This window comes from Puccinia triticina, chromosome 9A (assembly GCF_026914185.1).
Source record: "Puccinia triticina chromosome 9A, complete sequence".
NCBI classification, from domain to species: Eukaryota; Fungi; Basidiomycota; class Pucciniomycetes; order Pucciniales; family Pucciniaceae; genus Puccinia; species Puccinia triticina.
This window is the reverse complement of record NC_070566.1, coordinates 3240686-3311934: the sequence shown is the minus strand read 5'-3', so window position 1 is coordinate 3311934 and position 71249 is coordinate 3240686. Positions and strand designations below refer to the sequence as shown.

The 71249-nt window shown below is 48.4% G+C and overlaps 6 protein-coding genes across 6 annotated transcripts in view; 5 read left to right on the top strand and 1 right to left on the bottom strand.

Annotated features, from left to right (window-relative positions):
- Window positions 1–45269: 45269 nt before the first annotated feature.
- On the bottom strand, window positions 45270–48008 carry PtA15_9A332 (uncharacterized protein; the record flags this gene model as incomplete). Its single annotated transcript, XM_053172530.1, has 4 exons — window positions 45270–46371; window positions 46452–47179; window positions 47267–47582; window positions 47659–48008. The coding sequence occupies 4 exons, from the start codon at window positions 48006–48008 to the stop codon at window positions 45270–45272; spliced, it is 2496 nt and encodes an 831-aa protein (XP_053023761.1).
- Window positions 48009–48254: 246 nt separating this feature from the next.
- Window positions 48255–48452, top strand: PtA15_9A331 (uncharacterized protein; the record flags this gene model as incomplete). Its single annotated transcript, XM_053172529.1, has 1 exon — window positions 48255–48452. The coding sequence occupies one exon, from the start codon at window positions 48255–48257 to the stop codon at window positions 48450–48452; it is 198 nt and encodes a 65-aa protein (XP_053023760.1).
- A 188-nt stretch (window positions 48453–48640) lies between these two features.
- PtA15_9A330 (uncharacterized protein) lies at window positions 48641–49254 on the top strand (the record flags this gene model as incomplete). The annotated part of the gene is made up of 3 exons (XM_053172528.1): window positions 48641–48688; window positions 48789–48873; window positions 49037–49254. The coding sequence occupies 3 exons, from the start codon at window positions 48641–48643 to the stop codon at window positions 49252–49254; spliced, it is 351 nt and encodes a 116-aa protein (XP_053023759.1).
- A 1032-nt stretch (window positions 49255–50286) lies between these two features.
- Window positions 50287–52710, top strand: PtA15_9A329 (uncharacterized protein; the record flags this gene model as incomplete). Its single annotated transcript, XM_053172526.1, has 10 exons — window positions 50287–50402; window positions 50485–50560; window positions 50680–50964; window positions 51035–51107; window positions 51182–51387; window positions 51457–51630; window positions 51700–51891; window positions 51963–52144; window positions 52215–52344; window positions 52408–52710. 10 exons carry the CDS (start codon window positions 50287–50289, stop codon window positions 52708–52710), a joined length of 1737 nt encoding a protein of 578 aa, XP_053023758.1.
- Window positions 52711–53443: 733 nt separating this feature from the next.
- PtA15_9A328 (uncharacterized protein) lies at window positions 53444–53901 on the top strand (the record flags this gene model as incomplete). Its single annotated transcript, XM_053172525.1, has 2 exons — window positions 53444–53537; window positions 53606–53901. 2 exons carry the CDS (start codon window positions 53444–53446, stop codon window positions 53899–53901), a joined length of 390 nt encoding a protein of 129 aa, XP_053023757.1.
- Window positions 53902–70939: 17038 nt separating this feature from the next.
- Window positions 70940–71249, top strand: part of PtA15_9A327 (uncharacterized protein) — a gene marked incomplete at both ends in the record, with an annotated part of 3776 nt that continues 3466 nt past the window's right edge. Inside the window, 2 exons of the mRNA XM_053172524.1 lie at window positions 70940–71073; window positions 71214–71249. The exon at window positions 71214–71249 is cut by the window's right edge and continues 90 nt beyond it. Coding sequence (XP_053023756.1) covers window positions 70940–71073; window positions 71214–71249 — 170 coding nt within the window. The remainder of the gene's footprint in view (window positions 71074–71213) is intronic.

Here is a 71249-nt window from a genome sequence, read left to right as displayed (position 1 = left end):
CAAAGCTTACGTGAATATACCAAAGAAGCTCAGAGACGGCAAATTCGGTGACACTGCAAAACGGGGTCTTATGGTTGGGTATCAGCTGGGAATGCATAACTGGCGCATTCTTCTTCCGGGAGGGAAGGTTGAGCACTGCCATGACGTCTCCTTCGACGAAGCAGACTTCCCAGGAGTCTCCCTTCTCTCCTCAGCTGATACCTATGATGAGTCCGAGATGGTCGATATGGCCGAATTTGAAGAATTTGAAGAATCTCCTCTCATCCCTCAAACCAAAGAAGCGCAAGAGATTCAAGAAGAAAGTCATTCAGAGTCGAATACTGACAACTTCAATCCACAAGACTTAATCGGATCATCAAGCACTGACCTGCCGGCCCCGCCAATCCCGGATCCTGAGATTGTGGTTGCCCAGCCTAAACCAAAGCCTGGCTGGGACATGGTACTTGTTCCAGATAAGGCTCCTAAAGACATATTGTCTGCAATCGATGAATCAAATATCATCAAGCATCGTTGTCGTAGGGCAAACTTGTGCATTCTTGATTGCCTGGATGGTTTCATGTTGGATCATCTTCACCCTGATCCTGAAATCCATGCAGTAGCCTATGTATTGGTGGGAGTTCCTCAGACCTACAACCAGGCTATGGCCTCCGGTGAAGCTGAAGAGTGGAGAGCTGCGATCAACTTGGAAGTGTCTGCCATGGCGGACCTGGGAGTATGGGAGATTGTCCAAATACCTCGTGATCACAAGCTTCTTGGAACAATTTGGATCTTCAGAAAGAAACTTGACAAAGACGGAGCGGTTTTGAAATTCAAGGCTAGGCTTTGTGCGCAGGGATCACTTCAAGCGGCTGAAGACATTCTGCACACTTATGCGCCCACAGGAAGGTTTGCTGCACTCCGCACGGTGGTCACCGTTGGTCTATCGCGAGGATACCAAATCCATCAGATGGACGCCAAAAATGCGTTCCTAAATGGTGATCTGAAGGAAGAAGTCTATCTGAGAGCTCCTCCAGGTCTGACTGTTCCCCCTGGTCATTGTCTTTGGCTAAAGAAAGCCATTTACGGTCTTAGGCAGGCTCCACGGGTTTGGTACTCCGCCCTAGCTGATTTCTTCAAGTCTATAAACTTCAAACCGTCACCGGCTGATCCTTGCTTATTCATAAGCAACTCCCCTTCCTGGGTGTGTTTCGTGCACGTGTATGTGGACGATATGGTGATTGTCAGCCCGGACGTTCAGCGCTTCAAAGATCTCATCTTGGCCCGGTTCAAAATGGAAGATATTGGCAAATTGAAACATCTCCTTGGCGTAAAAGTAGCTCGAATCGGAGACAAGCAGCTTTACCTGTCTCAAGAAGCGTATCTCACTAAAGTCCTCTCTGATCACAACATGCTGAACGTTTGTCAAACCTTGGTACCAATGATTCCTAACACTCAGTTATCTCGCGCTACACCACTTGAAATTAAGCAATTCAATCAAATAGGCGCCAACTATTGCCGCTCAGTAGGAATGCTCATGTATCTCGCAGTCTGCACCCGTCTTGACATTGCGTTCTCAATATCGCAACTGTCTCAGCATTTGGAGTCCCCTGGTATCACGCACTGGAGGGCGATAATCCACTTACTGAGATATCTATCCGGCACTCAAAATCACGGGATCCTTCTGGACGGAAGTTCAAAAGTCAATGCGCTCAATGTGTTCTCAGATGCGGACTGGGCAAATGATGTCAGTGACCGACATTCCTACTCAGGTTACATCACCACCTTCAATGACTCTATTATCTCATGGCGTTCGCATAAACAACCCGTGGTGGCGGCCTCGACGACGGAGGCGAAATACGTCTCGTTGTTTGAAGCTGCTCAAGAGTCAAAATGGCTTCTCACACTTCTCGACTCTCTGAAAGTTCAATTATCCAGCAAAATCTCGCTACTTGTTGATAATCAATTGGCAATTGCCCTCGCCAACAATCCTATGTTCCAACAAAGAACCAAACACATTCCAATCAAATACCATTGGATTCGCGAATTCATCAACGAAGGACGGGCTGAAACCCGTTATGTAAGCACCAATGATCAACTCGCAGACTTCCTGACCAAGGCGCTAGCAAAGAACAAACACGTCGAATCACTCATCAAGCTCAACATCAACCGGTTTTGAGCAAGGGAGGGTATTGAGTTTCCTCAGTAGTAGCATACTCGGTGTGAGCCTGAGTCTCTATAGTGACAGCAGGACACAAGAAATGGGGGACAACAGTTTGATTTCTTGGGATAAAGAAAATACAACTGTAAGAGAAAAAGAGAAAGAGAGAGAAAGAAACCAAGCAGGATAAGATAGAAGAGAAGTACTAGGTTATTCTAGTGGGAATGCACGTCCACTGGCAATGCTACTCTTCAGAAGAGTGCTGCTAATCTGTGCTAGAAGTGCTACAGCTTCCTCTCAGGAGGGTATCTGGATTAGATAAGTTTAATCCAGCCACAGTTTTTTAGACTTCTCTCTGGACAGTCAAGGTTCTTAATGGGAAACCTGAGGGACAGCCCTGCAACCTAGATTTTGAGGCAAAGGCCAAGTGATTATAAGGGACAGCCCTGTGATCAAGGTAGAGGCAAAGGCCTGTAGAATTGAAGGGACAGCCCTGTGATCAAGGAGGAGGCAAAGCAAGAAGAAAAGGCAGATCAAGCAAGACACAGAGTTGTACCTCTGAGATAATCAAGGTTCAGTGAAAGAGGTTACTTACTGTCAATATCCTAGGCGCCTGTGACGGTAGGTATACTGGGAGTAGAGTAGGCTCTTTGGTGGTGATCCTGGGGTTATCTGGGTGGTGGTTCTGGTGTGCTGAAGTCTGTAGATCCGCCTCAGGCAAGGGGGATCCTGACTACGAAAATTTTCACAGTTTGCTTATGTAATTTACATATGTACATGTGGTTTGGCGCGCCTGGTAGCGCTGACACGTCACAACTGCGCAAGGGCGCCATAACTCAGTAACTCAGGGAAGGAGTATAGTTACAAGGAATTTATAAGTTGTAACTAGGGTTAAAATTGCATGAGGAAACAGAATATGAAGTCAAAACAAGGTTATCTCTTAAGATGAAAAAGATATAAAGTAATTTATATGTAACAAAGGTAGAACAGGCAGCTTTTAGGTCAGCTGTGATGACTCTAAGGCTGACACTCGGCAACCGGTCATGTAGTGATAAATAGAGTTGTAAACATAAATGAAACCTAATTGAATGTTAGCTTAAATAGTAATCTTGTACCGCTTCCTATTTTCTCTTTTTCTCATTCAGTTACTCATTTCTGTTTCAACTCCTCTCGCACATCAGGTGTGCTTGCTTTTGTCTCTCCTCAGTCTCGTGTTGTGTGCTCACTCCTCGCTGGTCTTCGCAAAAGACCTTCTGCGCCTATCATTTCTATACCTTCCAATTGTTTTACCCTCACAGCAGACACATCATCACCGTGGACATCTGTCACCACCGACCCACCACCAAGTTAACCATGCCAAAACTGCTCCCCGGCTCTCATCTTCCTGTTCAACTAGCACATGGCGAGAACCTCCCCCTCATTTTTTTATAAGGGGGGAGACTGTGAAGCCCCTGCGCACCGCAAGGTTTCACAAGAGATGTCACAAGTCTCCCTTTCACTTGACTACATATTCTGGTCCTCCCACACTTCCTAGCTGGCAGAGATCCCTCACTCATATCTCTCCCGGCTAGGTAAGCTGTTTCCTCTTTCTTCTGCTGTTCTCTTCTTCCTATTTGTTCATGTACTTACAGAGAGATCCCGCACTCATATCTCTCCCCGCTAGCTATTCTCCCCCTTTGCAATATTAGCCCCGTGAACCAGACTCACCCACAAGACCCCGTCTCCTCCCTCCTGCACCCCGAGTACTGCACAGTGAAGGACTCAATAGTCGAGTCCTTACAGGTGGAGGGGGCGAGAGAGTGGTCTGGTTTGAGAGCTGTTCAAGAAGCTGCTTGTTATCAATTGTCTGGCCTTCTGCTCCTCTTGCTTCCTCTTTGTTGACCCTGATGATTACTCCTTGCTGGCTTTGCTGGGAAGCAGATAGTTTTTTCTTTGGCGGCAGGCGCGGGCGATCCAAGATTTCCGACCCCATCTTAGCCCCGGTCTTTTTCTTAGCCTGGTCAATGGCTTACCCCTGATGGATCTGTTGACGGCTCCGTTTGGGTGTCCCTTGGTGGTCTGCAGAAAAAATGGGCGGGTGTAATCAAATCAGTTACCAATCGCCAGCTAAACTCGCCGTGGTTGATCAGACTGGGTGGTTTGCTTAGCTGCGTGAATTTCTAGTTTTTTCCGGTCAAAAACAAAGCAAAGATTGGCCTGAACAAAAAAAAATGTGCGTGTTGAAAGTTGAAATGTGGTTTGTGTAGCGCATGGTTTCCATGTTCTACTTGAAGGGTTGTTTGGGGATGACAACGGCAACAGACAGGGCGTGTTGGTTTGGCAAAAATGTGGCGAGTTGGCTTAGTGACGATAGTGGCTAGATCAATTCAAAAAAAGACCAGAACAGTGCGGCTGCCATGATATTGCAAGTGTAGGCGGACCAGGGGTTTGGTAATGATGGGATGGCAACAGTTGCCGTAGATAAGTTTGAGTTCAAATTGGAGGCGTGCAGGCGACGGGGATGGAAAGGCGTGCAGGAGACGGCAATGGCAACAGAAGTTATCAGTAAAGCACCGCGAGAGCTTAAATAGCAGGATCTGATGTTTGTGTTTTCCCCAGGACGTTTGGAGTTGCTGCAATTCCAGCTATCCATTGTCCTCAACCCCTCCGCTGTTGCACATGCGCAGTCTGAGGGGCAAAGAGTGGGCCCCCCACGGGTCCGTAGCCTTAGCTGCGGCCCGGGGGCCTTCATGTCCATCACTTTTGAACCGTGCGCTTGACGCGGGCTGGGTGTTGCGCCTGTGGGCACGGCTTTGCCAATGTTGGAAGGCTGGTTGAGAATTTAGAATGCTTTGTGATTTGTATGGTTTGAGGAAAAGTTATATTTTTTGGATTGATTTTTTGTACAACAGGAAGACACTTGATTTTTTTTTCCCCCATTTTTTGTATTTACTGGGGGAACCCCTAATTTTTTTTTTTTTTGGATTCTGGGAAAACTGTGTCTTTAATAAACTTGGATAAAAGATTATGTAGTTCCAAACGCAAGAAGGAAACATGTCAGACTTGAATTACCTTGCCACAGATGAATGTTATTCTTCATTGGATCAGACTTGTAAAACAGAAGGCACACAAACCAATTCTTGCACCCTTTATGCTGTTCCACAGGGTGATTGATATCACTGGTCATTTACAAGGATAACATCAGCCGGGTTACCAGCCAGCCCACCAGCGGCACCTGCCAGGCTAGCGGCCATGGCAAGATGATGGCAAGGCAGCTTGGCTGTGTCCGCATTCCCGGCGCCCGCTTTGCCTCGCGAATATCAACTTCTTAGATCCCAGTCAAAACATGTCAGAGAAACAGACTGGAAGATTTTCGACTGCCATCCACAAAGACCTTGATATCAGTGTGAAACTACTCTCAAGTGTACATGTTTTAGAGTACTCTCAGGCAAGAAAAACCATCCAGCGGAAGCGCGCTGAAATCAGTTATCTGCGGTCTTTCTTCTCCTCCGCCACTAGAATTGAGGATAATCGAGGGCCACAACCCACCAGCGAAACAATCGACATTGCGCACACCTAATGGCCAACCTGTCCCCGACCTTCATCAAGTTTTTTATTTTCCTAGTATTGGGGATATGTGTAAGTCTAAATACCGAATTGACAATTGAAGCTCCGGAAGAGTATGCATGAGGCTCATCAAGCAATCTCCATGTTCTTTAACAGCTCGTCAACCGACGCGTTGTTGTTGCGGCGAATTTCTTGCATGAGGAACCTGCGACTCAGCTGGAGTTAACTGAAAGCACCTATCAGTACCCATCGGCCTCAAGGCAACATCGAACAAGAAATGGCGAAGAGTGGGGTGGAATTGGAGACTCGGCGTCATACTCAAATCATCAAGTTTGTCAAGTTGAAAACATCTCTTATTCCTCATTTTCCAAAGCAAACTACATTTCAATGATTGCTCAAAACCTAACCACCACCCGTATGCCTTTCCTTACAGCTAGGTGAGGTCGAGTTGGAGAGCATAGTGATTGATGATAGACCAGTGGAAAGAGGCCACGGTGGAGCAACCTCGAGCTGGAACTCGGTCTCAGAAATTGATTCTCAAGACATGCTCAATGGAAAAGTTCATTCTAGCGCTTCCCCGCCTCATTCCCTTGCAATTCCAATTGAAAACACGCAACAGATTTGGGCAAGAATCAATCCAGGAGACACATGTTTGATTTGCCTGACGGCACTGGTTGATGATCAGAAAGAAAAACCAAAGAATCTTCCAAAGAATGATTCAAACAATGATCCAAGCCATGACTCAAGCAATGATTCGACAAGTGATCCAAATCCGAAAGATGATCTGACAAATGATCCGAATCTGACAAATGATCCGACTCTGACAAATGATCCGACTCTGACAAATGATCCGACTCTGACAAATGATCCAACAAAAGATGCGACTCCAAAAGATGATCCAAAAAACGAACTATCATCTTGGCCAAAATGCAATCATGTTTTCCATCTACAATGTGTTGGACAATGGCGGGCAAGAAAATATGACACGTGTCCGACCTGCAGGCGCCAGCTTTCTAATTCGGAGCAGTCATACTTAAAAGATTATCAACTTAAGAATATGAGAGATCCATTATTTAAAGGTTCTGACCAACAGATTGATCACTACCAGGATCCCTACCAGGCTCACCACCGGGATTATTACCGGGCCCACCACCGGACAACACTGGAGTCCGACAGATCACACCACCCCTGTTGCGTGAAGTCATCTGTCATATGTATTCTTTTACTCCCATCATTGATCCTTTTTATCACCATGATCATAATTCATCGGCACCATTTAACAACACCCATGCGACATCGATATCATCACTATTAGTGTATTCTACAATAGTAACAATGTAGTTCCCAGCCTTATTTTTTGTTAACCCAAGTAGTCTAGTCATGCTTGGGCTTTGCAAACCATTTTGGATTATGTAGTTTATATGCAGTTTGCATCACAACACCTGTTTAATCTTCCAGTCTCTGTTGCAAACTGGTTGCTGGTGTGGTGGAAAGCTTGGTAAATGTGGAAAAATCAGGATTTCTTTGTGCTTGATGCGCGCCGGAGGACGTCAAGGCTCAAGACATCAAGACCTCAAGAATTCAACTCAAGTTGTGTCAAGGATCATCAGCGCGGCGTAATCTAATCCTCAAGACATCTCAGGCTCTTCCCCCTGTTTCTGCTTTCATTTCCCCATGTTTTGGTTCTGTTTGGTTGATTTCATCCTTAAATTTTTCTTTACATCCTGTTCTTTTAATTAGCATCAGCATTGGTGGTACTAGAGATGGCAAACGGGTACCTGCGCGGCGGTATCCGGCACCCGCCTGCGGGTACTCATCAGGGTGGCGGGTATTGCCGCCGCGGGTGCCAAGTACGGGTACGGGTGTCCATTTTTGTACAATTTTCAGGTGGGTACCTGGGTACCACTGCTTAATACCCGCCAATAATGCTACCCTTTTTCCGCTGTGTATGTCCCCACCCCCCTTCTGGACTTGTCTCCAAGTCCTATGTGATATCCTCATCTGTGGCTCCACCAGCTGGCCAAGAGAGATTCCTCTCCAAGAGCTGGTATATGTATACCAGCCCAGCAAGAGCCCTCTTGGCAAGCTGGTACATGTACACATGCTTGCCAAGAGGTAACATTGGTCTACACACACCAGCTCGCCAAGAGGGACTCCTCTTGGGGAGCACTGGTATACACTCAGGATGTAAATGGGTCGGGTTTGGGTCGGAAAACAGTGCCCGAGCCCAACCCAAGGTAACTGCCGGGTCGGGGCGGGTCAGGTCAAAATTTCAAATAAGCTGCCCGAACCCGAACCCAATTAAGCATGATACGGGTCGGGTTGGGTCTTGGGTTGACCCGGTGCATGGCCATGTGGTTCCTTCCTGGCAATGAGGCTGTACAAATAGCCTTGTCATCTGGAAGGGCTCCCTTTCAGGAGACAAGGCGGTATAACCTTGTCATCCGGAAGGAATCCCTTCCGGAAAACAGGGTAGTAATGCCTTTCCGCCCAGAGGGGATCCTTGCGGATAGCAAGGATAAAGCCTTGTTGCCCCAAAGAGATGCCCTTGTGGTCCGGAAGGAATCCCTTCCAGACAAAAGGTTGGTATAGCCTTGTCGCCCAGGGGCAACCATTCCGGGCGACGCGGGTCTTGGGTCTCTCTTGGGTTGACCCAACCCACTTGCATGCTGAGATCCAATGGGGGTCTGTTTGGCGAGCCAAAGGCAGGGGAAACAGCAAAGTCACGGCTGTCAGCTGACTTAATCGGGTCATAGTCGGGTCTTTGGGCCAACCCAAAATGAAAAAGACCTGCTCAAACCCAAACCCAATTAAAGGTTGGGTCGGGGCAGGTTGGGTCAAAATCACAAAAAGGATACCCAAACCCGCCCCGAGACCCGTTGGGTCTCAGGTCGGTGTTGGGTCAACCCGACCCACTTGCATCCTGAGTATACACACACCAGCTCACCAAGAGGGATTCCTCTGGGAAAGCGGGTATCCATATACCTGCTCGCGGCCCCCAAGAGGAATCCCTCTTGGCAAGCAGGTATACATATACCAGCTTGCGGCCCCCAAGAAGAATGCCTCTTGGCAAGCTATTTTATGTACCTGCTCGCCAAGAGGGATCCCTCTTGGGCACCTGCAAGCTGGTATATGTATACCTGCTTGCCGAGAGGAATCCCTATCAGCGAGCTGGTATATTTATACTTTCTCACTTTGATCGATCCCCTCCCGGCGGCAGGGATACTGATACCAGCTTGCCAAGGCCCAAGAAGGATTCCTTTTGGCAAGTAGGCATATAACTACAAATAACAACTTGGCGGGTACCGCCTGTACCCACCAAGAAGACCCAGGTATGTAGCCGGCGCCATTAGCACCTGGACTACATGGGCCCTGGCGTCTCCTCCTGGAACCTTGTTGGGAAGGGCTGAGACAACAGGAAGCGCCAGGCCCTTGGCCCTGGTTTCAGCCACACATTGTATCCGCCTGGACCCGTTGGTCCATCTTTATGCGGCTCTCCGCACTTCTCTTATTTTGTAGTCAAAGTCTTGGGTATATAAACCCTCCACTTTCCCCACTTTGTCTTTTCTCTCCAGTCATCCAGTTTCCTTTCATTGTTTAGCCTTTAGCATTGTTTAGATTTTCATTTGCATTGCATATCATGTTCTTTCCATGTTTTGCAGCCTTTTAGCGCAGTCCTAGCCCCAAGTCCTGTAGCCCCTGGCTTCAGTATTAGAAATTTTGCTTTTTACTTTCTTGATTTACATACTTTCAAACTTTATCTTTTACTTTTTTCCTCTTCAACAAGAGTTCTGGCATTTTATTTGACAACTTTATTCTTCATTTTTGGATCCCTCCAATTTTTTCTTCTTCCTCACTTGACCTTGTTTTCCAATTCCAGCAATAAACATTTCCTGTTTGAGTTACTGAAAAGAAAAAATCTGGTTCTTAAACCATTGAAAAGGAAAATTGTACGTTTGATCCTTGTATTTGAGTATTTTTTCCTTTCTGGTGTTTTCTGGGGGGGGGGGGGGGGGGCTTAGACCAGGCTTAATCAAGCCGCTCTGGAGGAGAGCCCGGAAGAGTCTCTGTCTCACAGAGAGGCTTGCCCCCAAGCGGTGAATTCTGATGTGAGAGCTGACAGACTGTAGTCCTGGCCAGCACCCAAATTCCACTAAATCAATGCCTACACATTTTTCACGCAACATAGGGGTCATGAGTAGCATGGCCTTTAAGCCTGGCTTCTTGCGCAGCCATCCATCCATCCATCATCTATCCATCCCCCCAGAGCAGTGCTAGACATCTTCTCAAAAAACACAATGAGCTGTTTTCCAAAAGTCAAACTCTTGTTTTTTTCACTCCCGTACACTCCACTATACAATAAACTTGCTGTATCCTACCTGTACCGTGACAAAAACATATTACTGAAGCCACCATAACTGTACACATTGGCATGTGTATTTAGCTCTTATGTACTTGCCTCGCATGTACAAATGTACGGACAATCCAAGAATCTTGGTAAGATGATGTTACAAGCTTTGTAACTTCAAGACCGTTTGAGTTAATGACATGTGATCTATGTCTATGTAGGATTGAAGGCGAGATGCAGGCCTTCAATCAACACTGGGTAGCTACGTTACCAGTAACGGTAAAGTAGCAATAATTCAACAATTTTTTTTGTGTTATTCACAACATTACTGGTAATGGTTTCCCATTACTGTTAGGTTTTTTTTACTGTTTTTTATTTTTTCATTGATACGTTATAGATTTCATCATCAAAAAAAAAATTACAATATGGTAACAAGCTATTTGTGTAAAAAGGAGGCAAGGTTATGCTGCCGCTTTATTCTTTGGCACCGGCACTAAAGACTTCAAAGCTTTGCCAGCCTCCTCAAAATTCCCGGTGAGAGGAACCTGCTCCCTTAACCACATCCTACTACTGACACAACAAGTCATAGTTGATGGTTTCAGTCCCCCACGCCTACTGCTGTAGACGTCAGAAGTGTAGAGACTGTAAAATGAAGATGTGTCTGGTGAGATTCGAACTCACGACCTCAGCTATGCTGAGACACATACTAGAGTGCTGCCTTTACCAACTAGGCTACAGACGCTTGTGGCAACCAGCTGGGTGGTTGGTTGGTAGTGCTCATGGGTCAATCCAACAGCCCTCCATACTGTGGTGATACATCATGGTAGCAGACTAACAGACAACTCAACAAGAAGCAGCTGAGGATATTCTTTTGACTGCACACAAACTGCCAGATACACCAAGGTAAGCGCGTGCCATCCAAGAGAGTGTTGGATAAGCGGTGCAGTGGTCACTACACCACTTCAATGGAGTCAATTTATTATCAATGGTCTTGCTGGTGAAGGCAATTTTGGCTTTGATGAAAAATTTGTTTTCATTTTCCTGCGGAGTCACTTGCTGAGTCAGGCGGGATGCAAGCCAGGACATGAGTGAATCTGAACCCAATGCTGGTGGTTGGTCTAGGACTGTGATCTTGGATGGGTCGGCCAATGCTGCGCCAACAACCGGTGTTTGCTTAAAGTCCAAGAACCAATGGTTGAGTAATTCAAGGTACACCTTGACCTCTTTGCTTTTGGCTCCAAAAACAAGCTCAAAAATATGCATCCAAAAGCATGGATGCATAATAGTGGCAAGGACCAGTGTCTCACACTCCATTGCCTCCGCCAGGTACTTCTCAACCCGCTTAAGCATGGCATAGTACATTGGATACAACAGGTCCGTTTCTTCTGATCAATCCAGCTTCCCAGATAGCTGCTCCTTGAGTTCTAGATATCTGGGGATTACGTGCGCGCCGGTGGGCTGATCCACTTCCATTTGAGAGGTGAGTTTAACAAAAACCTGACAATGTTGGTATGGTCAGTAACAATCTGATTAATTAGAATATGTAGCCAAAAAAACCACCTCAAGTTCCTGGTTTAACTTATCAATCCAAAACCAATCTTGAGGTACAAAACAAACATTGTTGAATACCCCGGTCTTTTCCTGCGCTTGATCTTCCTTGAGAAGTTTGTCAATTACATCTTGGGCTTCCATTGCTTTTTGGTGGCCTTCATATTTTACATTCCAGAGGATACCGTAGCCCGCAAGCAATGGTGCAACTTGCCCACCCAAATTGTTGGCCATGTGATTGAAAATTGCTCGCTGAGCAGCAGATTGGGTGATTTGTTTAATCACAGTATCCAGCTTTTTTGTAAGGCCTTGAAGCTTGGAAGTATTGGCAATGTTTCTGTGACAGGTTCATCGTCTAGATCACTGTTGGAAGCTGGAGCCAGAGCTTGCGCCGCGGCGGTATCAGAGAGCTCATCATCAGTGTTACCAAAGTCGCTCTGAGAATCACAATTATTGTCCACTGTACCGGTTGTGGTGATTTATATAGGCATGCGTGGTAGAATGTCCAATTGGAGATAGCGCGGACGGGAATGCACAGAGCGGCTCAGGCAGAGTGCATTCTGATGACATCAGCACTGAGGATGATGTCAAAAAAGCACGCTAAGAAAGCTTACGGAAAGTCGCGCACGGATGGAATGCACAGATTTTGGATCGGGTATCCGGACCAGAGCGCAAAGACAGGGCTGGACTGCGGCCAACACAGCACGTGGACTGGTAGCAGCGTCGCGTCAGCAAGTGAGCCACGTCAGCTGAAGCGGGTGGACCAGGGGCAGAGGTAGTGGTGAGAGACTGACTGGCGGGGGCTAGACAGAGGACGGTGGGAGGGCAAGCATCAGAGAGGAGCGGACTCTGGGACAACAACGTGCGGAAAGCGGGTGGAGCTGAAGGACTAGTGCGGGAAAGTGTTGGATCTGCGGGATTGGGTGGGAACGGTGACGTGCGTGGATGGAAGGACGGGAAAAAGCTCGTGGGTTTCTCTTCTCTTTCCCTGATCCTATTATCCTATCATCTTATGGATTACTCATTATTGTAATTACACTTACGGACGTACTGGAGTATTAGGAGAGTGATATGTGACCTTATCATTACTTACAGTGTTACTTGCGGAGTGCAGAGCTTTATTCACTTGCAGATTATTACACTATAGATCAGGCTCAGAGAGGAGCGCTGAAGGCTAGCGGATAGTAGCAGTGCGGAGCCGAGTTACCAATAATCACACAGCCCGGACACATATATTCTTGGAGAGGGCGGTCAGCGGAAATTTCTACCGACATACCAGCCTTTACTCTCACAAGTGGGGGTCTGGCTGGGAACCCAAATTTGTGTTGTCATTGGATACTTGGGAACTAGATATGTGCGGAAGCAGTGAATGAACCCTTTGGAAGGCAAATTCTTTACTCCAGGCAACAAAGAAGCTCAAATCAGATCAGGCGGTTTGGACAGCGGAGACACAGTGATTGCAGAAAGCAGAGAAGGCTCTTCTTCAAGACCCGCCAAAACACAGTTTTGATTGGGAGCAGCTGGAAGAACAAGAGACTTGCTAGGACAATTATCCTTTTTGTCAGTGTGGAGTCAGCTTTCTCCTAATCAGTCAATTGTGGGAAAGAGGCAACAGCTGTATCAGTGTAACACTCTGAAAAACCGACCGGGGGTGTTGACTGGAGGGACAGCAAGTGGTAATTATGGAGTTCCACCAGAGGAGACTGAAGACAAGATCATGGACAAAGTACCAGGCGGACAACAACCTGCAGCCCCTGTGCCAAGCAGAGCAAAGATACTGTGTGAGAATAAAGGTTGGTAAGTCGGTGGAAATGTCCGCTAACCACCTTCTTCAAGAATATTTGTGTCCGGGCTGTGTGATTATTGGTGACTTGGCTGTGCACTGCTACTATCCGCTAGCCTTCAGCGCTCCTCTCTGAGCCTGGTCTATAGTGTAATAATCCGCAAGTGAATAAAGCTCCGTACTCCACAAGCACAGAATCTGCCAGTAACTCTGAAAGTAAACATAAGGTCACCTATATCTCTCCTAATACTCTAGTACGTCTGTAACTCTAAGTACAATAATGAGTAATCTGTAAGATGATAGGATAAGGATCCGGATAGAGAAGAGAAATCCATGAGCCCTTTTCCCGTCCTTCCCTCCACAAACGTCACCGTTCCCACCCGATCCTGCACATCTGACACTTTCCTGCACTAGTCCTCCAGCTCCGCCCGCTTTTCCGCACATCATTCTCCCAGACTCTGCTCATCTCCAACGCTTGACCTCCCACCATCCTCTGTCTAGCCCCCGCCAGTCAGTCTCTCACCACCGCCTCCACCCCAGTTCCACCCACTGATGGAACCCGCTTTGGCTGTTGTGGCTCACCCGCTGACGTGCTGCTGCTACCAGTCCACGTGTGTGTAGTCCCCCGCAGTCCAGCCCTGTCTTTTCCGCTCTGATCCAAATACCCAATCCGAAATCTGTGATCCGCAATCCGTGCATTCCAGTCTGAGCCTGACTTTCCGTGAGCTTTCTTAGTGTTCTTTTCTGACATCATCCTCTGTGCTTATGTCACCGGAATGCACTCTGCCTGAGCCTCTCTGTGCATTCCCGCCCGCGCTATCCCTGAGTGGACATTCTACCATGCATGCCTATATAAATCACCACAACGGCCAAGGGATTATCCGCACCTTAAGTTCTCAGAGGCGGAAGTGGAGCGCTTTATTGACCGGTTCAAAAGGGCAGCCCCACAGGAAGGCCTGACTGATGCGGATAAAGCGTACCAGGTGGTCAACTTCTTTCCAGAGGGCAAGTACTTGCGGGAGGTGGAGGACATGAAGGGGTTCAAGAAGAAGGATTGTACCAAGCTTAAGAAGGAGATACTTGAGCGGTGGGAAGATTGCGGGCCCAGGTATTGGGAAAGTGACCTGGAGAAGGTGGCTTTGGAACGTGCAGAAAAAGGTGGTGTCCAGACTAGAGCGGAGTACGTGTCCTATATTACCAGCTTTGACCAGGTTCTGCGGTATTTGGAGAGGAACAAGATAGTGACGGCCAACATGGGCACGACCAAGTGGATCTTCTTGAAGGGATTTGATTGGACATTCACGGAGAAGGTGCTACGTGCAACGGTGGGCCAGCTACACTAACCGTAGCGTTAGCGTGGCGTAGCGTAGCGGAATTCCGCTAAATGTTAGCATAGCGTTAGCGGAATTGCGCCTTTCTGTGCTAACGCTACGCGCAAAGGGTGCGCAGCGAATTTAGCTGTTAGCGTAGCGTTAGCGCAGATGCGCGCAATTGCGCTAACGCTACACACGCAGGGCGCAAAAAAGCGCGCGCTACGGTGCGCCACAGTGCTTTTAGCTGAAAAAAAAGGCCTTTTTCCCGCTAAAAGCGCTGTAGCGCAGCGTAGCGTAGCGTAGTGACTGTAGCAGCGCGCTAACACTAACAAACAATTGGCGCGCTGTTAGCGCCACTGAAACGTAGCGCAGCGTAGCGGCGCTAACAGCACGCTAACGCTACTCAAAATGGGCGGGCGCTTTTTGCCGCTACGCTAACGCTAAGTGGCCCTGTAGCGTAGTGTAGCGTAGCGGTCCACCGTTGCTATGTGGGCTCAACAAGCGGGGTTTGATGGTTAAACCAAGACTTGGAGGGCCAAAGCTGTTGCCCAGCATGAAGGAGCTATGGTCCGCCGTCAAAGAGGAACTCAAGGTATTGGAGATCATGAACAACAGTCAAGGAGGGCTGTAAGGGCAGCGCCGGTCACGGTCAAAGATGTGAGTGACCTGGCAGATACGCTGTGGTAACCCAATCCTGATGTACCCAGAAAACCAGCAACCATCAATCACAAGGCTGTCAAACCTCAAGACTAAATTCCATACCTCTGGCAACAGTGGGCCACTACGCTAAACTACGCTATTTTAGCCCTAACGTTTAGCGTAGCGGCAAAAAGTGCTGGCCTTTTTTGAATAGCGTTAGCGCGCTGTTAGCGCCGCTACGCTGCGCTAATTTTCAGCGGCGCTAACAGCACGCCAATTTTTGTTTAGCGTTAGCGCTACACTACAGCTGCTACGCTGCGCTACGTTGCGCTAAGGCGCTTTTAGCGGAAAAAAGGCCTTTTTTCGCCTCAAAAAGCGCTGTAGCGCAGCGTAGCGTATGCACTTTTGCGCCCTGCGTGCTTAGCGTTAGCGCCATTGTGCAAATCAGCGCTAACGCTACGCTAAAAGCTAAAATAGCTTTGCACCCTGTGCGCGTAGCGTTAGCGCAGATGCGCGCGATTGCGCTAACACTACGCTAAAAAATAGCGCATTTGCGCTGCGCTACGCTACGCTAACAGCTATGGTAGCGTAGCTGACCCACTGTTGCCTCTGGCCCCCTTGTCAGCAAAGCCCAAGTCCCTCAACATCCCCACTCAATGGTCAAACCCTGGATAATAGTATTCACTCTTCCCACACTCCCCCTCTCTTGGATAAACCCTCTCCCTAGTCTCAAACATCTACCCAGACCACATGTTACCCCCTTCTTCTAGTGTTTCCTTAGAACCATGTGCTCAAAGATGTATAAGCACCCTTGAAACCCTTCACCCTCCAAACCCAACATGATACACATTATACTAGACATAGCTCCAAACCCCACCTAGATTATTACCCCCTGAAACAATTCCTAAAACACCTGACTCCTCCTATCTTATATCCCTAGATTACTTCTTCCTGAAACATTTCCTGAAACTCCTAACTCCTCCTATCTTAGATCATAGAATATTCTACCCCTGTCATGTCTCACATATCCCCTCCTCCAACTAGGAAGATTGCACCATAGCCCCCAGAAGATGGCATCATCCCCACCCACTATTACACCCTCATGTGACTCCTTGACCCACTACTCTGACCACATGGCTGTTTCATCCTATAGAAGTTAAACTTTCTATGCTTCCCTTCAGGTTATCCTTGTTTCCTCATGGCTCCTCTTTCTTGTGTATATAAACTGGGTTGTTTTCCTCTTCATTTGTTCCCCATCAGATCCTGTCAAAGTAATTCAGATCACTGGTCACCTATCATTAGCCTTGCTTATGCCAATAAATCAGATTGGACAAGCTTGTTATCTGTGTACAAAATATTAGATTAGTGGAAAATTAACCCTCAAGACATAACTAAAGAATCCTCTGTAGCCACACCTTTCCATAAGAGGCCACACTCTTATATCTTCTTCTTGTTCCCAGAGAGGCAGCCCATTGAAGCACCATTCCCTCTCCAGCTCTATTCATCCCAAGAGTAGTTCCACAACGCTGAAGGAGTTGAAACTGTTCATGCAGAAAGTGGCGCACAAGCAACCAAAGGGGCAACCAGCGGCCGTGGCACCGGCAGCCGCCCCTGCGGCTCTGCAGGCTGGTGGGATTCTGCCGTGGAGGCAAGGGCCTCCGGTGTGTGATTACTGCAAGGAGACCAGCCGTATGCAGAATCAGTGCAAATACTTCAAAACAGATTGGGCTGCGGGAAAGGTTTTCTTGTGGGGGTGCACTTTCTTTTGGCCGGATTGAACACCAGTGGATGGTGTCAGCCTTAGAGACATTTTTACATGTCCAAAATTCTTCCTTTTATCCCTTTAAATATTGATATAATAATAGTAATGAATTATTAATAATATTTGATGTTTTTATACTTTATTTTATTCTATTTTATTACTTTATTATTCATTGTATTCTGAAGCGCAGGAGCGCTATAGAATTGTTCCGCGCACCTGCGCTATAGATTACATAATTGCTTTTACATATATATATTATATATACATATAAATTCAATGTGATTGAATTGTATTCAATCCATATTCTATTGCGCAATGTAGAGCGCACTATTATTTGAAACTAATAGAAATTTCCGGAAAAATAGAGGAAGTTCATCAATTTTTCACTTATACCCGCCCCTCCTGACCTGGGCGGACTTTCCCCCACTTCGAAATCAGACCAGAGAAATATTCACCAGTTACATCCAGCGCTTCCATCCGCTAAACTCAAAGGCCTTACTCCCAAATACTCCCACTAAAGTGCACAGTACTTGCAAGTAAGTAACCTTCCTGGTAACTATGAATACCTTTCTCTTCTCTTTCTTAGTGCTCTTCGTGATTTGACCATTCCTTTCCCTCTCCCCCTCTTCCTCCCTTCTCTCCATTATGCGCACTGCACCTGAATAACTTGAAATTGAATATCCAATCAAACTTGATAAATTATTTTTTTCTCCGTGTTTGGTGGTACAACCTGAAAACCACATAGGTTTCCCAGTAAAAAGCCTTGACTATTTTCCTTTAGTCTAAAAAACTAGGGCTGATTACAGGTTTACCTGAATCAGACCTTCTTCAGTTTCCTTTGAAGAAGAGGCTAGTGACTCTTTCCTTGCTTTTTCACGCTCAAATTTAAGTTGAAAGCGCTCAAAGAAAAACTAAAAGCCTAAATAAAAGTCTAAACTTTCATCTTATTCCTCTTCTACACATTGTAATACCTTTATATTTGAAATTACAACATATTGCCCCTTATTTCCTTTGTGTCCGCACGTCACATAAGAGACGCCGGCTCACAGATGGGCCAATTCCAAGGGACGTGGTGTGGGCCGGACAGCCTTTGGAAAAGGGAAAAGAGGTGGAAGGCAAAGTGAACATTGGGATGATCAAGGGCATGGTGTGGAAGCCGCCGGCTGTAGCCGGCAATGTGAAGTGCATACAGACAGGGGAAGTTTTCCTGGGGGAGTGCTTGGAAAAGATGGATTTGGATCCCGCTCCCGTGCCTAAAGCTAGACCTGAGCTGGCCAAGCAGCTTCCAGTAGCTCTGGTGGTGGGAGGCAACAAGAAGAAGGCGGCAGAGGTGGCACGGAGAGCAATGGGTGCGGAAACCACAGTAGCCCTTACCTTGAGGGAGCTGGTGGCAATTTCCCCGGTGATGGCGGACAAGATGATTAGCGTGCTGAGAGAGGTGTCAGGGGAAAGGAAGCCCACGGCTTTGGCAGTCACCACTAACACGGAAACAGCAGAGGTGACACTACCAAGATGGATGAATTTGCGATGTCGCATATTGATCAATATAGCGTATATTGATCATTTTTTTTATTATTCCTCTTGATACCTTTGTCTGTGTTCCATGTCTCCATACTCTTCTATAATCTCTCTCCTTCCCCCTGTGTTAGCTTCAAGCCACAGGATTTTTTTTTTTGCCTGATAACATTCATAAATTTCTACATACACCATTCAATTCTTCATGAAAAAAGACATTGCAAGTTGTAGGATTAATCCAGGGTGGCTGAAGGGTCTCAAAGTTTTTTTTTTTTTTTTTTACTTCAACAATTGATGTTATCAGAAGTCTGCAAATCTACTTATTTTCAAAAAAGGAAAAACATTGACCCCTGACCTCTCTCATGATAGGATCCTTCAAACATTGTTAATGTGGTTGGTTGAACTTCCTGAAGATATTGCACATCATACTTGAAGTGCTGGATGCATGGAAGGCCTTTTTGAAATTAGTTTACCATGGTTTAGCATATTTTTGTGATCAAGTTATTTTTCTTATCTGCTTTTGTTATCAACCACAGATCAATGAGGAATATTTCGACATAAAATTTCATTGGACAATTTTTCTGCATATAAAACCCAGAAATATTATGTTTAGGGTCACATCCATTAGCACTGTTCATGTAAGAAATCTATGACCATGTGAGAGATATACATCAGCATACTTTCCCAGCCAAATTGGCTTGCACAATGAGATAAACTTTATTTCAATCTTGCTGATGTTTAGCTTACGTGAACAGTGCTATCATGCAGCAGCTACAGTCTGATCAGTTCCCAAATATCACTACTTTGGTAGTTTCTTGGTGTTTCCGCCACAATATCTCATCCCAGCTTGGGAACCCTTCTGCCATATGATTACCAAAATGTTGACAGGCCCCCAAATATTCATTATGTACCTTTAATGACCACAAAACCCCCAAATTTAGAAGCTACAGTCTGATCAGTTCCCAAATATCACTAATTTGGTAGTTTCTTGGTGTTTCTGCCACTATATCTCATCCCAGTGTGGGAATCCTTCTGCCATATGGTGACCAAAATGTTGACAGGCTCCCAAAGCTTCATGATCTACTTTTAATAACCACAAAACCCCCAAATGTAGCAGCTATAGTCTGATCAGTTCCCAAATATCACTACTTTGGTAGTTTCTTGGTGTTTCTGCCACTATGTCCCATCCCAGTGTGGGAATCCTTCTGCCATATGGTTACCAAACAGTTTAAAGGCCCCCAAAGATTCATTGTGTACCTTTAATGACCACAAGAGTCCCAAATGTAACAGCTACAGTCTGATCAGTCCCCAAACATCACTACTTTTGTAGTTTCTTGGTGTTTCCGCCACTATATCTCATCCCAGCATGGGAGCCCTTCTGCCATATGGTTACCAAAATATTGAAAGGCCCCCAAAGATTCATTGTGTACCTTTAATGACCACAAAACCCCCAAATGTAGCAGCTACAGTCTGATCAGTTCCCAAATATCACTAATTTGGTAGTTTCTTGGTGTTTCTGCCACTATATCTCATCCCAGTGTGGGAATCCTTCTGCCATATGGTGACCAAAATGTTGACAGGCTCCCAAAGCTTCATGATCTACTTTTAATAACCACAAAACCCCCAAATGTAGCAGCTATAGTCTGATCAGTTCCCAAATATCACTACTTTGGTAGTTTCTTGGTGTTTCTGCCACTATGTCTCATCCCAGCGTGGGAATCCTTCTGCCATATGGTTACCAAAATGTTAAAAGGACCCCAAAGATAAATTATGTTCCTTTAATGCCCACAAAACCCCCAAATGTAGCAGCTACAGTCTGATCAGTTCCCAAATATCACTAATTTGGTAGTTTCTTGGTGTTTCTGCCACTAAAAAAAACTCAAGAAACTGCTGCCAGTTGACATGCAGCATACTCGAGTCAAATGCCCATTTATACAAGGCTCATACCAATGAATCCCAGGGTGGTAAACCCTGGAATTCCTGCACATTGCTCAACTGAAAACTGGTGCAGTGCACAATACTGAGGCACACCAAGCTGAGTCTGAGCTATGTATATATATGTATATATATATATATATATATAACACAACCTACTCTGAGCTGAATGCTCAGCTTTATTACATACCAGGAAGAAACCTTACTGGTCAACAAGCCCACAGAGCTTTTATGTAGACTGGGAGGGATCCCTCTCAGTCAACATGATGAAAGGGTACACACCCTGCTTGATGACCGGCACAGTCCGGTCATTAAGCGGGTACACACACTCACTCGATGACCGGCACACACCAGTAATTGAGCCGGTACACAACCCGCTCGATGACCAGCACAGTCCGGTCACCAAGCGGGTAAACATACCCGCTTGATGGCCGGCACATGCCAGTCATTGAGCGGATACACATACCCGCTCGATGACCGGCACACGCCAGTCATCAAGCAGGTACACATACCGGCTTGATGACCGGCACACACCGGTCATTGAGTGGGTCTAATCCCACTCAATGACCAGCAAACACCGGTCATTGAGTGGGTCTGATCCCACTCGATGACAGGCACACACCGACCGTTCTTCAATATGGTACACTCAATGACCGGCACACATGTTTGCCGGTCATTGAGAGGGATAAGACCCTCTCAATGACTTGCTTGTGCCAGTCATCAAGCAAGTATGTGCCGCTCAATGACTGGCATGTGCCGTTCATCGAGCGGGTATGTGTACCCGCTCGATGACTCGCGTTTGCCGGTCATTGAGGGGGATAAGACCCTCCCAATGACTGGCGTGTGCCGGTCATTGAGTGGGATCAGACCCACTCGATGACCGGTGTTTGCTGGTCATCAAGTGGGATAAGACCCACTTGATGATCAGTGTGTGCCGGTCATCAAGTGGGACCAGACCCACTCAATGACCGGCCAGTGTTTGCTGGTCATTGAGTGGGATAAGACCCACTCAATGACTGGCCAGTGTTTGCTGGTCATTGAGTGGGATAATACCCACTCGATGAAATCCCACTCAATGACCGGCCGGTGTTTGCTGGTCATTCCAGAGACTTTCAATGTATGTAGGGCGCTTGTCCAGGAGGGATTCCTCTTGGACAACCGGTGCATGAAGCAGTTGTCCAGGAGGTATCCCTCCCGGCCAACTGATATATGAAGTAGTCTTCTGGGAGGGATCCTAGCCGTCCGGGAGGGATCCTAGCCGTCCGGGAGGGATCCCTCCTGGGCGACTGGTGTATGAAGGAATCGTCCAGGAGTAATTGCCTCCCGGACAACTGTTATGTAGGCGGCGACTGTTGTATGTATCTGTTGTCTGGGAGGGATTCCTCCCAGACAACTGGTGTGTGAAGCGGTCATCCGGGAGGATCTCTCCCGGGCGACTGTTGTATGGGGCCGTCTTCCGGGAGGCCTCCCTCCCGGACAACGTTTGGTTGACCGGTGTGTTACACATGTTGTTGACTGGGAGGGATTCCTCCTAGTCTGCATGTTTGGGTCTATGCGGCCTTGTCTGTCGTCTGGAGGAATTCCAGCCACTTGACAAGGGTGCTGGTATGTACTTATAAGGTGCTACTGCTGTGCCAGCTGAACATCTCACTAGTACATAACTGCACAAAAAGTTAGTGTGGCTAAGCAGAGTATCAACACACTTGCTTAGCCTGAGCTAATCCATATAAATACATGGACTAAACCTGGAATAAAGCTGGACAAACTCAAGTTGCAGCAATGTATCAGCCTGGATCTGGCATGTCAACTGACACCAATTTCTTGAGTTTTTTTCACAGTGTTTCTTGGTGTTTCTGCCACTATGTCTCATCCCAGCGTGTGAATCCTTCTGCCATATGGTTACCAAAATGTTAAAAGGACCCCGAAGACAAATTATGTTCCTTTAATGCCCACAAAACCCCCAAATGTAGCCGCTACAGTCTGATCAGTTTCCAAATATCACTGCTTTGGTAGTTTCTTGGTGTTTCTGCCACTATATCTTATCCCAGAGTGGGAATCCTTCTGCCATATGTTTATCAAAATGTTTATAGGCCCCCCAAGATTCATTATGTACCTTTAATCAGCACAAAACCCCCAGATGTAGCAGCTACAGTCTGATCAGTTCCCAAATATCACTACTTTTGTAGTTTCTTGGTGTTTCTGCCACTTTGTCTCATCCCAGTGTGGGAATCCTTCTGCCATATGGTTACCAAAGGTTATACAGGCCCTCAAAGATTCATTTTGTACCTTTAATGACCACAAGACCCCCCAATTTAGCAGCTACAGTCTGATCAGTTCCCAAATATCACTAATTTGGTAGTTTCTTGGTGTTTCTGCCACGATATCTCATAATAGTGTGGGAATCCTTCTGCCATATGGTTACCAAAATTTTTACAGGCCCCCAAAGATTCCTTATGTACCTTGACTGATCACAAAACCCCCAAATGTAGCAGCTACATACAGTCTGATCAGTTCCCAAATATAACTACTTTGGTAGTTTCTTGGTGTTTCTGCCACTATATCTCATCCCAGAGTGGGAATCCTTCTGCCATATGGTTACCAAAATGTTGACAGGCTCCCAAAGCTTCATTACTTACCTTTGATGACCCCAAAAACCCCAAATGTAGCAGCTACAGTCTGATCAGTTCCCAAATATCACTACTTTGGTAGTTTCTTGGTGTTTCTGCCACTATGTCTCATCCCAGCGTGTGGATCCTTCTGCCATATGGTTACCAAAATGTTAAAAGGACCCCGAAGACAAATTATGTTCCTTTAATGCCCACAAAACCCCCAAATGTGGCAGCTACAGTCTGATCAGTTCCCAAATATCACTAATTTGGTAGTTTCTTGGTGTTTCTGCCACTATATCTCATCCCAGCGTGGGAATCCTTCTGCCATATGGTTACCAAAATCTCAAGAGGCCCCCAAGGATTCATTCCGTACTTTTAATGACCACAAAGCCCACAAATGTAGCAGCTACAGTCTGATCAGTTTCCAAATATCACTGCTTTGGTAGTTTCTTGGTGTTTCTGCCACTATATCTCATCCCAGCATGGGAATCCTTCTGCCATATGGTGACCAAAATGTTTCCAGACCCCCAACGCTTCATTACGTACCTTTAATGACCACAAAACCCCCCCTGTAAACTCCTTTGTAACCATATGGCAGAAGGATTCCCACGCTGGGATGAGATATAGTGGCAGAAACACCAAGAAACTAGCAAAGTAGTGATATTTGGGAACTGATCAGACTTTAGCTGCTACATTTAGGGGTTTTGTGCTCATTGAAGGTACACAATGAATCTTTGGGGGCCTTTTGAAATTTTGGTAACCATATGGCAGCAGTGATATTTGGAAACTGTTCACACTGTAGCTGCTACATTTGTGGGTTTTGTGGTCATTAAAAGTACATAATGAATCCTTGGGGGCCGCTCAATATTTTGGTAACCATATGTCAGAAGGATTCCCACACTGGGATGAGATATAGTGGCAGAAACACCAAGAAACAACCAAAGTAGTGATATTTGGGAACTGATCAGACTGTAGCTGCTGTATTTGGAGGTTTTGTGCTCATTAAAGGTACACAATGAATCTTTGGGGGCCTTTTGGAATTTTGGTAACCATATGGCAGAAGGATTCCCATGCTGAGATGAGATATAGTGGCAGAAACACCAAGAAACTACCAAAGTAGTGATAGTTGGGAACTGATCAAACTCATGTAGCTTCTACATTTGTGGGTTTTGTGGTCATTAAAAGTGCGTAATGAATCCTTGGGGGCCTTTAAATAGCTTAGTAACCATATGGCAGAAGGGTTCCCACGCTGGGATGAAATATAGTGGCGGAAACAACAAGAGACTACCAAAGCAGTGATATTTGGGAACTGATCAGACTGTAGCTTCTACATTTCGAGGCTTTGTGGTCATTAAATTTACATAATGAATCTCTGGGGGCCTGTAAACTCCTTTGTAACCATATGGCAGAAGGATTCCCACACTGGGATGAGATATAGTGGCGGAAACACCAAGAAACTACCAAAGTAGTGATATTTGGGAACTGATCAGACTGTAGCTGCTACATTTGGGGGTTTTGTGATCATTAAAGGTACACAATGAATTTTTGGGGGCCCTTTAACAATTTGGTAACCATACGGCAGAAGGATTCTCACGCTGGGATGAGATATAGTGGCAGAAAACCCAAGAAACTACCAAAGTAGTGATATTTGGAAACTGATCACACTGTAGCTGCTATATTTGTGGGTTTTGGGGTCATTAAAGGTAACCAATGAATCTTTGAGGAATTTTAAACATTTTTGAAACCACATGGCAGAAAGATCCCCACGCTGGGATGAGATATAGTGGCAGAAACACCAAGAAACTACCAAAGTACTAAGTAGTGATATTTGGAAACTGACCACACTGTAGCTGCTACATTTGTGGGTTTTGTGGTCATTAAAGGTACGCAATGAATCTTTGGGGGCCCTTTAACATGTTGGTAACCATATGGCAGAAGGATTCCCACGCTGGGATGAGATATAGTGGCAGAAAAACCAAGAAACTACCAAAGTAGTGATATTTGGAAACTGATCACACTGTAGCTGCTACATTTGGGGGTTTTGTGGTCATTAAAGGTAGGTAATGAAGCTTTGGGGGCCTGTCAACATTTAGGTAACCATATGGCAGAAGGATTCCCACGCTGGGATGAGATATAGTGGCAAAAACACCAAGAAACTACCAAGTTAGTGATATTTGGGAACTGATCAGATTGTAGCTGCTGCATAATGGATGTGACCCCAAACATTATATTTCTGGGTTTTATATGCAGAACAATTGTCCAATGAAATTTTATGTCAAAATGTTCCTCATTAATCTGTGGTTGATAAGAAAAGTAGATGAGAAAAAGAACCTGATCACAAAAATATGCTAAACCATGGTAAACTAATTTCAAAAAGGCCTTCCATGCATCCAGCATTTCAAGTATGATGTGCAATATCTTCAGGAAGTCCAACAAACCAAATTAACAATGTTTGCAGGATGGTATCATGAGAGAGGTCAGGGGTCAATGTTTTTCCTTTTTTGAAAAAAAGTAGATTTGGGGACTTGTGATAACATCAATTGTTGAAGTAAAAAAAAAAAAGAAAAAAACTTTGAGACCCCTCAGCCACCCTGGATTAATCCCAAAACTTGCAATGTCTTTTTTTCATGAAGAATTGAATGGTGTATGTAGAAATTTATGAATGTTATCAGGCAAAAAAAAAAGATTCCTGTGGCTTGAAGCTAACGCAGGGGGAAGGATAGAGATTATTCAAGAGTATTAAGGATACATGGAACACAGACAAAGGTATCAAGAGGAATAATAAAAAAAATGATCAATATAAATTGATCAATATATGCTACATTGATCAATATGCTACATCACAAATTCATCCATCTTGGTAGTGTGAAGTGCGCGGATTTTGGACACCCAATGGGCTTGCTTCTGATTCTACCATCTACGGCCGTGTCCTGTCCATTGGGGTACGTAAGCATGAGGGTTGAAAACGTCACAAAATAGGCCATGATTGACACAGGGTCCATGATCAATATTCTCCCAGAGGACTTGGCAACCAAGGCCAAATTGGTGTTGCGGAAAACAAACATCAAAATCCGCACAATGGGCAGATTTACTTGTGAAGTAGACAGGATAGCGGAAGCGGAGACCGTTGAAGTGTCAAAAGTGGTTAAGAAGTTGTCTTTCTTGGTAACCAGGTCCCACAAAATCATCCTTGGTCAACCGGCTCTTTTTGCTTTTTGGGTGCAATTGCGCTTCTGCCCCGCTAGGCAAGAGGAAGTAATACAGGTAGAAGGGACTCACGGGAAGCAATACGAGATGATCATCTGCCAGCCTCAAAGCAGAGACAGGGTGACAGAGGTGGGCAACAGGGCACCGCATCACTGTGCGGAGCCTCCCGCGGAGGATTTTTAGTTGTTGGCCAAGCAATCCAGGCGGAGGAAGCTTTGACTCAGCTTGGACAGTTGACATTTGAGCAGCGGGACGGTATTGGCGAGAGGACGGCAAGGCTGATCAATACCAAATTGATCTTTCCAACGTGTGCATCTCTAAGTGTGGAAGGATCAAAGCACTACCACAGTGCCATTGTGGTGAGCCGCAACTCTGTGACAGGGATGAGTGGCAAGCGGAAAGTGAAAATAGAAGAAAGCAAGAAAGCAGGTGCGGAGATGGAAAACTGCGCGGCAGAGGCAAGCAGTCTAAAAGTAAGTCCTCCCAAGTATGCACTTCCGAGTTGGTTGTCTACAAAACCCTACCTTTGTGCCACACTTGTGAGCAAAATGAGACATCCGCACAGGGGTTTGATCATGGCCAGGACAATTGGCAAAGACGGAGAAGCGAGTATTGGACGAGTCAACAGCAAGAGGTACAAGCCGGTGTAAGACTCAAAAGTGGTAATGAAACCCTTTTGCTGAATGGTGAAGGGTATGGTGGAGTTGCAAGCTCTGCCCTTCTGTTATCAGTCAACAAGACCCACCAAGCTCAGCTTGGCAAGTTTTATTAAGTGATAGGTCTGGTCTGTTCCAGATGAAATCTGTTTGACTGGCAACGTGTAAGTGTTTTAATTACTTTGTTATAAGGGTTGAATGGTTGTTATAAGGGTTTTAGGATTTGAGTGTGGATGAGTGTTGGGTGACTTGTGAGTTCTGGGTGAGGAACTGGGGAGCAGACCACTGGGGGTGGAGAGAGCTCCTTTTATAGACAAAAGGGGAGCCCCAGAGGGGGCTTGTGGGTTAGGGTTTCAGCTAATCTAGACAACAGGGTGAGGGATTTTAGCTGGTGGGAGTAGATACAAATGATGTCATAACCCCTCAGGGGCGCATGAATGGTGTCAGAATATACAACAGAACATTCTAACGCATGCATGAGGTGACAGTAGACTGCATGAGCTGTCATACAGGGGGAATTAGTGTATACACAAAGTCTGAGGCTGCAGAAACAGTGTAAATGATGTCATACTATGTATATAAAGGAGTGTATGTAGTTAATATGTAATGAGTGTAGCCTGACAGGGAGATGTATGTTTGTATCCTGTGATATGTATAAGTGTACTACTGTGAACTTGGGTTGAGGCAGGTGACAGCTGGGTTACTGGGGCTGGCCGCGTGATATGTGTCCATGAGGTGTAACTTCCACGCTAGAGGGGGTCCAGGGGTGCTTCCAGTGGGGACTAGGGGTGAAATTGGCCGTAGAATCCATTTCTGAGGTCCATTTGATGGTATCTTGAGGCCTAGTATGAGTAATTATGTGGCATAGAAAAAACTTTTTATTTTTCCACTTTTCTGTCTACCACACCGGTGGCAAAGAAGGTGCAGCCGCGGAATGTGGCAATGCCACAGGAGCTCAACCCGCCGTTGAGGGAGATAAAGTGGAGCAGGGATCTGTTTAAGACACCTTTACATTGAGTTCTGCAAAGGTTTGTGCCAACGGAGCGGATTACAGCTGAATGTATGGCTAGTCTCAACTTTGGGCCACCGGAATGGCTCCACAAGGAGGAGTTCCACTTGTTTGCAGAGGCCATTACGCTTTGGGAAAAGGTGCTGTTGTTTGGGCCAGAGTATTGTGGCTTACTCAAACGGAGTATTGTGGACCCTTATCGGATACCCACTGTTCTGCACGAGCCATGGCAGATCTGGCCCATCCCTATACCAGCGGCAATTTGTGGATAGATGACGGAGCTTGTGCGGGAACGGCTGCGGACAGGGTTTTATGAGCAATCATGCTCCAGCTACTCTAGTCCAATCTTTGTGGTAATTAAGCAGGAAAAGAAGAGTTTACAGATTGTGCACAACTTGCAGCGGCTTAACTCGGTCACTATACAAGATGCTGGGCTACTGTGGCGTATAGAGGAGTTCATTGACACTATGGCAGGGCGGGTTTGCTACAGCCTGGTGGACGTCATAGGCGGATACAACCAGCGGGAACTGCATACAGAGTCAAGGCCGCTGACGGCGTTCAAGACGCAGTTGGGGAGCTTGCAGCTTACTTGGCTTCCGCAGGGGGCTGTGAACTTGGTGGTGGTATATCAGGCGCAGATGTCCTGGATCCTGCAGGATGAGTTACCCCATGTGACGCAGATATTTATTGACAATGCGGCCGTGAAGGGACCAAGGAGTGACTACAGTGGAGCGGCGCTGGCGGAGAACCCTAACATCAGCCGGTTTGTCTGGGAGTATGCAGTGGCCCTGGAGCGGGTTCTGTTTTGGATTGAGGAAGTGGGGCTTACGGTTTTGGGCAAGAAATTTGTGGTTTGTGTGCCAGCGCTGGAGGTTCTTGGGCACAAGGTGTCTCAAGACGGGGGGTGGGTTGCGGAGCCAAAGCGGAATAAGATCCTGGACTGGCCAAAACCACAGACAGCGTCTCATGTCTTGCAGCTCCTTGGGTTATGCAGTTTTGTGTGCATGTTCATTGAAAGGTTTGCGGAGTTTGACACGCAAGAATGCGGAATGGAACTGGACCCAAGAATGCAACAAGGCATTTGCAAAGCTGAAGGACATAGTAGGCAGGAAGATCTTGTTAAAGGAACTCTACTATGATGGCAGTAGACTTAAGTGAGTTTGGCGCGGGAGGAGTACTCACCCAGGAAGAGGAAGGGAAAGATCAACCTGTGCTGTATGAGTTGGTGACGTTTACAGACGTGGAATCACGGTATTCTCAACCAAAACTGGAACTGTGTGGAGTGGCAAAAATAGTGCGGAGATTGCAGCACATACTGTGGGGCGTCTATTTCAAATTGCTGGTTGATGCGGAGGCATTGGTGCAGATGATCAACTGTCTGTTGTGGCCAAATGCCCCTATGACGCGTTGGGTGGCATTTTTGCAGTTGTTTTCCTTTGAAGTGGTTCACGTGCCAGGGAAAACGTTTAGGTTACCGGACAAGCTTTCCCGCATTCCGCTGGGCGACGATGAGGATTGGTTTGTGCTGGCAGAGCAGCTGGACGTGGAGTGGCGTATTCTTGATGTACAAATGGTAGGTGACGCGACTGCAAAGGAGGGCGGAGGCTTGCCAGTGAGGCAGACGGCTAGGTACAAGTACTTGGTGGCGTTCCTGACAAGTCTTTGCTACACTGCCAATACAATTGTATCGGATGGCTGCATCTATAGCTGGGTGGGCTATAGGCTACGCGGGACAGGTGAAAGCTGTGTGAAATGGCACGTGTAAGGAGTGTGAAAGCTCAAATGGGTACGTATGTAATTTGTACTAGGTAGATGAGTGAGGAGGAAAACAACGGGCCAGCAGGGTCTCTTTATACCCTGCGGCTATCATGAGATATCGTAGACAAGAGGGGCGCTCCCTCAGGGAGAGCCCTGAGAGGCTCGTGGCGTAACAAGAAGAAAAGGGAGTAACCGGCGTGGTATCTTAGGGACAAGCCGGGATACAATGAATGAAACGGGCCTAAAGCCCACACATGGAAGCACGTAAGGAGGAAAGAAATGTAGGAAGGGGCGCCAACGTCGTCTTGAGGCGGAGGCGCCGGTCGTAAGAATACCCGGGGCTGTTGCCAAGGCGAGGGTGAGGTCGGAGCCCGCCGGAAGGGCGGAGAATCCTGAAACGAGGAGAAGGCCCAAGCCCGTTGGGAGGGCGAGGGTCGGGTGAATCTTGGAGCCGGTGGCCGGGTGTCACGGGCACGGCTACACATCCGCGCTTACGTCGGATGTTTTGAACCGATGTTACATCGGTGCAAGCGTCCGACGTAACTGTCTTGTGATGTTAAATCGGCGATGGCAGATGTTACATCGCTGTGGTCCGATCTGAAAAGGCCGGTGGGCGATGTAAGGTCGGCAGACACCCCACCGACGCAACCCCCGGTTGATGTTGTGTCGCCCAGGTTGTAAGCCGACCCAAAGGCCCCCCGACTCAACGTCGGCCCCAAGCCACATTGCATCGACCATCTGCGACACTACGATTGACTCAATATCGCGTGATGCCGCTTTTCGATGGGCTTTTGCGAGATTCCACTGGGCTGGCACGATGCAACCTCGCCCTTGCTTGACCCGATATCGCTTTTGCTCGATGCAAACCCGCTCCCGGTCGATAAAATATCAATTTCTGCCAATGCAATCTCGGTCAGAGGCCGCGACGCAATCTCAAAGTGGGATCACACCAGGTCCATAAGGCAAAACGCTCAAATTACCCCGGGGCCTCCCTCCTTGAATTTTCGGCGTCTCTCTAATGGATCTGCTAACTGGGACTATTCGCGCACAGGAACTTCATACTCCGGTCTCCCGCCATGCACGGCTATCCGGACGGACTTGCCTCCCACCCCACACACCCGGCTGCCCTTCTTCCGCCGCCAAAAAAATCGTGCGGCTGCCCATACATAGACCTGCCTGTGTCTCAGCGAGTCCAGAGCCGACGGCCCCCTCTGGCAACACTTTGTCGGCCTCTTCGCCAGCTCCAACAAGCGCCCGCGCCCCGCACCGCGCTCGTTAATTGGCTTGAGAACACCCATGCACCTAAGGATGCACTCAACCATCCGGTATCAGAGGACGAAAATCATGTGCCCCGTGCGGCCCTCATGCTCGCGGCCAAGATCCCTCTAGTTCAGTGCCTCCATCGATGAAGCCCCCTCCCGCGCCACTGACCACTGACCATCTGTGTAGCCTGCAGATTTCACAGGCGCATGTCTCGTGGAACCAGACCTGGAGTCCCTGTTCGACGCCCTTGAGCTGCTCGGCTTCTGAAGCCTCCGAAGGATCTACGCGGTGCCCGTGCATGACCGCCGTTTTCCTGGCTGCCCCCTCCCCGCCTTCCCCGCCCGCCATCAAACCCTGGACGCCCAACAAGGCCGCGCACCGACTAGACGCCTATCTCCAACGCCGCGCGAGATCTTGGACATGGGTGTGGAGGTTGCGCACTGGACATCCAGACAGGAGAGTCCACGGCGGCGCCTGCCTGCCACTTGGTGACCCAAGTGATGGTGGAATGCGCGCTGGGTGTGCCGCTATGCCTGGCCAGACATCCGTGCGTCAGTCAACGCATCCGCAAACTTGACACAAGTCCCCCGTACCCAGTTTGATAGAGGGGCGCGGGAGGCGCGTGCAACCCCACTAACATTGGTAGAGGGACTTTGCAATGTCAGCCTTTTGGCCTGAGAGCAGGAAATCGTTTGGTGTAGAGCACCCTTTTTCCGCACTACACCTCACAAACTCAGAAAACCTTGATTTGTTTTTCAGCAGAAAGGATGGGCTGTGTCATCCCATCATAATAGTCTCTTCAAAATTTTGAATTTTACATTATTAGTTTATACATATTTTTGAAAGTTGCTGATTTTGGTGAATCCTTCACCATCAGAATCAAACCCCATAATATGTAGTAAAAACCTAAATGAAATTTCCTGTGCCTTTTCTTGTTCTTTGCTGGCAAAACTGAATTAATAATAAATTTGCCATAAAGTGGAATAAGGCAATATTGCACTGTAAAAAAGAGGAGTTTGACTTGATTTTCTTTTGCCACTGAAAAATCAGGTTTGCAAGATATGAGAAAGCTACATATCACCAAAACTGTGCGCCAGGACAATGATGGATTCCATCTGTTGGGATAGTCAACCAAGTGTGTTGCTTTCCTGCAACAATTTCTAAAGAGGTAATTTGAGTGATTTTGAGATGCTGCCAGCCCTGCGGCCTGACTTTGCGCATAAGCCTCTCTACAAGAGTGTTGTCCCACAACATCTCCAGAGAGGCTGCGTAAGCTCAACACATCCGTGCGTCAGTCCACACATCTGTGAGTGAGTCAACGCATCTGTGCTTCAATCAACACATCTTACGTCAGTCAACAAGGAGTTCTGAGAAAGGGAAGAAGCAATGTGTTTTAACTTCTCTAACCCTTCCAGCAGCAAGGCAAAATAATCAACCCGACCACTTAGTCAACCCAACATCCAATTGATGCTCAGGACCAACATCCAATTGATTCTCAGGAGATAGTGCTGCCCCTGACACCCACGTGATTCAGCCCTCAAGAAAACTTGCCCCCCCCTTTCACCTATTCAACAGTTCATTTGACAATCAAGATTCTCCAGCTCTGGCCACTGTCCAAGCTGAAAAACGGCACATCTTGGCTCAAATAGTATAGTTTTAAAATTGATTAAGGAGGAAGGAAGATTATTTATGATGATGAGCAGCCAAGTAATAGGGCTTTCCGATTATGTAATTTTTTTTGATGAAATATTTCATGGTTCCAGAGCTATGACAGAATTGATTGGAAAAGGCACCCTGAATAGTGCCTTGGCACCCTGAATAGTGCCCCGGCACCCTGAATAGTGCCAAAGGCACTATGAATAGTGCCCCGGCACCCTGAATAGTGCCAAAGGCACTATGAATAGTGCCCCGGCACCCTGAATAGTGCCAAAGGCACTATGAATAGTGCCCCGGCACCCTGAATAGTGCCAAAGGCACTATGAATAGTGCCCCGGCACCCTGAATAGTGCCAAAGGCACTATGAATAGTGCCCCGGCACCCTGAATAGTGCCAAAGGCACTATGAATAGTGCCCCGGCACCCTGAATAGTGCCAAAGGCACTATGAATAGTGCCCCGGCACCCTGAATAGTGCCAAAGGCACTATGAATAGTGCCCCGGCACCCTGAATAGTGCCAAAGGCACTATGAATAGTGCCCCGGCACCCTGAATAGTGCCAAAGGCACTATGAATAGTGCCCCGGCACCCTGAATAGTGCCAAAGGCACTATGAATAGTGCCCCGGCACCCTGAATAGTGCCAAAGGCACTATGAATAGTGCCCCGGCACCCTGAATAGTGCCAAAGGCACTATGAATAGTGCCCCGGCACCCTGAATAGTGCCAAAGGCACTATGAATAGTGCCCCGGCACCCTGAATAGTGCCAAAGGCACTATGAATAGTGCCCCGGCACCCTGAATAGTGCCAAAGGCACTATGAATAGTGCCCCGGCACCCTGAATAGTGCCAAAGGCACTATGAATAGTGCCCCGGCACCCTGAATAGTGCCAAAGGCACTATGAATAGTGCCCCGGCACCCTGAATAGTGCCAAAGGCACTATGAATAGTGCCCCGGCACCCTGAATAGTGCCAAAGGCACTATGAATAGTGCCCCGGCACCCTGAATAGTGCCAAAGGCACTATGAATAGTGCCCCGGCACCCTGAATAGTGCCAAAGGCACTATGAATAGTGCCCCGGCACCCTGAATAGTGCCAAAGGCACTATGAATAGTGCCCCGGCACCCTGAATAGTGCCAAAGGCACTATGAATAGTGCCCCGGCACCCTGAATAGTGCCAAAGGCACTATGAATAGTGCCCCGGCACCCTGAATAGTGCCAAAGGCACTATGAATAGTGCCCCGGCACCCTGAATAGTGCCAAAGGCACTATGAATAGTGCCCCGGCACCCTGAATAGTGCCAAAGGCACTATGAATAGTGCCCCAGCACCCTGAATAGTGCCAAAGGCACTATGAATAGTGCCCCAGCACCCTGAATAGTGCCAAAGGCACTATGAATAGTGCCCCAGCACCCTGAATAGTGCCAAAGGCACTATGAATAGTGCCCCAGCACCCTGAATAGTGCCAAAGGCACTATGAATAGTGCCCCAGCACCCTGAATAGTGCCAAAGGCACTATGAATAGTGCCCCAGCACCCTGAATAGTGCCAAAGGCACTATGAATAGTGCCCCAGCACCCTGAATAGTGCCAAAGGCACTATGAATAGTGCCCCAGCACCCTGAATAGTGCCAAAGGCACTATGAATAGTGCCCCAGCACCCTGAATAGTGCCAAAGGCACTATGAATAGTGCCCCAGCACCCTGAATAGTGCCAAAGGCACTATGAATAGTGCCCCAGCACCCTGAATAGTGCCAAAGGCACTATGAATAGTGCCCCAGCACCCTGAATAGTGCCAAAGGCACTATGAATAGTGCCCCAGCACCCTGAATAGTGCCAAAGGCACTATGAATAGTGCCCCAGCACCCTGAATAGTGCCAAAGGCACTATGAATAGTGCCCCAGCACCCTGAATAGTGCCAAAGGCACTATGAATAGTGCCCCAGCACCCTGAATAGTGCCAAAGGCACTATGAATAGTGCCCCAGCACCCTGAATAGTGCCAAAGGCACTATGAATAGTGCCCCAGCACCCTGAATAGTGCCAAAGGCACTATGAATAGTGCCCCAGCACCCTGAATAGTGCCAAAGGCACTATGAATAGTGCCCCAGCACCCTGAATAGTGCCAAAGGCACTATGAATAGTGCCCCAGCACCCTGAATAGTGCCAAAGGCACTATGAATAGTGCCCCAGCACCCTGAATAGTGCCAAAGGCACTATGAATAGTGCCCCAGCACCCTGAATAGTGCCAAAGGCACTATGAATAGTGCCCCAGCACCCTGAATAGTGCCAAAGGCACTATGAATAGTGCCCCAGCACCCTGAATAGTGCCAAAGGCACTATGAATAGTGCCCCAGCACCCTGAATAGTGCCAAAGGCACTATGAATAGTGCCCCAGCACCCTGAATAGTGCCAAAGGCACTATGAATAGTGCCCCAGCACCCTGAATAGTGCCAAAGGCACTATGAATAGTGCCCCAGCACCCTGAATAGTGCCAAAGGCACTATGAATAGTGCCCCAGCACCCTGAATAGTGCCAAAGGCACTATGAATAGTGCCCCAGCACCCTGAATAGTGCCAAAGGCACTATGAATAGTGCCCCAGCACCCTGAATAGTGCCAAAGGCACTATGAATAGTGCCCCAGCACCCTGAATAGTGCCAAAGGCACTATGAATAGTGCCCCAGCACCCTGAATAGTGCCAAAGGCACTATGAATAGTGCCCCAGCACCCTGAATAGTGCCAAAGGCACTATGAATAGTGCCCCAGCACCCTGAATAGTGCCAAAGGCACTATGAATAGTGCCCCAGCACCCTGAATAGTGCCAAAGGCACTATGAATAGTGCCCCAGCACCCTGAATAGTGCCAAAGGCACTATGAATAGTGCCCCAGCACCCTGAATAGTGCCAAAGGCACTATGAATAGTGCCCCAGCACCCTGAATAGTGCCAAAGGCACTATGAATAGTGCCCCAGCACCCTGAATAGTGCCAAAGGCACTATGAATAGTGCCCCAGCACCCTGAATAGTGCCAAAGGCACTATGAATAGTGCCCCAGCACCCTGAATAGTGCCAAAGGCACTATGAATAGTGCCCCAGCACCCTGAATAGTGCCAAAGGCACTATGAATAGTGCCCCAGCACCCTGAATAGTGCCAAAGGCACTATGAATAGTGCCCCAGCACCCTGAATAGTGCCAAAGGCACTATGAATAGTGCCCCAGCACCCTGAATAGTGCCAAAGGCACTATGAATAGTGCCCCAGCACCCTGAATAGTGCCAAAGGCACTATGAATAGTGCCCCAGCACCCTGAATAGTGCCAAAGGCACTATGAATAGTGCCCCAGCACCCTGAATAGTGCCAAAGGCACTATGAATAGTGCCCCAGCACCCTGAATAGTGCCAAAGGCACTATGAATAGTGCCCCAGCACCCTGAATAGTGCCAAAGGCACTATGAATAGTGCCCCAGCACCCTGAATAGTGCCAAAGGCACTATGAATAGTGCCCCAGCACCCTGAATAGTGCCAAAGGCACTATGAATAGTGCCCCAGCACCCTGAATAGTGCCAAAGGCACTATGAATAGTGCCCCAGCACCCTGAATAGTGCCAAAGGCACTATGAATAGTGCCCCAGCACCCTGAATAGTGCCAAAGGCACTATGAATAGTGCCCCAGCATCCTGAATAGTGCCCCAGAACACTGAATAGTACCTCTGGCACTATGAACAGTGCCCCGGCACACTGAATAGTGCCTCGGCACACTGAATAGTGCCCCGGCACACTGAATAGTGCCCCGGCACACTGAATAGTGCCCCAGTACACTGAATAGTGCCCTGGCACACTGAATAGTGTCCCGGTACACTGAGTAGTGCCCCGGCACACTGAATAGTGCCGGAGCACTATTCAACTACCCTTTTCATTGAATAGTGCCTCTGGCACTATGAATAGTGCCCTGGCACACTGAATAGTGCCGGAGCACTATTCAACTACCATTTTCATTTGTTAAAGGGTGCTAGTTGGCACAGCAATCTAGATGTGGCATGGGCCCTACCATCACCCTTTCCTTCCCCCCTTAACAATACAAGTTCCATAGCACAAACCCGCAGCACTGTACACCAGGAAAAATCAATTGTCACCAAACATCAGGTGACACCAAACAACAACAGCTGTCACTTATTCCCAGCTCTGGGGCTGTCAAAACTAGGCCACAATGGCCCCTTTGTTTCCTACAGGGGGATGTCCATGCAGCCAACTGTGCAACTGGAGGGTAGCTCAATGGAATTATGCTGATGTCACCTGTAGTGTAGTGACAGTTTATCTTTTTTGGTGGTAATGAAGGTTGAGGGTTGACAACAATGAGAAAGAAGAGAACAGGCAAGAATAGAGTTATCTGCAAAGAGAGAGGTCAGAGTTGGAGTTTGGTGTTCAGCAAGTGGGGTCTGATTGATTGACATGCTACCAGTGCCACATGTACACGTTATATGTATGAGCACATGCATAGACTAAACCAATACTCAATGTACTAGAGTTTAAACTCAACAGCCAAATGTTTTTGCAAAATTTGACCAGAACATACATCCTTGCTCTTGAACAATCTTGAGCCACAATCTGTGAAAAGCGCTGGCAGAGCAACCTTAAAAGTCTAGTGAATTTCAAAACCATACTATTTGAACCAGGATGGATTTTGTTGATATTACATTAATCACATCATATATATGATTTGGTTGAAGCAAAAGACATAAGACAATGGTAGAAGATAGACAAGCTTCTGATGAGTCTAATTCTGAATGTAGTAATAGCTAGTAGAGGGAGATTACACAAACATAGAGATTTGCAAAGCCCTAGAAATTTGATGTTTGTCTCAGGCCAAAATTACCTGTAACTTGTAAGGCAAGTCCCTCCCTCTAGGAGGGATTTAGTTAAGTTAGCTCCGCTCCCCCCAAAGAAACCGCAGGGGCAAGTCAATCTCCCTAATTATTTGGTCATGTGCAAAGATCCATTTGCTTCATTCCTTGACAACATCAACACATCTATGGAAGTTAATAGTCCGCTGGAAACTACTCAGCCAAAAGACCACCACAGTAACCACATAATGTACCATACACAGTTGACATAAATTCTGATCCTCATTGTTCATTTCCGTAGGAAGCAGAAGGGGGTCGAGGAGGCGGCGCGGGCAAGCAGGTTCTTGCGCGGATGTGGTTTTGGGTTTGTCAGAACGGTTGCCAGTTGGTCTTGGATGGGGGCCGAGGCGGGTAGAGGCACGGCCTGAGGGCGCAAGCGGACGGAGGGGCTGTAGCAAGAAGACTCGGCACACAACTCCTCGTCGGCTGACGCTGCCCAGCGCGCATTCCACCATCACTTGGGCCACCAAGTGGCCGGCAGGCGCCGCCGCGGGCTCTTCTGTCTGGGCGTCCAGCGCGTGACCTCCACAGCCGTGTCCAAGATCTCGCGTAGCGTCGGAGATAGGTGTCTAGCCGGTGCGCGGCCTCGTTGGGCGTCTAGGGTTTGATGGCGTGCGGGGGGCAGCCGGGAAAACGGCGTTCCTGCACGGGCACCGCGTAGGGTCTTCGGAGGCTTCACAAGCCGAGTAGCTCAAGAGCATCGACCGGGGACTCCAGGTCTGGCTCCACGAGACGGGCGCCTGCGAAATCTGCAGGCCACACAGATGGTCAGTGGCGACGGAGGGGGCTTCATCGATGGGGGCACTGAGCCTGAGGGATCTTGGCGAGCTTGAGAGGCGCACGGGGCACAGGATTGTCTTCCGCAGATACCGGATGGTTGAGTGCATGCTTAGGCGGATGGGTGTTCTCAAGCCGATTGCCGAGCGCGGTGCGGGGCGCAGGCGGCGCTTGTTGGAGCTGGCAAAGAGGCCGACATAGTGTTGCCAGAGCGGGCCGTCGGCTCTGGACTCGACGAGACACAGGCAGGCGTAAGGGCAGCCGCAGGGTTTTTTGGCGACGGAAGAAGAGCAGCCGGGTGCGCGGGGTGGGAGGCGAGTCCGTCCGGATAGCCGTGCACGGCGGGAGACCGGGCGGGGCGAGAAGCTGGTTGGGGGTGGCTGGCAACGTCGTTGGCGCGCAACCAGAGAAGCACGTTGTTGAAGCGCTCGGCGGCCGCGGCCAGCAGGAACCCCAGGGCACCCACTCAGGCTTTGCGGAGAAGCTGAGGCTCAGCGTGGAGTCGGACACGTGGAAGGGGTTGACGGCGAGCATCAGCCGCCTTGGCTTGCGATTGTCAAGTGAGATATGAGATGGAGGTGGTGGCGATGAGGAGAAGACAAGGAATTGCTCACGTGGAGGATGAATCTTGTGAGGCAAAGTTCAGAAGACTTGGCAAAAACCGAAGGGCCGGAAGAACCGGAAGAAGCCAACAATGGAGCGCGCAAGGTAGCCGCCCGTTTGGAATCCGGGCCGAGGCGTTCGGCCATTCGGGCGCTTCAAGTTCTTGCTTCAGCACCAGCTTTGATTTGAGCCTCAATCAAACAACAAATGAAGTCGTGTAGCTGCTTGTCCAATCAACAAATAAGAGAGCCCAAATATTGTATTAGCGGCGGGTGATTTGGTGGGATCCAGTGCAGATTCTAGAACACCTGCATGGGTCTTTGATTATTGATAAAATATAAGAAAAATACTAGTTGAGCAAGCAAGCCGAGTCGTGTTGACCCGTTCAAGTTAGCTGGTGGATGACCATCTAAGAAACGAGTATCAAGTTCCTGTGCCCGTTTAGCAGGACTAATAGTCCCAGTTAGCAGATAAGACAATTCAAGGAGGGAGGCCCCGGTAATTCGAGTGTTTTGCCTTATGTACCTAGTGTGATCCTACTCTGCAATTGCGTCGGGTCCTCTGACCGAGATTGCATCGGCGGAAATTGATGTTATATCGACCGGGAGCGGGTTTGCATCGAGCGAAAGCGGAGTTGTGTCGCCCAAGGGCGAGGTTGCATCGTGCCATACTGTTGTAGTCTCGTCAACACCGATCCAAAAACGCCCCCTGCCGATTTTGAGTCAACTATTGCGTCGCTGATGGCCGATGCAATCTCGCCTTGGGCCGATGTTGAGTCGGAGGTAATTTGAGTGGGTATACAACTTGGTCGACATGACGTCAACCAAGGGTTGTGTTGGTGGGGTGCCCGGCGATGTTACATTGCCACCGTCCCTTTTGAAATCGGACCACGGCGATGTAACATCTGCCATCGCCGATATAACATCGCCAGACAGTTACGTCGGACGCTTGCGCCGATGTAACATCGGTTCAAAACATCTGATGTAAGCGTGGATGTAGCCAACCGATACAATCATATTGGCAGTGCTACCCTGCAGGAATTGAGTCTACGGTGCAGCGCTGGATTAAGCGGAAAGCAGCAAATTTCTTCGTGCATGAGGGCCAGCTGTGGCGGCGAAGCGCACCGGTGCACCTAATGGTGGTAACGCGGCGCATTGATCAGGAGGCTTTCCTGCGGAGTTTACACGAGGAGCTGGATCACCAAACGGTGCGTGCAGACACGGTTTTGGTGGCCGGGTGTTACGAGGAGCGTGCGGCAATGGGTTTGGAGTTGCAAGCAATGCCAGAGGCGTGGCCTGCGTTTGCCTAAAGAGATTGGGAAACCTACGTAAACCAACACGCTCTTCAGTAGGATATCTATAGACGCGGTGCATATTAAGGCGGGGAAATTCAAGTAACTGATTGTGGCGCGGGACAATCTTTCCGGTTGGGTGGAGGCAGGGGTGAGGCCTCTTCATTAAGCAGGCAAAGAAGTGCACAGAAAGACTTTTGCTTGACAGTTGTAAACGGGAGATCACTCTTGGCTAGGAAGTATACAATGGCATTCATCAATGACTCATTATTAAGCTCCACCTACAAAATGGTCCCCCAGTCAGAAATGGTCCTAAATTTTTATCACTGTAAAATTATAAACAACTCACTTTGGGTACAGAGGAGCCAGACTTTGAACATTTCTCCATATCAATATGTGGAAACTTCTTGGTCTTTTTCAAGAGCTTAGGATCCGCGAGCTGGTGGATTTGCAAGAGATGGCCGTGGAATTTTTTGGTGCTTCCACTCTTATCTTTTTTCAATCAAGCGCCACATATCTTCCCACCTTTCCGGACAACTTGACAAACAGCTTTGGCACCGTTGCCAGACGTTCAGAAGTGATTCCAAACCCAACTTTGCTTGACTGGTTGCACCAAGGTTTGATCTTTGTCACTAAGTTCAATAACAGTACCGTTGGTGTTGGATAAATCAGGGGGAGGGGGAGTCAAAGCAGGGGCTTTTCTCTTAGTCTTCATATTGAAAGCCTATTAACTGGTCCGGAGCGGGAGGTATGCTATACAGAAGTATATTTATTGGATTTTCAAGAATATTAGCAGAGGACAATAGGCTGATGGACTACGGATGTACAGACTCTCAACTCCAACAGGCACCACTGATGCCCTAAGTGTAAACCTAATGGGATGATACCCACGTCATTTTACTGGCAAGAAAAAAAAGTATCATGACCCAGGGCTTCAGGGTGCCCCGGGGCATATCCGGGGTCTGGGGTTCAGGATGACCCTCATTCCCCGTCCCAAACCCCGGGTCACAGCCTTACTGGAAAGAGATGGTGCGACTTGTAATTTTCAAAGACATGTGTAAGTTGGGCGGGGTCAGAGCGGGGTTGAAACAAGTGGGGTTTGAAAAATTTAGCGCGCATGCTCACTTGACGACTGGCCTCGCATGCATGCGCGAGTCCAGTCATTTACTGGCTGTACAGAGTGTTCACAGGTCCCACGGTGCGGATGGCAAAAAGAGCGTGGCGGATGACGGCGAGCCCATGGTGGATGGCGACGAATCCGTGGCAGATGGCAACAAATCCGTGGCAGATGGCAACAAGTCTGTGGCAGATGGTGACAAGCTAATTGTGGCGGATGGCAACAAGCTTGTGGCGGATGGCGACGAGTGCGTGGCAGATGGCAACGAGCCCGTGGTGTGGGGCAACGGTCAGGATATTGTTGGGGGACAAACATGACTGCTTATTTAAAAGGGGGAGGGGTTGGCAGCGGATTGTCCCCCCAGGGGATCCGGTTTTGTCCTACCCCCTCCCTGGGAGCCCACTAATCACTTGATTAGGGCCTTCCTGGACTACTCTAACAACCGGCCCACTTTTGCTCGTTGCTGCGGCACAGCTGGAGGGTCATACATAGGGCCTTCGGGCCTTTGGGGATTTCAACATGTATTGTGAGATTTGTGGGCTGTTTGTGCCATTTTGTGAGAAAGAAACACCCCAAAACTTAGATCCAGAGGTCTAGGATTGTGTGGATTTAAGAAAGTGGGATTTGGGTTGCGTAAAAATGAGCGGAAAAAAACCGGGTACGTAGGCGGAAAAGGGGGTATGCAAAAACCGGGTACAAACGCGGAAAAACCCGGGTACGTTTATTAACCCCCTTCTTGTTGTATGCCATACTTTTATCTCCAATTTTCCCTCCTTGGTTTGAACAGTAATGAACATTCTGAGAAATTTGCAAGAAATTAAAAAAATTCCACATTTTTCATTTTCATTTTTTTTATTTTTACTTTTTTTTTATTTCATAACCATTCTTAGGAACTTATTTTCCACCCCTGTAGCCAATCTCATGACTTAAAGGCTGTGGCCTGAGCTTCTGCATTCAAAAATGTGGTGCCAAAAAACACTAGATGACCCACTGTACATACATACATAACACATATATTATGCAGTCTGAGGCCAACAGAACCGGTTCCTCAACATCAGGCCGATAAACATGTATTGGTCCACAACGGAAGGCAGGAGGGCCAAACCTCTCCTTCCTCTCAGACGAATCAAGCTGTGTTGGTCAGAGCGGAAGAGGGAGACAAGTCTGTCCTGACCAATAATTGGACCACTCTGTCCAAGGGGAAAGGGAGACAATCCCCCCCCCCCCAGACGCATTGTATTGGTCTGAGGGGAAAACACCCCTTCTTCCTCTTGCGCTGATCTAGTTAAATCGGGTGGAGAGGGAGAAGGGGTGGTTTTGAGTGATATGAAGGAAGTAGGTTGTTCCGTTCAAGGGAGAAGAGGAGACAGATCCTCTCAGACTAATACCTATACATTGTATTGGTCCAAGTGGAAAACTCCACTACTTCCTCTTGGACCAATCAAGTTATATCAGGTGGAAAGAGGAGAGGATTCCTCTTGGACCTATATGATAGGTGGTCCGGGAGGGTGGAGGAAAGAGCTCCTCTCAAACCAATACTTTGTATTGGTTGCAGGACTATCCAGGATGAGAGTGTTGTATTGTCTGAGAGGTGGGACGGGCGGGTGCAGCAAGTGTGGAAATTGCTTGAGAGAACAGGGTTCAGACCTGTTTCTGGAAATTGGCAATTTCTGAAGGAAATTGATTACTGGATTCCCCCAAAAATGGGTGCTGTGGTACACGTTTTTGAGGGGAAACTGTTTTCTGTAAGAAAGGCAGATTTCTGGCCAAAAACCTGCTTTTTGAGTTGCTATGTTACAGGCCCTCAGCCCCACTCTTATTTTGGTTTACATTTACACCCTTACATACAAATTACAACATCATTACAACGCTTACACATCAGCTGCATCACCATAACCCTTAAGCCACCTGCTCAAAGTAGGCTATCTTTTGATACACCTTGACTATCACTACATTAAACCTTCCAATCTAAGATTGGGGGGCTTGTTTTAGTGTCTAGTGACCCAGGAAAGGCAGAGGTTTCCTCATACATACCTTTCTGCATTCAGCAAAAGGTTCTCAGGAACACTTTTGAGCTTTACATTGTGCTAAATGCACGCCAAATGTTTAGTATGTGCACGCCAAAAAAGGTGTACACAGGTGTGTACACCATCCTTGAACAACCTGTGGTGACCAGAACCAATAATAATTCAATGGACAACAGGAAAACAAGCTCTGCAGCTTGTTTTCCCAGGCATAAACAGTTGAAGAACCTGGTCTTGAGGGCTGGCAAGTGTCACTATCTGTAATCTAACTAGTTAGGTTACAACAAAACCTGTGTGCGCCATCCTTTTTTGGCATGCAGGGACATGTAGGCCAAGACACCCCAGAAAATTGATCCAAGTCCAGCTTGCCATGAGAAATACATACCTCCTGGTGAGCTGGACTTTGACAAGGTTGCCGTGAGTATTCATCCCGGCGAGCTGGTCAAAGCCCAGCTTGCTGAGAGGTATGTACTCCTCTTGGCAAGCTGGTACAAATCCATCTTGTCAAGAGGTATTTATTCCTCTCAGTGAGCTGCTCACAAGTCTAGCTCTCCGGGAGGTATGTATTCCTCTTACTGAGCTGCTGACAAAGCCCGTCTCGCCAAGAGGTATGTATTCCTCTTGGCGAGCTGATTGAAGTCCAGCTTGCCGGGAGGTATGTATTCCTCCTGGCAAGCTGGTACAAATTCATCTTGCTGTATCCCTCTTGGTGAGTGATTGAGCATGATGTACATTTGTGGTTGGACTGAAGCGTGGATAGCCTCATTTTGGGTTGCAGTTGGGTTCATGGGCCAACCCAAATGGGGAAAACCCTGCCCAAACCCAACCCAATTATCTAATTGGGACTCAATGGGTCCGGTTGGTTTTTTAAAGAGAGACCTGAGGGCTGCCCAAACCGGACCCAGAACCCATTGGGTCTTGGGTGTTTCTGGGTCAACCCAACCCATTTACATCCCTACTCTCTTCTCTTGTTTGTTTGTTGTTTTGTTTCTTGTCTGTTGTCTGTTGTGGTTTTTCCATCCTGGTCCTCTAGCTACATTATAGACCATATCATGCAGCTGGAACAAGTTGACCACATCTCTAATTAACAAATTAAAATGGCCCAACCATGTCAAAAAAAAAATACACAACAAGCAACAGAAGGATGTAGTCAAGTTGTTTATATAAATTTCTCCACACAATTCCAAAAAAGACCCCCAGAGTATATAGGCTTAGCCATCCACAAAAAAAGAAAAAAAAGAGTATATAGTTAAGTGGACATGTAGTCGTTTCAAGGTGAGCAGATCCCAAGAGACCAGATAACAAACTCCTAAGGCTAGAATATCACAGAGCAGCAAGGATCAGAGCACCACAAGAAGGGAGAACAAGAAAAGCTAATGATGATGATGAGGAAATGTAGACCAAACATCCCAACTGATAAGCAATCATCATCATTGCAAAAAGAATCAAGATATCCTCAGACAATAAAAAAAAAGGGACCAATTGATTTAAAATGAGCAGTGTGGTGGGGGGAGTGTGTGGTATGTAGTAGAATGAGGTTTACATGAAGTGGGAAATGAGAGAGAAGAGGAAGTGTCTTGTTCAAGGTGATTGATCTGGAGAGAGGGGGTGGGAGAGCCAAGCAGAAAAAAGAACACACACACAATGAACTTGGATTCCTTGGGTGCTGGAAGATTGTCCAAGATGGCTGTAGAATTGAGCAGGCGTGGCAAGGTGTTATTCACATATTTTGCGAGGGATGCAGAGTCTATTGAGTAAGAATGGCTTTGGATGGTTCCTTCCGAAGACAAACAAAAGAAAGGGCAAGAAGAAGCAAGAAGGGAGGGGGGGGGAGGGTTGTTGAAGTAGAGCAGTGGGGTGTGTCCTTTGCGCTAAGACGAGAGATCTCATCGTTTGCGCAAGCTCGGAGACGAAGGTTTGGCGGGCTGAGGGGGCGTTCCGGGGCAGAACGGGCCGGATGGAGGGGGCAGTCCCCCGGCGGCCCAAGGGTTAGGGTACGGGCAGTCCTTGACGGGCACGTACCACCCGGCGTGGTCGGCGTTGTTGGCCCATCCCGAGCCGGGATCGACGGAGGCGCTGTCGGGCAAGTCGTGCGCATTGGGCGGCTCGGGCTTCAGGACCACCGGCGTTCCGCTGGGCACGTATTGGGGCAGGTTGCTCACATCCGGGTAGACCGGGTTCTGGCCCTGCTGGACAAAGATCTGGGTCGGGGGCCATTGGCCGTAGAGCGCCAGTTGGCCGGGATCGATCGTCCGTGCGTCCGATCCCCCCTCTCCCACCTGCCAATCCTCGAATTTACCCGCCCATGGCTGGACCGGGATCGTGGCGCCCTGCTGGGCCGCCACGGACGCGCAGGCCCCGACACTCCCGCGCGCATCCGGCCGGATCCAGCCTTGCTGCAGACCCAGCTGGTAGTCCCACATCGGGTTCGGCTTCAGCTCCGGCGTCCGGATCGAGCGGGAAATCTTCCAGGTCCAGAAGAATGAGTTTTGCATCGCATCCTGCGAGGTCGCGGCCAGATCGGCAATGCTCTTCTTCATGTCGGGCGTCCATGTCCGATAGTCCTTCCATGGATCACACGACCCAACCATCGGAAAATTCGTGTTATCGGGCGCATTTGCCGTCGGGTATGTCCCATCGTAACGGCTCCCGATGCCGATGTTGTTGAGCCACAGCCCACAGTCATTCACTGCAAGCGAATATTCCCCCGCGAAATTGAATCCGAAATTGGTGTTGGTTAGGTTAAATCCTTTGGCCCAGTACGTGCAAGGCTTGTAGGAATTGTAGCCCAGTGAATCGTTACTTTGTTTGTCGAAAGCGAAGTATGTATGCGTGTCAAGCCCGATTCGATCGGCGCCCTTCAAGTAACCAGCCCATCCAGTGTGGCCAGCCCCAGTCCCTTGAAATCCGTCGTGAATGATCATCATTGGTCCTTTTCCCACACCGTAACCAGTGATCCCGCGCATCATTTGGTACACTTGAAGATAGCTAGAAAGATATGCATATTGTGAGTATGCATAGGTGGCGAAGACTAATCGCAAGGAAAATGAGAGAGCTTGACTACTAACAAGGACCTCATCTGTGGCACACCGATTTTTGCGACGAGGGCTTCATTCAGGACGGAGAACATCGGGACGACATTGGCGTACTGAGGTTGAGAGATAAACTGGGTGAGGGTGCGGATGTAATTGAGAGTTCTCTGGGCATTAGCGACGCCCATCAAGCCGACGAGGAAATTGATGGTGCCTAGTTTTCCAGAATGATTGAAGCCGTTCTGACTGCCGGGTACGGCGTGGAGATCGAGGTTGACCCTGAGGCCGTACTTGCGTGCCCATTGGAGTGCCTTGAGGAAGTACTTGAACGAGACGCCTTCCAGGAGTGGTTCGCCATCCCATGTTTCGATCATCCACCAGCCAACGGGCAGCCGGACCCAGTTGAGTCCGGCGGCAGCAATCTGCATGAAATCCTCTTCGGTGATAAATGTCCGGTAATGTTCTTCAAGTGTGGAAGCCAGTTTGTCGCCAAGGGCGACTGAGAGTGTCCATTCGTCGACAACCGTAGGGGCCTGGCCGTTGGCATCATGACTGCTGAAGGGCTCAAACATGTATGGGGTGATAAAAGGTTCAAGAACGAGCCAGCCTCCTAGGTTGACGCCAAGAATACGTCGGTTCGAGTAATCCCATTTTTCGTTCAACGCCGGGGTATCAGCCTGAGCTTTGGCGGTATCGTTGAAAGGAATTGCGACCCATGTGCCACCTAGAGGGTTTTTGTATTCAAACGTCGTGCCATTGTCAGTCTGGTGATAATAATAATAATAACCCCCAAATCAGATTAGCAACGATTATGGAAACCGAAAAGATAGATTCAAACAGTTGAGTCGAACCTTGATTTTATCGCCGTCCTTCCCCCACAGTTTGACGACATCGCCCGAAGCGGTGACGAGTGTGCCATCGGCTGGGTTGACTCTTCCGAGATCGGCGAGACGGGATTTGCGCATGCTGAGCACGGTTCCGATGATGATCACCAGGAGGATCACGGCCATGGCAGCCAGGCTGATGATCATCTTGCGCCGCCTGCTCTTCGGGGGCGGAGGGGCAGACCTGACATAGAACGAGTCATTGTCGGTGTCGAGGCGCTTGGTGGCCGATGGATGGACGAGCCCGACGCCTTCTACCTCCGTTTCGTCCAGCTTGTCCAGCCTGTGTGTGGGTAAGGAGACAGAGGGAGTGAGAAGGAAGAAAAGAGATGATATGAATGGGGGAGGGCAATACTGACGCGACCATGCTGCCGGAAGTGTGTATCCATGAGTCGTAGCCGATCCGAGTGAAATCGCTGTCGCTTGCAGTGTTCCATGTGACGCTGCTGTTCCGCTGGTAGGACGGGCGGCGGGGAAAGTCCTTTGCGGGGGGAGGGTCGTAGGCGAAGGGGTTGTGGGGGAGGGGGGGGAGGTAGGGAGAGTGGGGGCGAGAGTCGGGCGGATGCTGGTTGGCGAGTTCTTCAGGCTCGGGCGAGGGGGAGAGGGAGCTTCGGCGGGGCGGATAGGAGTCCCGGAGGTGCTGGTCGGGTGCGGTGATCAGGCGAGGTGGGGCAGGCAGCGATCCGAGGGGGGGTGAGGGGGGGCCCATGTTGGATTGAAGAGTGTGTGGTTTGGGTGCCGATCGGAAGCAGAACGGAGCGCCGGCCCTGGCGAGAGGAGGGTGTGTGTGTCTGGGATGTGCAAGGAGTGTGAGGGGCTGGAGGACATTCAGCCCGGGAAAGAGAAGGTGAAGAGAGGCTGCCAAGAAGGTGGGGTATGAAGAAGTGTGCGGTTGCCAAAAAACTGCAGGGCGACTGTCGGTGGGCGCTGTGGGAGAGCAAAAGACTATCGGAGGATGTTTCGGGTCGCTGCCACAGCTGTCACTGTCACCAGCTGTCCCAGCCTGTCCCCGACGGCCGCCACGCCCGATAAGACGTCTCAGAGAGCACAACACCCCCGGGGCACCCAGCGGCAGCCCGCCGATCCCCGGGCCCTATCCGAGCCAGTCGGGCCGCCGTCCTGCCGGGCGCAGCCCGCTTCCCGCTCCGGCTAAGGCCCGCAGAGGGGTCTGACAACCATCACTGACGTCGGGCGTGAACATCAACTCTCCTCCGGCCAGCTCCCTCTCTCCAACTCCATACCACCACCACCCACACCCATCCACCTCCGCCACAGCTCGATAACCAGCCATCCCCGAGACCTTCGCAACTCTCTCGGCCGATCGATCACCCACAGAACAGGATGGCTTCACAAAGACTCTCGAGCAGCGAAAACATCTTGTCAGAGAAGGTATGCATCACCACACTCGCCCATCATCAGCTCCTACAGATCCGCGTTTTCCTCAGATCCATCTGACATCTTGACGGCTTTGATGTTGTTGTTGGTTTAGACTGATCTTTGTATCGCCAATGCAATCGTTAAAACGGGCATGGGGTTCGGCGCGGGTGTGATCGTTAGTGTCATCGCTTTCAAAAGTACGCAGTCCATCCCAACCAGCTTCCGTTATTTATTTAAACAAAAGTACTGCAGAAGTGAAAAGGGCTGCTCCTCACATGCGATACAAGAATGCAGTCTTTGATGGAGAGTTCCAATAAAAACTCGAGGAATTGATTATTATTATTATTATTGTCATTCAAGGACGAGCGTTTCCGGTGTGGATCGGGATCGGATCAGGCCTAGGAGCGGCATACTCAGACTGCCAACGAACGTTCAACCCGGTCCATCTGCCCGGCTACCGTTTCTTAGATGCCCCTCCATCTGGATCGGCCAACGGGAACACCTCTGCCCAGAATGCAGCCTGTGCGCTTCCTCCCCCACCAAAGAACTCCCCTAATAAAGCCGAACGCATCTTGTAGTGCTCTCCAACACTCTCGCGTCGGCCCCAAATAACAAAACAGTCAACTCAACTGGCTCTTTTCTTGTGTTGCAGAGTGCACACTGAGAATCCATCTCCTTCTTTCTTTTCTTCTTGGTCCTCCTATACATAGTACGTAGATGCATACTTAAAAGAAATGTTGAATTAAAAGTTAGACAGACTCAGCAACGCCACAGCACTCGCGATCCAAACCTATACTGGAGATCCATCTCTTTAGTAGATCGTCATGTGATCAAAGTGCAGGGAAGTCGCCCAGCCACTGCTGGGCTGAGCCTCTGAAAAAGGAAACATGGGCTAAACTAAAAGATACAATTCTCTCTCATGAGTAGTCCGCCACTTGCAGAATGCTCGACATCCGTTGCTGTCTCAAGAGTAGCATATTGAAAACTGATTCCCAAGAACATAAGAGAAAAAGATGGGAAGAGATAGTGATCCGAGTGCACCTTGTCCTCTCACTTGCTCTACTACCATCCCCCCCATGATCATGATGTTAACAGCAGAGGAGAGAAGAAGAATGGAAAGAAAAAAGAACATCAGCACTGGTCTGGTTGTGTGACAAGTTGTTTGGTCCGGCTTCTTACGTAATCCCGAAGAGTCTTGATCACAGTGCTGAAAACCCAAGACGTCATCGATTCGAGCTGGCCAGATTCAAATAAACAGGTTCGATCATCCCTCATGAGTGTTTGCTGATTCCAACAACCTCAATCCATCCATCCTCATCCGCTCTTCGACCATCCACTCTCCCCGCCATCTAGCCATCCCAGCTGAGCACTGCCCGACTGCCAAACACTCATAGCGGAGTTTCCCAATCGTGGTGGAGATCAGTCTCCTCCTCGCCGATTCTCCCGTCCCCATTCCTCATCTTGGCCGCCTGAAAACTGTACTCTTATTGCGATCCTATCGCTTGCTGCACTCCCCAAAACCACCATCGTGTCTCCCTGCCCTTCCTTGTCTGCCTTCCCCTCGTCGTTCTCCAATCTATTCACACTACCATCACCACCAAGCAAGCAAGATGGCCCATCTACTCCATGCCCACGCCGGGTCTCCCTTGGCTCGCACCGGATCCCCTCTCACCAGAACTGGCACCCCGATGGCAGTCTACGAGGAGTCCAGCAGTCATGTGTCTGGGTGAGCCATTTATTCGCCTCATTCATCACGGCTCTATCTGCTGACACACTCAAGCCTTCTTGGCTTTTCGATTTTAAATCAGCGGGATGCCCCATTATCATCTGGTTGGCAAAGACATGAAAATGTTTTCCGAAGCTGGATTTGACATGGACAAAATTGTGAGCACTTGTATGAGCTTTGGTAGCATGACTACATAGACCCCCGGTCACCGACTCTTTATTGACGACGTCCGATGTCTGACTCGCATCAACTCCTTTTTTTTTACTATGACAAACAGCACATCAAACGTAATGCGCCGGTGGCCCAATTGTATGAAGATGCGATCAGAAATGAAGGCGCAATCATCTCGGCATCGGGAGCCTTGATCAATTTCTCTGGCAAGAAAACTGGACGATCTCCCAAGGATAAGCGAATCGTTTACGAGGAGACCAGCAAGGACCATGTCTGGTGGGGAAGTGTCAACATCAAGATGGACGAGCATACCTTCGAAATCAATCGGGAGCGTGCTATCGACTATCTTAACACGAGAGAAAACGTCTACGTGTTTGATGGCTTTGCTGGCGTCAGTCGATTCTGTTAATCCCCGTCTTGGCAACTGTGCTGACTACCTTGTCTGCTTCTCTCAACTTCAGTGGGACCCAAAATACCGCATCAAAGTCCGAGTCATATGTGCCCGGGCCTATCATGCACTCTTCATGACTAACAGTCGGTTTCCTCTTTCTGATTCGACTGTCATTGCCAACTTTGAGATATACTCACACAATTTCCTTGAATTTCAGTGCTCATTCGACCTACCGAAGCCGATCTAGAGGACTTTGGTGAACCCGATTTCACCATTTACAACGCTGGCCAATTCCCCGCCAACCGCTTCACGAGTGGGATGACCTCGGCCACTTCGGTTGAAATCAACTTCAAGAGGCGCGAGATGGTCATCCTGGGGACTGAATACGCTGGTGAGATGAAGAAAGGGATTTTCTCAGTCATGGTTAGCATTGGCTATCCAGTTTGCTCCCATCTTGAGCTTCCACCAACCCCAGTCTGCCTCTCTTAACAGCATTACCTTCAACCAGTCAAGTTTGGCCAGCTGTCATTGCATTCTTCGGCTAACGAAGGGCCGAACGGAGATGTTTCCTTGTTTTTCGGTCTTTCGGGCACTGGGAAAACCACCTTGTCTGCTGACCCAGCCCGCATGCTCATTGGTGATGATGAACATGTATGGTCTGATAATGTAAGTACAACCTCGCTTTTAAGCCGAGTCAACACATGCTCATACTCGGCTTGGAATTCCCGTTTGCAGGGCGTTTTCAACATCGAAGGTGGATGCTACGCCAAATGTATTGGCTTGAGTGCGGAAAAAGAGCCTGATATTTACCGAGCCATTCGGTTCGGAGCTATCCTCGAAAACGTCGTATACGACGGAGACTCGAGAGAGCCGTGCTATGACGACGCTAGCATCACTGAAAACACGCGATGTGCTTATCCTATCGAGGTGAGCTCACTTAGCTAGAGCAGTTGATCACACTGGAACTGCAATCTGAATGCATTCGCATTTTTTTGCAGTTCATTCCAAATGCCAAGATCCCCTGTTTGTCAACTGCCCAGCCCTCGAACGTCGTCTATCTCACTTGCGATGCGTATGGCATATTGCCACCTGTCTCGTTGCTTACTCGCGCGCAAGCACAATACTGGTTTTTAATGGGCTACACGTCCAAAACCCCTGGAACTGAAGATGGTGTTACCGAGTAAGAATTCCAGACTCTGCAAAGGCGGTAGTCAGCACCATGTTAACATTTATCGGATTCGTTCACACAGACCCACTCCAACGTTTTCCACCTGTTTCGGCCAACCGTTTATAGTTCTTCATCCTTCGAAATATGCGACCATGTTGGCTGAAAGAATGGACAAGGTCCAAGCCAAGTGCTGGCTTATCAACACTGGATGGGTGCGCTCCTAATTTTGCTCTTGAGTTAGCATCGGACTAAACTGATTCTAAACGAGTTTCTAGGTCGGAGGCAAATTCGGAGTCGGCTCGCGATGCTCTCTCAAGTACACGCGAAAGCTGATCGATGCGATTCACGACGGAAGCTTGGCAAAAGCCGAGTTTGAAAACTTCGATGTCTTCAACCTTTCGATCCCTAAGAGCTTACCGGAGGTCCCCGACACGGTGCTCAATCCAGCCAAGGCCTGGAAAAACACAGCCTCTTTCGAGGCCGATCGAAAGAAATTGGCTACGATGTTCAAAGACGCCTTCAAGAAATACGAGAAAGAGGTCTCGCAAGACGTCAAAGACGCCGGCCCCCAAGTCTAGGAAGCTCCCCTTGCTTCCATACTCATGAACTATCTTCTGAGGTGCAAAAGTATCATCAACTTCAGTTCAAAAAAAAAGTAATGGTCTCGTTCACTGGTCATGACTTCGTTGTACAACCATCTCACAGTTTTTTCCTGGGACTAGATCTTTGTTGTTGTAGTTGTAGTCCAATGGTCTTTAGATGTTTCATATTTCTGTATTTTTGGTGCGTGGACGGACCAGTTGTAGAAATTAGACTTATTGTTTGCGTTCCCCAAGCTCTTAAGCACATCCAGGGACCCTCTCATTCCACCACAAGAGGAAAAACCCTTGGACTCAATTGGGGCTTGGTGGGTCGGGCAAGCTTGTTTGGTTGCAACTTGCATGACTCAGGAGGATGATGAAGAAAGGTCTTATGGCGCAGCAGTGGCCAGAAACATTGTCAAGGTGCTCATGTAGACTGCACTCATCATTGCAGCCAACGCAGTCGATAGCCATCTGCAGCGCAAGTGAGACGGGAGTCATTCGGCGGTATTTTGGACAAGATCATAGAGCTGGCTGAACATGTTCAAAAAACAGAAAGAAGTGGTAAGTGTGTAGTCATTGTGTTTCGGGCTCGGCAGGCGGGAGAGACGGGTCAATGGTGTGTTCGGTGAGGGTTTTGGTGCCGCAGCCCACCAGCGCACAGAGAATCATCGTGTTTTGGATAGTGGTGCGGGCCGGGCGGGGTCGGAGTTGGGTGGGAGTGCTGCGCATGGACAGGCGCAGATCTTCAACCGTTCGAACCTGCTCGAACCTTGTCTTCCTTCGACGGACGAATCAACCAGCCAACTATTGGCGATATCATCGTAAGTGGCATGACCTTTCTTTACTTGCAACATCGATGAGCGCTGCTCACTCGCTCTCTTAAACACAGCCCAACCAGTCTCGCAGACCGCATTTCGTAGACCGCATTTCGTTGGCCGCGTTAGCTCGCCAGCAAAACCTCAGCCCACCACTCCCCACCCACGATGGCCACACCGAGCGCTGGACCGGACGATGCGGATAATGGATCCAAGGAGTCATTCTGGGAACTCGCCCGACGAGTCCAGGCGGCACGAAAGCTCATCATCACAACTAGGGCCAAGATCGAAAAGGCTAGATCCGAAGAGGCTTACCTCAAGAAGCGAGTTGAAGCCGCTGAGCAGCACGCTAAGGAGCTCGATCAGATGATCTACAAAAAACGGAAAACAGCAGATAAATTAAAACAAACACTCAGAGATGCAGGGCATGTAAGCAAAAACTAGTCATGATCCACAGCTACAAGATAACTGCTTGCTGACTTTCTTTTTCTTCCTTCTTCTTTCTTTCTCCTTTCCAGACTCCTGTGTAGGAAGAGCCATAACCAAAGCTCCACCTGTGCCAAAGGAAGCCAGATCAACTGGTATGGGTTGCTACACAAAATGGAAAGAGTTGCCATTCTGGAGGACATACAGAAGTTCTGTGTCTCCGAAAAAATTACAAACTCTCAACTCTGTCTTGGTCTTTCTGAACCACAAACACAACTTTCACTGATTTTGAATGTTTTTGCCAAGTTGCCCTCAAGATTTCTGCAAAGATTTCTTCAACTTGGCAGAAACATTCAAAATCAGTTGAAGTCTTGTTTGTGGTTGAGAAAGATTGAGACAGAGTTGACTGTTTGTGATTTTTTCAGAGACACAGAACTTCTCTATTTCCTCCAGAATGACAGCCCTTTCCCATTTTTGAGTAGCAACCCATACCAGTTGATCTGGCTTCCTTTGGCGCAGGTGGAGCTTTGGTTATGGCTCTTCCTACACAGGAGTCTGGAAAGGAGAAAGAAAGAAGAAGGAAGAAAAAGAAAGTCAGCAATTCCAACCCTCATGTCTAACGACACAAAGGGAGAACCCTCTTCTACTCATGCCGAGTTCGGCAACAACTCTCAAGTCTCGTCTGTAGCCTCAAAGATCTCCATCGCAAGGCTTCCCATTCTCAAATCCCCCGGAAACGACTCGAACTATCTTAACTGGAAGAAAGTTGTTCATCGTGTTTTCAAGTCCGCCAAAGTGAGTCATGTGCTCACACCGGTGGATCGTGCCCGCCAACCAGCGACATGGGAAGAGGACAACGATCTTGTTTGCACTATTCTGGTGCAGATAGTCGACGAATCCAACCTTCGCCATCTTGCCGACGAAGATAACGCCGCAAAGATCTGGGAAGATTTATCGCGGGCCCACCAGGATTCCTCGTCTGGCAGCCGTGTTTACTGGATTCGTAAGCTCCTCAACACTCGGTTGGAAGGTGACGACATCCATGCGCATATCGAGTCTCTAGCAAAATCTTACGAACGTCTGGATTCTCTTGTCACTCCCGAGAAACCACTCACACCCGAGGACGTACACAATGCTGCTCTCCTCAGCTCCATCCCACCCGATTGGCTCCATTGCGTCTCGGGCCTCATGAACCAGGAGGGAGTCAAGACTGAAACGATTGTTTCCGCCTTGAAAAACAAAGCCATTCGCCGTGAATCCCAAGGAGAGATCATATCCGTCTCCTCTACAAAAGTCACCGCTTCTAAGCCAAAGAGTTCTCCTAACCCATCAAAGAGCACCCACAACGATCCCTCTAAGAAAACCCGCCGCTGCCCTCTGTGTAACAGTGATTCCCACGATCTGAACTCCTGCAATAACACGCGCAAGCTCATTGCAGAGCACAAGGCGGCGCAAAAGGCTTGTTGGGAGGCTAGCCAACAGGACAAACCACCCTCTTCCAACAAGCCCGCGGCTCGGGCCGGCAGAACCTCCGCCGCAACTCTCGGCCAGTCCTCATACAACTACGACGAGGATGAACACTCTGACTACTCAGGATCTGAACTCAAGGTGACGGCAGGGAACGCGGTGGCAGCGCTTTCTATCCCAGCCGATACCCCGCAAGGGGGGGATGCGAACATCGATTCAGGATGCTCCATGTCGATGACGCCGGACGGATCCGCTCTCGCCGATCTTCAAGTGGATAATACTCCTGTTCGTCTGGCCAACCACTCAGTCGTCGAAGCCACTCACCGTGGCCGTGCTCAAATCCCAATTGAAGGAGGCATAACAGTCAAAACACTGGTCGTACCTGCCCTCCATGAACCTCTTCTCTCGGTAGCCGGACTCTGCGATGCAGGTGTCACGGTAGTCTTCTCCAAAAACGCCTGCGACTTCTACCACTCGGCCACCATCTCCATCAAAGGAGAAAACGCCGGACGCGGGTACAGGAGGGGAAACCTGTACTATCTTCCCTCGGAGCCTGTGAGCTCCTCCTCCTCTCTCACTCTCACTCCCCCTGTATTTGATCGCTCGCTGCTTGGTTTCCACAACCAATTCTCGCATATCGGTTTGAAACCTTTGAAACTCCTACTGAAATCGAACGGCATCATCCCCACAGCAATGAACGAAACGGCCGTCCAACAGTGCCCGATTTGTGTTCAGGCAAAAATGCCACGCAAGGCCTTCAAATCTTGTTCTCCTCACCGCGCGACGTTTCCCAGACAACTTATCCACTCAGACGTAGGCTCATACGAGGTAAAATCACGCGAGGGATATTCATATTTCATCACCTTTGTAGATGACTACTCTAAATTCCTTGTTGTATTTCCCATGAAATACAAAAGTGATTCATTTTCCTGCTTCAAACTTTTCCGGGCTTCGTTTGAGAGAAGTGGTGCCCACAAAATCCTGGCTCTACGCTCAGACAACGGTGGGGAATATGTTTCAAACGAGTTCTCCTCTTATCTTTCGACGGCGGGTATCCAACATGAGCCCGGCCCTCCTCACTCTCCTGAGTTAAATGGCGTAGCGGAAAGGACTAACCGGACGATTAGCAATCTGATACAATCGGCTCTCATCAGTGCACACACACCCAAATCCTTTTGGGCGGATGCGCTTCGTCACGCTCTATTCGCATACAACTCGTTTCCATGCAACACACCGGCGGGGTTCCAGTCTCCCAACTCAATACTCAATCTGGCCTCCGTCGATCTGTCATACCTTCACCCATTCGGGTGTCTTGTATGGTATAAAGTCCCCAAAGCTAATCGCAAGAAACTCGACCATAAGGGTCGTGCGGCCCTTCTCCTTTCCTATCTCTCGGACGGGAACGGCTATAGGGTGTGGGACCTTGAGAACCGGTCCGTAGTTAAGACGCGAGATGTTATCTTTCAAGACGACACGTTTCCTTACGGCTCTAAGCTCACGTCTTCTCCTCCTCCCTTATCAGCTGAGATTTCCTGGCCCATCACCCCTCCCTCCGGTCGCAGCACTGATAACTCGAATCCGGTGGAACCTGCCGGTACCGCCCCTTCTCCACCTGTCCAATCAACTATCTCCCCGACTCCATCTCCCCCCCCATCTTCGTCGCCAACCACTCCAGCACCAGCTGTTGCCATCCCGTCTCAAGCACAACCGCCTATGACTCACAGACAATCAATGTCAGAGGCTCCCCTCAACATTCCGCTGAAGCCTAGATTTGACAGACGACTCACAGCCTCTATCCATGCACCTGGGAATGCTCCTCGACAGCCGGATGTCATCACGTCTGATTCGGACAAATCCTCGTCCGAATCCTCGTCAAGTGACTCCCCCATCCCCTCACCCGATATCTCGGTGATCTCTCTGCCGCCACTTTGTCTTTCCCCCTCCCCACCCCGACAAACCTCTCCCCCTCCTCCCATCTCTTTGCCCCCATCTCCTCAACCACCCAAATCCCCATCTCCACAACCAACGCCTCCTTCCCCAATCCCTCACGTTGCCCCGCCTCCTCCGACCAGACCAGCGTCTCCTCCTCGCCGCCGCTCCGCCCGTGACCGTAAAGCACCCAAACGCTACGGTAATTGGGCTAAGAATGCTACTACTGACTCTGATATCGACACTCCAAAGACTTGGAAGCAGCTCCTGAAGTCCCCAAACAAACATCGTTGGATTAAAGCGGCTGAGGAGGAATTTGCGTCTCTGCTCGGTATGCAAACTTGGAAACTTGTTCCCCGTCCCGCGAAAAGGAAGATTATAAAATTGAAATGGGTCTTTAAAGTTAAACGCCGGACTGACCAGAGCATCCAGAAACTCAAAGCACGACTAGTAGCCATGGGGTACTCTCAAGTTCAAGGCCTGGATTACGACCAAGTCTTCTCCCCTACGCTCCGTCTAGAAACCCTTCGTCTGATCCTTAGTCTACTGGCCAGCCGCAGTTGGAAGGGCCGCCAGGTCGACTTCAAAACAGCTTTCCTCAATGGCCATTTGGATGAGCCGGTCTACATGGAGCAACCACCGGGTTTCGAGGACCCCCACCACCCAGACTGGGTATGTGAAGTAAGTCGATCCTTATACGGCTTGAAGCAATCTCCGCGCCAATGGAATATTGAACTTCACAAGGCCCTACTCGAGATTGGCTGGTCGAATTCCACCTATGACCCAACTCTTTACTTCAAACTCTCCTCAAACAAACTCGTCGGTGCGCTAACCACACATGTGGATGATCTCGCAATTGTGGGCGAACCAGACGTTGTTGATTCCATTATTGACTCGATAGGCCGCCAATTCAAGATTGGGGCCAATGAAGAACTCAACCATTTCCTCTCCCTCAAAATCACACGGGATCTAAAGAACAAACATGTTTTTCTGAACCAGGCTCACTACATCTCGGAGCTATGTACTCGATTTCTGAATAACAAACCCATCTCAGTTCCTACTCCCACAGACTTTTCCTTCAAGAACCTCGGGCGCCGGCTCGCGTCAGATCCGTCGTCTCCAGGCCCCTATCCCCAACTCATAGGCTCGCTTCTGTGGGTCTCTCAATGTACAAGGCCGGACGTTTCGTTTGCGGTTCACCGCCTCTCTCAACATCTCCGGGATCCGTCCGAAGCGCACTGGATGGCTGGGCTCAGGATTCTCAATTACCTGGTCTCAACAAAGGACCTCAAACTGCGTCTCGGCGGGGGTCTTACATGCTCAGGATTCTCGGATTCTGACTGGGCGGAAGATCGCGATGATAGGAGATCCACATCAGCATATACCTATCGCATCGGCGACGGCGCCATCTCCTGGAAATCCCGGAAACAGGCCACCGTGTCCCTCTCAAGCACGGAGGCCGAATATAAAGCTCTCTCAGACTCGTGCAAAGAAGGGATGTGGCTCCGTCATTTGCTAACAGAACTTCGTCTCCGCCCAGATTCCGCTATTCCGCTCCATGTCGACAACGAGGGTGCGGAGGCCCTCGCCCTGAACCCCGAACACCATGCAAGAACGAAGCACATTCACGCTAGGTATCATTTTATACGAGAATGCGTCCAGGACTCCGAAATCTTACTTCTTCATGTCTCGACCAAGGACATGCTGGCGGATATGCTCACCAAGCCGCTGCCCCAAGTTCTGCTGGAAAAACATTGCCAAATGTTCGGTATCATCGAGTGACCCTTCCCCGTCTTTTGTTCTCTTTCCCCTTTTTCCTCCCTGCCCTATCTTTTTCTAACCTCCAGTCTCTTCATCCCTATTTCTTCTTTCCCAATCTCTTTCCTTTCCCACCCTTCTTCTCCTACTTTCTTTTTTTTTTCTGTCTTTCTTCTTCCTCTTTTTCTTTTTCCTCTTTTTTTTCTCTCCATGGTTTCAGCAAGGGGGGGTGTTGAGTATGTTACTCAGGTTTTAGTCTTGTGTCTTTTATTCTGCTTCTCCCATGTCCCGCATCTCTCACACACATGTCACAAGATGTATGTAGTCTATCTGAGGCAGCAGGCGTGGAAGGATCCTTTCACTATCCTTCCACGACTATCAAACACCGCCCCGTACCGTGCCTGCTGTCCTCAGGTCAGTCTCTCTTTTCTTTTGTCTTTTGTCTCTTTCCCTTTTCCTCTCTTCTTCTTCTTTGTTTTCCATTCCACTTCATTCTGATCTGCAATTCACCATCCTTCCACGACTATCGAACACCGCCCCGTACCGTGCCTGCTGTCCTCAGCCCGTCTCTCTCTCATCAAAACGTGGACATACAATTTTTTCCTCCAAACAAATTGAGAACTGGACTAGTTAGCTGGAAACTGATCAACAGGACTTGCTCAAGGGTGATCCAAGTCATACTGCTATTAATTCCTCTGCTGTAATTGATAAAAATCTAGGAGATTTTTCCTTGGCTTGGCTTGGCTTGACTTGAACTTTTTTCTTTTTCTCATTATTTCATTCAGTTATTCTTTATGTTTTTTATATGTCCAATTTTCTTGGGTGCAGGCCTGATCAATTGGACCAGCTTTGAATTTAATCTTTTGCTAAGTTATATAATGTGTGCAGTTTGTGGTGACTATGCAATTGATGCCTGTTTTGCCATGCGGATGGTTTTTTGTGCGCCCTGAGGGGTCCGAGGGCGCTTTTCCTTGTGGTGGCAATCCCCTCCTCTCTGCAGAAATGATTATTTATTTGCCAAGGCTTTTTTTATGGACCCAGTGGTAGTGTCAGGGTGGGTCTCTGAAGTGGCCGCACCCTGAATGAACGGATACTAAGTATTGTATAGACTAGCACTGGCGGGGTGCCAAATAACAAACTGTAGACAAACGTCTATCTCTACTCAACAGTCAACATGGGAGGAGGAGCCTCACCTCTTGGGTAAGAGGGGCCTAGCAGAGCAAAGGTCTTGCTGGGATCTAGAAGATCTGTGCGCCAAGAAAGGAAAAAGGGGAAACAAGGTGAGCCTCTCAAGCTTACCAAGTCGGAGACTTACTAGTGTCCAGGAGGTGAGGTCAAGGGCCAAGGAGAGGAGAGCGTTGAGGTTGGCAGAGAAGGTAGGAAGGTTGGAGGTTCTGGACAGAGAAAGATGAAGAAGCAAAAAGGTTTGAGTTCAAGAGGTAAAGGCCCCAATTGTTGATATCTCAACAATGTAAGCAGGCTTGGTACCAAAAACTCTGGGGGAAAACCCTCTCTTTGAGAGAGTGCCCATACTATATGGGAGGGGGGAGGTTCAAGCTTCAAACCTCTTCTTCTCCCAACTTCCAGCTCTCTGTTAAGCAGGCATAGTACTCAACAATTGTACTCTGCCATTCACTGCATGCAACTCATCCACCATACTATACAGCAACAGGATCTGTCCTGCGCTTCATGCCGGAGGAGGAGCAGCATTTGCGGCTCCTTGTTGGCACTCTGCGCTTTTTGAACTAGCAGAGGGCTGACACTTGCCCCAACGAAAAAAGGATTTCTCTAATCCAAGCCCCAGGTGTTTTCTTTGCGCACAAAAATTTTGGAGTAAGGTATCTGCATTATGTTTTGCCAATTTAGGCAGCCACTTGTCACCATTGGTGGGTATGTTTTCTCTACTGCAAGCGTGATTTCCCCCTGGTGACCTTTAATAGCTCCAAACGGCTGTTCCACACTTATGAACCCCAACCTAAACTTCTTCCAGGTGAACATCAGTTTGCTCTCCTGCACAGCTGACAACTCAGATGAGATCTTAGCGTCTTGGTGAATGTTGTCCCCAGATGGGAAAGGCTGAGCAAGGACTGGTACAAAGCTGAGCATCAGCTGCGCCAGGACTAGTACAAAGCTGAGCATCACCTGGGCAAGGACTGGGCAAAAGGCTTTATTCCAATTCTGAGAGTGAGCTGCGTTAAAAAGCTGAGTATGAGCTGTGTACCAAAGCTGAGTATCAGCTGGACAGAACTGAGGATCAGTTGGGCTCATCAAAAACTGAACAGGACCTCCTTGGTAAATTTTGGAAGTTGAGGAGATGGTTGGGAGATTGGGGTGGATAGTGGATAGATATTGGATAGATGGTGGGTAGTAGAGATCACCAAGTGGACCCGGGTACCCGCTATGGCACTTCTACCTGTGCACGGTAGAAAGCAGGCTGAGGGGATGGTGCAGAAAAGCTGCCCTTGTGAGTGATCCAGATGAGAGTGGTGGAATCAGAAAGATAGCTTGTGGTAGGGATTTTGAGAGGGCGAGGGGACTGGAATACCCCTCAGCAGTGGTGAGGTTTTGGGGAAAAGAAAAGGGGAAGGAATTCTCTAGGAAAGGATGTGGGATGAGGGCTTGGAACTATGCGCGAGGTGCGTTGGGAAAAATAAACTCAGACCAGGATCAATAAACTCAGGGAAGATCAGGTACTCAAAAGACTTAGACAGAAATAAACTCCAAAATCGTGATGATACTTTTCTTGGATCAGAAAGAGGTACCATGCCGACCCCTCCTCTAAGTTTGGCTGAACTTAGACTCAAGGTTGGTGAAAGTCCATGCAACAGGCTGCGCGGCAGGCCCTTGGGCCGCTGTGCGCGCGCTACAACCAAAGAAGAAAGGAGAGGACAGAGACTGCAACACAACAGAACCACCACACAACAAAACAAAGGAAAAAAACACCAAACAACCAACCCATCACCTACACTCCCATCCAATGCGCGCAGGTGAGAAACAGAAGAGGAAAACAAAGGAAAAGAAAGAAAAGAAAAAAAAACAAAGAAGCTAAAAAACACTGTAAGGAGTAGGAGATGACAGGAAAAGAAAAGAGGATGGAAAGGAAAACCAGGAGAATTGGCCAGAGTCTTGATCCTGAAATGCCGGGGCTTGATGAACGCCTAACCGCATATCTGAGTTATTTCTGGCTGATGCTGGCCTCCACCAAGTTGTCCACCACACCGCCGCGTGTCCGGGTACCCGCAGTGTTTTTTGTGATATTCAGACACTTGTACCCATACACGGCACCCGCGGGCGGGTACCGGCAGTATTTTTTGCGGGTACTGCGGGTAATTGTGCTTTTTTTTTATCCAACACCCTCACTTGATGTCAGCTACAGGCTGTTCATTGGGAGTGATGGTTCCTTTTGATGACCGTGGTCTGTCCCAGTCATTGGGAGGGTTGTTTCCTCCCGATGACTGGGACAGATCCTGGTCATCGGGAGGAAACAACCCTCTTGATGATTGGGATAGACCCCGCTCATCGAGAGGCTTGTTTCCTCTTGATGACCGGGATAGACCCTGCTACTTGAGAGGCTTGTTTCCTCTTGATGACCGGGGTCTGTCCCAATCATCAAGAGGAAACAACCCTCTTGATGAGCGGGTTCTATCCCGGTCATCGAGAGGGTTGTTTCCTCTTGATGACCGGGTCCTGTCCCAGTCATCAAGAGGGTTGTTTCCTCTTGATGACAGGGTCTTGTCCCAGTCATCAAGAGGGTTGTTTCCTCTTGATGACCGGGTCTTGTCCCGTTCATCAAGAGGGTTGTTTCCTCTTGATGACCGGGTCCTGTCCCGGTCGTCGAGAGCGTTGTTTTCTCTCAATGACCGGGTTCTGTCCCGGTCATTGAGTCTGAGAGGGCTGATTCCCCTTGATGACCGGGATCTGTCCCGGTCACCTAGTGGGTTCAATTCCTCTCATTAACCGGGGTCTGTCCCAGTCATTGCACCAGGAAAAAAAAGTAGTCAGTTGATGACAACTGACATAACACAGCTCTGGTTTCAGCTCCAAAGCTACTCCATCTGCTAGTTCAGGGCTGGCTGGCACACAGCTCAGTGCCCATTTTGGCACAGCTGAAGCCTCTAGCTTGCAATTTTCACAAGCTGCTCCTCAGCTTTGTCCCAGGCAAAGCTGCTGCTCAGCCTTGGCCCAGGCCCAGCTGCCCCTCAGTCTTGGCACAGGACAAGCCACTGCTCAGCCTTTGCCTGAGCAAGAACGGGTGTTGATAGACACACACCCGTCCCCCGGAGGCAAGCCCTCGCCCACGCCCTTTGAAAAGGGCGTGTGGGACCGCACACCCTTGATAAAGGGCGAAAGGGCATGCACACCCCTGTATGGGCGTGCGAGGGCGTGCACGCCCCCACATGGGCGTGCATCATGGCTCTTCGGGAGCTCCTCGGCGGGCAGATGCAAGTATACCTGCTCGCCGAGAGCCCCTCGGCGGGCAGTTACAGATACCACCTCGCCAAGAGCCTCTCGGAGAGCAGGTATACATGCACCTGCTCGCCGAGAGCCTTGCCTGCTCGCCGAGAAGGATAACTCTCGGCGAGCAGGTATACAAACACCTACCCGCCGAGCCTGCTCACCGAGAGCCCCTCGGCGGGCAGGTGCATGTATACCTGCTCGCGCAGAGAAATCCTCGGCGAGCAGGCATACAGATCCCACCTCGCCGAGAGCCTCTCGGCGAGCAGGTATACATACACCTGCCCACCGAGCCTGCTCACCGAGAGCCCCTCGGCGGGCAGGTGCATTTATACCTGCTCGCCGAGAGAAATCCTCGGCGAGCAGGCATACATATCCCACCTCGCCAAGAGCCTCTCGGCGAGCAGGTATACTTGCACCTGCCCGCGGAGAGGCTCTTGGTGAGCAGGCTCGGCGGGCAGGTGCATGTATACCTGCTCGCCGAGAGAAATCCTCGGCGAGCAGGCATACACCTCTCGGCGAGCAGGCATACATATCCCCGCTCGCCGAGAGCCTTGCCTGCTCGCCGAGAAGGATAACTCTCGGCGAGCAGGTATACAAACACCTGCCCGCCGAGCCTGCTCGCCAAGAGCCCCTCGGCGGGCAGGTTCAAGTATACCTTCTCGCCAAGAGCCCCTCGGCGGGCAGGTTCAACTATACCTGCTCGCCGAGAGGCTCTTGGCGAGGTGGGATATGTATGCCTGCTCGCCGAGGATTTCTCTCGGCGAGCAGGTATAAATGCACCTGCCCGCCGAGGGGCTCTTGGTGAGCAGGCTTGGTGGGCAGGTACATGTATACCTGCTCGCCGAGAGGCTCTCGGCGAGGTGGGATCTGTATGCCTGCTCGCCGAGGATTTCTCTCGGCGAGCAGGTATAGATGCACCTGCCCGCCGAGGGGCTCTCGGTGAGCAGGCTCGGCGGGCAGGTGTTTGTATACCTGCTCGCCGAGAGTTATCCTTGTCGGCGAGCAGGGATACATACACCATACCCGCCGAGGGGCTCTCGGCGAGCAGGTATATGTACTTGCGCCTGCCCACCGAGGGGCTCTCGGCGAGCAGGCACGGTGCACGCTTGTGCACGCCTATGTGGGGGCGTGCACGCCCTTGATAAAGGGTGCGCGGTCCCACACGCCCTGTTCGAAGGGCGTGGTCGTGGGCGTGCCCCCGGAGGACAGGTGTGCATTTATCAATGCCCGTTCTTGCTCAGGCAAAGGCTGAGCAGTGGCTTGTCCTGTGCCAAGACTGGAGGCAGCTGTGCCTGGGACAAAGCTGAGGATCAGCTCGTGAAAATTGCACTAGAGGCTGGATAGCCAGCTGGAGCAGGTGTCATGTCAGTTGTCATCTAGTGACTACTGATTTTTCCTGGTGCAATTGAGAGGGTTGATTCCTCCCAATGACCAGGATCTGTTCCACTCATTGAGAGGGTTGATTCCTCCCAATGACCAGGACAGATCCCGGTCATTGAGAGGGCTGATTCTTCTTGATTACCAGGACAGATCCCAGTCATAGAGAGGGCTGGATTCCTTTTGATGACTGGGGTCTGTCCCGGTCATCAAGAGGGCTGATTCCCCTTGATGACCAGGATCTGTCCCGGTCATCTCAAGCAATCAACCCCCTCGCTGACTGTAACAGAGGGTACCCGGGTACCTGGAAGACCCGCCTGCCGCGGGTATTTTTGGCGGGTATCTGGGTACCTGGTGCTTTTTTTCCCAAAATCCCGCACCTGGACCCGTACACGGCACCCGTGCGCGGGTACTCAACGCCATGTCTCGGGTACCCCCCCGCGGGTCCACTTGGTGATCTCTAGTGGGTAGCTGGCTGGAGCTGGTGTGATTTCACTTGTCATCAACTGACTATTTTATTACATGTTACCTCAAAACTTTCTATACATTGAGAATTGAAAAGCATACCTACCAACACTGAGTGAATTTTATTTGCTGCTGATTAAAAATGGGCCAGCTTTATGCACTCCAAAGGATTACTTCATGCACTCCAAAAAAAGGAGTGAACTTTGTCTACTCCAATAAATTTTGGAGTGACCTTTGGGCCACTAAAAAAATCATTGTTGCTGAAGATTGGATCTGGGCATGTGGGCTCTGCAGTGGCACAGCCACCTTGGCCTCTAGCTTTCATGAAACTCTCAAAATTCAGATTTATTGTTTCCAGAATAATCTGAACAGATTTCAAAAATTTAAAAGTTTTGATTCAAAATGTGATCAAAATGACCATAAAATTACTAGTTTGAACCCCCCCTATTGTCTGCTATCAACTGAAACTTATCTTCCTCCCTTTTCCCCAGCTCAAATTCTAACAATCATCATCTAACATGGAACATGGGAGATTGTGGAATAGAGCCCAATTTTGATCAAAGTGAGATAAGGAGTTGCAAATGTAATCTTTTGAAAAATATTTTCAAACACATTAGAATATGTTGGATAGTTTTGGACCTTTAATCAATCTCTTGTTCAAGTTTTCTGCAGAGAATTTGAAAACTGTGTTGAAGAATATTTTGAAGCCATGATTTACTTCCTTTTTAACTGAGTCAAAAGCAAGATAATACAAATCATTCCTTTCTTTTGATACTTTAATCCAGAAATGGAGGTAGTACCAAATTAAGCCAGGACCCAAGTTACTGAATGACTTTGAATCTTCTATTTTCTTAAATGTAAAAGCTTTTGAAGCTTTGAAATTCTCAAATGTGTCCATTGCTTCTTTAAATAACTTTGCTTTCATTGATAAATGTTCTTCCATGGTCAGAAGATCTGGGTCAATGGAGGGAATGATGGTATCTATCATATCAACATAGAATAAGCAGTACTGAATCAAACTCTTTTCATTTTCATGTTTGCCTAAAATATAATCTTTGATTTTGGTCCCAGTTCTTCTTTCCCAGAACTTAAACCATTGATCTTGATTGCTTTTTATTATTTGAAGCTTTGTTCTGAGGAAGTTTTTGGGGTAATGTTTGGTATAATCACATAAACCCTTTTCCCATTGGTAAATTGACACCATTTGTTTAAAAACATCTTGAGCTTTTTCAACTTTCAAAAGAAAGGTTTTCCCCTTCTCTGGTATTATGGATTGAAATAAATTTTCCAATTTGTCTTTGATTTTGAGGAATTTTCCTTGAACTTCAATTGCAGCTTGATCAAAATCTAACCTTGTTGTTGTGAGCTCTGTATCCAAAAGGAATGGGTTTTTCAGTTTTCTAGTTTGACATTTAAAATTAGCTTGATGGGAAGGTTCATTTCTTCTGCTGGATACAACTTTGTCAGACACTTTTCCTGGAATTGATCCTGTCTTAGGCAAAATGTTTATTCCATTTCTGTAAAACTTGCTCTTATTCATTGCTATTTGCATGCAGTCATATTCTGCATTTTTGTTTGTTAGATTAGCTTGGTCAGGCTGGTGTTCAATTTCAGTTTTTGGACTAGATTGTTGAAAATATCCAATCACTTTTGCCTTCTTGCAGGTGGATTCATCAACTGAACCCCACTTGGGTTTAGAAACAGGATTGTTGGATTTGTTTATCAACCCCAAACTTAAAGGTATATTTGATTCAGAATTCCCCTCAGGGGAGGAATGTGCACTGTGACTTTCAATATCCTGGATGTACTTTGGATTTTCATATGATGATCCCTGAAATATTCCAAGCAAATTTAATGTTTTCCCTGAAGCATTGGGTTTGGAGTCCATTGTAGCAGTTTCAGAAAAAGAGAATGCTGCATTTGGTTTTTTCATGGCAAAACTTTGAAGTGGAAGAAGATAATCAGACTGGTAATCAAGAATATTGGATGATTTACTCTGATATATCCCTTTGAGATTGTTGTTTGTATTTGAATTCTGAAAATCATTTGCATAGGGCAAAGGAATAGTAGAAACTGATTGAGAACCATGATGGTATGTTGGAACAGGAACATCTGTTTGAGCCTGAAATCTACCAGTTGATGCAAGGGGAAATTTGTGGTCTTCTGTTGAGGCCTTGGTGTTATCATTCTGCAAATTGATAGGAACTAAAGGAGAGTCATCAGTAACTTTTGGTGATTTGTAATGGCTTAGAGTTTTTGGCAATCCAATGGACAAGCTCAATGAAAGAGTAGGATTTCCATGTATTGCATGAGAGGATTTGTCCCAATTTTTTTGATTGGATGGATGAATAATGAAATCATGCACAGAGTCCTGCATTGCATTGCAGCACAGAAACAGCCCACAATTAGTTAAGATGTGGCTTTTCATCTTTGGAATCTATCTGTTGAGAAGGTTGGTGTTTTGGGAGTGAGTCTTCATATCTTGGTATAGTTGACTTAGCTTTTTCAGTCTGTTCTTAAGGCTGCTGTATTTAGGCACATGTTTCAGAAATTAAAATGAGGTGATTTCCCAGAATTTCCTGCTGCAACAAGTCAGGCAAAGTGGAAGTACAGATTACCTCACAGCCATGAGCCAGAGCCAAGCTCTTGACTTCAAGGTGGTGTACATATGTAGTCCCTTGAAGAGACAGGTTTGGTCAAGGCTGTAGAGCTTTCAACTTCTTGACACACAGAGACAGACTAGAGATGAGCTTGAAAAAGAGTGCACTCAAGGATGGGGCAGTGATGATAAGAGTCTCGCCGGATGTAGCTCAAGGGTGGAGTGGGGAAGAAAAGAAGGAGAGTTGATGTTGTTGTTGCTTGATCTAGGCTATGGTTATGTAGACTAGATACAAGATATCAAAATGTGGTTTTGAGCATATTTAAAATGAGCTAGAAATGAATAGAAACAGATGTAATCTAGACTAAGGCCCCAATTATAAACACTTTTTTGAGATATTTTTGAAAAGTTTTTGAAAATGAACTGAAAAGTTTTTGAAAACAAAATGAAAACATTTTTTTCCAAAAATGGTTCAAACACACCTCCTGGGTGTATTTGAGTGCATCTGTAGTATTTTTGAAATTAAAAAGATTTCAAAAAAAATTCAATTTCTTTTTTGGGCAAGTTCAAAAACTTTTCAAAAATATCTCAAAAAAGTGTTTATAATTGGGGCCTAAAGGTATCACAAATATGGAGGCCCTGACGCGCCAATCTTGCCATAAGAAATCAAAAACCTTGATTTCCTGCGCCTGAAATGACAAACTTGCCACAATTTTCTCAGAACATGCCCCTGGCCCGCCATACTTGCCAGGCTGATATTGATCTCATCCGCCATACATGCCAAGTTTCAGGAAGAATCACTGTTTCACGGTGTTGGGCCGCCAACTGTGCCACAACCGACCCCCAAGATGCTAGACTTGCCATCACCCTTCCCCAATCGTCCGGCCCGCCCTGTGTCTCATCCCCTCCGCTCCCATACACGGAGCATGATACAAAATATACAGAATATAAGGCTATGCCCCCATTGCTAATGTTACCCTCATGGTAGGGCTGGACCCCAACCAAGGCCAGTCGGGTATACCTGACTGTCCAACTGAGTCAGTGAGCAGGAGGATGTTTATATATCTCCCCCCGCACCACAGATGCCAACGCCGGCGCCAGCGTTGACTGCCATGTGTCCCGCGGCCCATCTGACTGTGTCGCATAGTCAGGTATACCCGACTGGCGGTCGGAGCTCAGCTGTAAACCTGGCTGCCTTTTCAAGAAGTCCTTTTGACAAGTTGGACATATGTACCCAGCTCGAGCTCGCTGGGATCCTTTTGTCCCACCCAGCAAGCTAGAATGACATCCCTTGCCAAGGAGTCCCCCCAGCAAGCTGGATGTGTGCAGCTCTTTAGGAGGACCTCCTTTGCCAAGCTGGATGCACATGTATCCTGCTTGCCAGGACCTCACCAAGCTGAATAAATATGTATCCAGCTCGCCGGGACCTGACCAGACCTGATGTATCCAGCTCAGCGAGGGAGGTCCTCCCAACAAGCTGGACACGATCAGCTCGCTGGGTGGACTCTTGCCGGGACCTTCCTTACTGAGCTGGGTGCATATATCCAGCTTGGCAAGAGAGGTCCTCCTGGCGAGCTGGACACATCCAGCTCGCGGGTTGACTCACTTCTTTGACGGAAGAAATCCCTCCGGTCAGGGAGGTGTACATACCTCTTGACCGGGGGAATCCCTCCGGTCAAGGAGGTATCAATGACTGAAGTCATCAAGGTATGTACCCAGTACCAATGGTACATCTATGTGGGATAGGTTATGTGTTGATGTGCGGACCCTTCCACATGCAGAAGCCCAATTTGCTCCTGAAACAATTGTAAGTGGGGGCATTGGAAGATTGCAGGAAGTTTTGTGTACTTGTATGGCAACTCTGGCGCTTGGATTCATTGGAAAATGGATTTATCATTTTCAAAAATTTGTTTTTTGTTTTTTATTTGTTTTGGCATCATTGGCGTGTCAGGGCCTCCATACACAAATGCTTGTCAAGCAGAGCATGCGCACACAAGAGTACAAAGCCAGTAAACAAGAAAGCTATCACTCTAATCTAAACAGGGATCAATGTCTACAAGTATATTAAGAAAAGATGCATGATGTGGATAAAATACTTTCAAAGTGAGTGAGACAACTGCAAGTATAAGACTTTGTGATAGCATGGTCAAGAAACCTATTGAGTAGATGAGGGCTGAAGGAAGAATTGAGGCAGGAGGCAAGAGAATGTAGACAAGAGGCTGAAAAGCCAACAAAGGCAACATGTTCTACAGCATCCATCAAATTGAGCATGGGACATGTCTGTGCCATAGATCTTGTCTGAGTGAAGCCAAGGGAAACAGGTACATGAATCCTTGAGGAGCCTCTCCGGAGTCAATTCCTCTCCTCTCAATCAGAATCTCTTCTGATCCACTTGCTCTTAAGTTTTCTTATGTGTATCATGATGAGATGGTACCCTCCACTGTTACTAATCCAAGTTTACATTTGTAGGTTCTAACTTGTATGAAAAGATGTTCCCCCGTTACAAAATCCTTGGAGGTGATTGATCACATGCGACATTGGAGGACTTCCCGTCAATCTGGGAACCCAGATTTTTCCAGATTTTGCGGGGAAATCTGGGCTCGATCTTCCCAAATCCTAGATCTTCCCAGATTTCCCTGCGAAATCTGGGAAAATCTGGGTTTCCAGATCGGCGGGAAGTCCTCCATTCAAGTTCGCGCAAATTTGGGTTTATGAATGTGATTTTCCAACATTTGAACAGCATAAACATGAACAGACATGAACTGCCCGAATGTAATTGTTTGCGTGGTTCGCCCTCGGATATTGTTGTTTGCGGTTCTGGGCCGAACGACTTGTTCCTTGCACGCCGTACATAATCCCCTCGACCCAGGGGTGTCTATCTTGATAGCGAAGTCTTGGATTGTGAAGTATTCAGTAGCCGGCTAGTCGAATGTATCTCAGTACCAAGGATCAAGATAAGTTGCTGCTGTCGACGACCGGCCTTTTAGCTCAGAGGAGATTGGCTAGAGGACTCCGACTCAACTTGTCCGAAGCCACGGCCCTGATAGCTTGTGTTTTACAGGAGTGAGTGAGCGAATAACACGATTTCTTGGTCTTTAGACACCAGTGTATGAAGGAGCTCATCATTTTTGACTTCCTCCATCCCTCTGGTGACTGTCCCCCATACTTTTCCTCCATCCTTTTCGATGTAATACCTAATCCAGATTGATTCGAGATGGCCAATCTTCGGTTTCCCAACT